Source organism: Rhea pennata, chromosome 12, assembly GCF_028389875.1.
Source record: "Rhea pennata isolate bPtePen1 chromosome 12, bPtePen1.pri, whole genome shotgun sequence".
Classification (NCBI taxonomy): Eukaryota; Metazoa; Chordata; class Aves; order Rheiformes; family Rheidae; genus Rhea; species Rhea pennata.
This window is the reverse complement of record NC_084674.1, coordinates 8,315,926-8,376,873: the sequence shown is the minus strand read 5'-3', so window position 1 is coordinate 8,376,873 and position 60,948 is coordinate 8,315,926. Positions and strand designations below refer to the sequence as shown.

Below are 60,948 nucleotides of genomic sequence, written 5' to 3'. Positions count from 1 at the left end.
TGCTGCTCCAGCGAGGGTCGGGGTGGCTGTGTTAGAAATCAGTGCATGTGCTAATAGACAGGGCTTAATGCACACATAGCCCAGCTGGGTGCCAGCAGCGCCGATACGGGCCCGCGGTCCGGCCGACCACGTAGCCGTGTGCATGAATTATGTGTGTCCATATGAATTATGAGTGTCCAGCCGTATGTGTGCATGCACGCGCACACACACATATATATTTATACGTATGTATGTGCCTATATATACACTGTGAGCTGACATGCACTTCAGAGTTTAATACTTTATTTAGACTGAACTAACTTGCTTCACAGGGCTTTGTTTATCCATTTTAATAAATCAGCTCTTTCAGTTAAGCCTTGCTTAAAACGTTGACCCTATCCAGAGCCTCTCAGAGAGCAGCAGATATAAATATTTGCTTCCACGGCAGGAAAACTCTCCCGAGAATGTGTTGGTGAACGACTGTGGCTTTGGCCTCAGGCAGGGGAGCTGCTAACGTGCTGGTTTATCCTCCCAAGCGAAGGGGACAGGCAGGCAGGTGCTGGCGAGCCTCTCCAAGGCGAAAACGCACATATGGGGAGCTTTCTGCGGCGACGCTGCCGGGCTCCATCCCACCGGTGCCTGCTGGAGGCCAGCTGAACAGGAAAGGAGAGCTGGGCTGGACCGGAGCAGCGAAGGGTGCGCATCGACCCGTGCGGCTCTACCTCGGAGAAGGGGCAACGACAGCACGCGGCTCCCACGCTGGTGGCTGCGTTAGGATGCTCTGGGGTGGGGGGGGGTGCTGTTACGGGGCTCAGGCTATAAACGCACGGCTGCTTCAAAGCACATCCTTGGCCACCGATTCCCTTGCAACCAAACGGGAGCCGAGTTCTCAAACAGTTTTAAGCATCCAGGTTGAAGATGCATTGCAGAGAGGCTGTTCCTTACCGTGCTGTCAGGTGGTAAAGGCAAATAGGATCGGGGGAGGAAAAAAAAAAAAAGAAAAAAAAAGCAAGTAATCTTTAAAATAGAAGTCCTCTGAAATTGCTCTTGGCTAACGAGCCTCTCCCTGCAGCGGCAGAGCGTCATCTGCTAGGCGGCAAATAATCTCGGGGAGAACGAGGGCAGCCTAGATTTCAAGAATAGCTTGAGTGCACGTAAAAGCAAGGAGCAGGGTTATCGCACCGCCCTGGCGCGGTGCTGGGGGCACTGGGAGAGCAGCGCGGCGCTGCAGGTAGAGCGGCGCGGGCGGCGTGGGAAATGCTCGGGCCGTGCTGGCTGGGGCTGTGTTCACAGGGCTGTGCTAGAGCAGCTGACACCAAGCAGATTTTTTGTTTGTTTGTTTGTTTTCCAGCTCCTTCAGCCTTCACCTAACTTCTCTCAGTAATTAATGACCTCCCCCCCCCAACCTGCCCGAGCGTGGCCAGTGCCGCTTGCTGAGCCGCCGGTGCTGGAGGCGAGACACACTCTCAAGGGCTCCAGCAGGTTTTGCTGTATCATTCATCATTTGCAGGGGGAATGGAGGAAACTGCTCGCTCAGTGCCATATTGCAGCTAGCAAGCTGCAGCGCCCACAGCTTCGCCTTCAGAGGAAAAAAAAAAAAAGAAAAAAAAGAAAAGAAAAAAGAAAAACACAGCATCTCTTCTTTGTCACCCACAAGAGTGTAGTCTGTCCTCTTCCATCACACTTTGTGTCTTTTATTTATAGATTTTTATTTTATTTTACAGAGCCAGCAGAAACTCTCCGCTCCTCTGTACGCGCCGGCTGCTCCCACGTGCCGCCCCGGCTCGCTTCGCCCGAAGCTGCCCCGGGGGGAGGCACCAGCCCCGCTGAGACTCCCCGTATGGCAGAAAATTATGGCAGCAAGTAATACACCTGATATTAGACTTTTCTTTTTTTTTCATTTAGCAAAGGTACGAATTTCCCCGTGACGTTGAAGAAAAGGCCTGAGCGCCCTCCCGCTCCGGCCAGGCGCCCGTGGCCCTGCACCCCGCGCGGGCAGAGAGGTAAACCAGCAGGGCCAGATGGCTACGGAGCCGGATTTTACAGGCTTGTAGCTCCAGCCCTCCAGCTCAGTGGGTTTGTCAGAAATGTTTAATCATGGCCTGAATAGAGGCTAACCGGGGAGGGGAAAAAAATTCTTTCCTCGTGCATTGAAGCATATAGGACTTCTGGAGGCCACATGCAAAAAGAAAAAAAGGGTTTGAAACCTGAAATTCCCACTGACTTGGTAGTCTCCCGACACTATCGTTCCTCTAAAATGTGACACAAGATCCTTGTGTCGTGTGGGCGAAGGGCACGGTGGAGGGGAGCATCACCTGGGACGCAGCCTCATCTCACCAACGCGTCTGGTCTGCTCCCAGGGGATATGCTGAGGCCGGTTCAAACACCGGCCATCTGCAGAGGGCACCCAGATGGCCTCTCCGGTGGCAAACGCTGGTGTGTGGAGACCCTGCACCACCACCGCGCCGGCTCCTCGGGGAGCCGCGCTGGTACCCGTGATTGCACGGGGGAAACCGCCCAGACAGCAGTGATTAAATTACTCTTCTCTCCGTGCGTGCGTGCAGGGGAAAAGGCATTGCAGTCGTCCCTGATGGCTCTACACCTTGGAGAACGGTCAGACGTGCCTTGCACGCGCCGCTCACGCAGGCTTTTTGGAGAGGCGATACGCAGTTAAGCGGAGCAGCGCTGGGGATTAGTTTTTGCCATTTGCTCTCGCTACGCCAGCAGTTGGGTCTCAGCCGCACGAGGTGCTCAGATCCCACAGACAACGCTCATCGTGCTTTTAATCGGTGACAATGAGTTAAATTGTACATATTAAAAGCCAATTATATAATAATCTGCAGTTAGGGTCATACTCGCCATTGGAAGCAATACCCCTCCCCTACTTACCAGGCCTGTTTTGGAAAACATCTAAAGATCAGTGATCTTTGCAAGAAAAAGACTGTTATTTATAAATTACAGGTTGAAGTGTAACCGGAGTCACGCTACGGATTTCAGCTGAGCTACGCTGAACAGCACTTGGTGAAGATTTGGCTTTTTCAGCACTGCAAAATCCACCGGGGTCACATCAGCCCGCAGCGGCCGGGAGGTGTGCTGTGTGCAGCGGGCCAACTTTGCAACTAAGGAACGCTCCTTAAAAACAAAAACATACACGAGACTCTTCCCTTTGGATGAATATTTCCATTTATTCCAACTGGAAAAAACATTTTTTTTTTAAATATACTTAAGTGTTTTTTTTTTCTTTTCTCTTTAAAGGAATAATAATTATCACATTGTCCTTTACAAACAACAAAAAAATTCCTAGCAATAGTTTGTGGTATGGAGACATCCATCGTCAAGGTCTCCTGCATCTGCTGCTTTGAGTAGGCAACGCTTTGTTCCCACGCTCCTGGCCAGGGTGCCGAGGCCAGCGCCAGCCCCGCGGCGGGCCGCATCCAGCCCCTCCGCCGCGGGGCCGGGGCTGGCGGCCCGGCTCACCCCAAGATGCTCCTAAAGCTTTTGGGCAGCATCGCGGGGCAAAGCAGAGGTTTCCGTAACCCCTGCCCGGGGCGCCCAGCCGCATCTTTAGGTGCCAAGAGCCTCTTTGCCAAAGCTCCCGCTCCGCTGACGGCAACGGGAGCTTTGCCTCCGGGGGGAGACGGGCGCGGGGACGCTCCGCCGCGAGAAGCCGCGCTGGTTTGCCGCGCCGCCACCGCCGCCGGCCCTCCGGGCAACGCGCCTCCGCGCCAGGACCTCAACGGTTTGAAAGCACACAGAGAAAAACTCACATCCACCATAGTACAATACAGCTGAGCCCTATTTATATAACACTCGACCGTGCCGACGCTGCCGGTTGGTTCGTGCCAGCTCCAGGATCGGGGCCTGATCCCGCCCCGGGAACGAGCCCCCGGCGCCACGCGGCCTCGCCGGGGCAGGAGCAGACCCGCGGGGAGCAGCTCGCAGTCGAACGCGTTAGGTAGTAGGCAATATTGAAACTTCCACTTGGTAATGAACAGCAGTTAACATAACCCAGGAAACTAGAGCACCATAAGACAAGTCTATATTCAAAACAACGTCATGCTGACATCGCACAATTGCACCATTACACTTTTATTTACTCCAAATAATAGTTCAACGTTTAGTAACTTCAGCATTCTCTACAGAGATGTAAAATTCCTTCTCCAACTTTGGTCATTTACAACTTTGCAGACATTTGGTAGTTCTGGTCTTTTCTGTTTAACAAAAAAGTCACTTTTGCAACTGTCAGGATTCCTGTATTTGACTGATAGAGCGTACCTGAAAATCACAGGCGTGAGCAGACTTCAAAATGCCACCGAGGGCTCTTCAAGATTTAATGAATCAGAAAATGTTCTCTTCATTTACCAGGAAACAAAAAACTTAAAAAAACAGGGAGTTAAAAAAACTCAAACAAATAACAACTCAAAAATTCACTGATATACTTAAGAAATCTGATGATGAAATGAAAAGGGGATTCCAAAGTACCATTGGTTTAGCTCTGGCTGAAAACAGTTATGAATGTGCATGCATTTCCCAGTGACTCCTAAGATATAGAAATTCCTCTGATATTACAAAATACAAAAATATTTTCTCCAAACTCTCATTTACATTGCATTTACAACAATCATGGAAATAACTTAGGCTCCCACACTGTCTGAGAGACAAATTACTTACCAAAACGGGTCATGAAAAACAAAAGTGTGGTGGAAAGCAAAACCTACTAGCAAACTGATGGCTATAGTAAACCGTGGTAACTAAAACGTATGGACCAACACAACTTTAAAGGGTGGCAGTATTTGGGAGAAAGAGGAAAAACTACTAGGTAAATATTACAGGCTAAAGTGAACTTTTTTTTTTTCCCCTCAAAGTAAGATGTGCAAAATATATTCACCGTGCCCACGATTATGACTATTTATAGAAGCCAGTCTACAACCTTCTTACAAATCCCTAATCTTCAGGTCTTTTTGTTACAACAAAAGCGCTTACATGATCTAAAACAGTGCAAGTTTGTGAGTTAATTTACATTCTCTGAAGGTGCCTGGCAAGGATGCCATTAGGATATGATACAGTTTTTGCTCTTTTGCCTTTTCCGGCTGTGTAACTGTCCTCTGCCGCCCAAGGTGGAAGACTTGGGCATGCTGTAGGAGCCGTACTTGTGCAGGAGCTCTTCGCTGGTCACGTACCGGAGCCGGGCGGGTTGCGGAATCGGCTCCCCGAGGAAATAGCCTTCGTTGTCAGACTCGGAGGAGGAGGAGCAGGTCGAACACCAGTCGTACTCGGCGAAGTAGGGCCCCCACCGCTCGCCCAGGTGGTTCTGCAGGGCGAGATCCGACACCGTCCGTGGACACTGGCCGTAGACGTCCCTGCGAGGACCGTGCTCCCTGGCCTCTCTGCAGCTCCTCTGGTGCACGAACTGGTCGTAGTCTTCCCTGGCTCGCAGGGACGGCCGCTCCTTCAGCCGGCAGCACTGCTCGCTGGCGAGGTGCAGGGCGTTATCCGAACGGGAGCGGCGGGAGCGCCGAGGCCTGTGCGGGCGGTAATGCCGGTCGTCGTCCCGCAGGGTAGTTCGTCGGCGCGTGCGTTCGCTCATGGGGGCGTGCCTGGTGCCGTCCTGCGCGGCCAGTTTGCCGCCGGGCACCCCGCTGCCGTAGTCGAAGCTCTGGTGCATCCGCCCGTGCGACGGCCGCTCTCGGTACCCGATGGGGCTGGCCAGGTTGTGCAGGTTCGGCTCCATGTCCTGGTACTGCTGCACGGACAAGAGGCTACGGACGGACTCGGCGCTACGAAACTGCATGGAGGAATTCAGAGTCCCCATGTTGCTCATCTTCTCCGAGACGTTCATGCCGGAGTCTTTGCTCAGGTCCGGCATCGAGAATCTGGAGAGATGCTCCTGGCGCTTGGCTCCGCCGTCCGCAGAGAGGCCTTTGCAGGGAAGGGGGAAAGGAGGAAAGAAAAGAGAGTTAAGGAGGAGAGTTTTCCATCAGCAGAGCTGCAGCAAGAAGAGCTGTTCCTGGTCTGAGACTGTGGACTTCAGTTCTAAAAAAAAAAAAAAAACCAAACCCTTGGTCTTTCAGATGCCCTCCTAAAGGGCTGCTCAAGAGGCTGATTTCTTTCTTTCTTTTTATTTATTTTTTTTTAAGAAAGCACACAGTTCCCCCTTTGGGGAAATCTCACTCATTTAAAGTGTTTTGAGTTGGACTCCAAGGAACGTTAGGTCCTTTTCATGACTTCCTTCTCCATACGCCTGTGCTGTCTGCGACTTGACAGGAATAACAAGCGATACCCAGCGACAAATTCATGCGTCGGAGGTAACCTGAGGTCTCCAGCACGCTGAAGTAACTAGGGTGCCGTGATTCGGCACCCACACCTTGCACAAGGATGTTGCACACGTTTTGAAGGAGTTAACAAAAACCAAAGCCAAAAACAGGACCACCAACTAATTCAGGCTCGTCCCCACGCCGCACAGCCGCAGGCCCCAAGGCGACGCGTGCGGCGGGCCCACGTGGACGCGGCCCTAGGCTCGGCCAGGGGCAGGCAGGCGTGCACGGACGCGGGCTGGCCCCCCACCGCCGCGCGGCTCCTCCCGGCGAGGGGGAGGCGTCTGTCCCCAGGCACCGCACGTCACACCGCCGCCGGAGCTCCGGAAGGAGCGGGAAACTACGTGAGGCCGGAGACCACCCACTGCAGGCAGAAACGGAGCTCGAGGGTCAGGCTGCGAGCGGCTCGCTGCACATATCCAGGGAGCCGGACGTGGAGAGGGGCCAGGAGAGAGAGCTCCAGCTTTCCACGCGGCCCCGGTGAACTGCCCCGCATGGGAAAGCGGCCCGCCGGGTCTCCCCCGCGCGCTCGGCGAGCCCTGAGCTCCTTCCTACGAGGTGCTTTTCATCAGCCTCCAGCCTGGAAAGTCTTCAAGCAGACAGCGGGGAAGCGAGGAGTCAGCTCAGCACCCTCCCACGAGACGCTCAGCAGAGCCCACCTCTCCCCAGGCCCCGGCCTGCTTTCTGGGTGTTTTCTGGCTATTTTCTGACTATCTCCCCGTTGGCTTGACAACTGGCAGCAGTAAGCGCTTGCGTTACAAGCTCAGGACAGCACATTTCGCAAGCTCTTTTGGAGGAAATACAGTTCAGCCCAAACGAAACGCAGAGTGTTTGCTTTGGCACTTCCCTCCTCGTCGTTCTTCGCCGATCGCCCTGCGCAGACCCGATCCTGAGCCCGGTGCACCATCAGCACGATTTTCAACATGACGCACACCCCTTATGCAATCACCGAGAATTTAAGACTTTGTAAATTAATTAAAAAAAAACCCAACAACCCAGCCCAAAATTCAAGAATAAACTGCTTTTTCCCTTAATAAAAGCTGCTTACATTTCATCAAGAGCTCAGCTCCTTTGGCATTAGCTGTTGCCTGCAAACATTAACGACAACAAGCTCTGCCGTTAGCAAGGTCCTGCTTACAGTCGAGTTCAGCGTTTCTTTGGACTTGGCCTTAAAGTGATCAACCGATACGGCAAAAATGGGCAAAGTCTTTCAGAAGTGCCCATCCCGGCCTAAACCTATGCTCCAGGGCACCAGCAAGGGCTCCAGCACTTCAGTGTCACCTGTCATTGATATTTGATCCCAGCTCCTGCACTATTTGGCTTTATTCCCCAAGTCCCAGCTGCTGGAGCCACGTTATAAAGCGAGAGTCTCTTGCTTGTTTGCTTTTCTGCTTTAATCAAGATGTTTCTCGACTTTATGACTGCAGAGAAAAGTGAAGCGAAGGCAGCCCCCAGGTGCCCTAGGCAAAGTGAGAGGCCGGGCTAGGAAAACAAAAGCCACGTTTCGGTTCGGAAAGGACACGCTTTCCAAGCCCGCTGCAGGACTTCTCGAAGCCACCGCGATCCCTTGGGTGGGAAGCGAGTCGAACCGGCCCCGCCGCCGTCTGAGCCTCCCGCCCGCCCCGTCTGCTTGGCAATGGTCCTGACTGGGAACGGGGCAGGCAAAGCACCTGGCCAAGCCGCGGGGAAGCGCTGCCAGGCCGGCCAGCGTCCCGAGGTACAGCGGAGCGCAGAGGATGACCCTGCCTTGGACCACAGCTGCTCTTGGGGACCTGCTGGGCAGAGCAGCCTTGCGCGCTGGGAGCCTCGGGGACACGGGTGGCCAAGTGTAAGTCTGCTCTCTGCTACCCTCTAACACAGCTTTTACGCTTTGGCGGAGAAATGTTTACATCATACGAGTGCTGATCTCCGTTTCCTGGCCTTTACTGCAATTCTGGTGTGGCAACTCCATAAATTCACTTCCAGTTGCAGAGAGGGAAGCTAGACTCAGCGGGTCTCACGGGGTGTTTTTGGAAGAGCCCTGGGTCTCCGGCCCCCCTGCAAGCACCCCCCAGCACGCAGAGCGGGCATTTCTGCTCTTCCTCCTCAAAGTGCTGGCCAGCACGCGGGGAAACCGGCTCAAAGGACGGGGCTCATGATACATGCACAGGTCATACCGCAAGGTTTAATCAGCGATTATTAGGTCCAGGGGACATTTTTGCTGTTCATCCAGATGGCCTGATTATAATTAAGCACACACATTTTTAAGATCTGGAATTGCTGGGAAAACGTTGATTGTAGCCCGAATCCAGCGCTGAGCACGTATACCGGGATCGCCAGCAAGCAGACCTAAGGGCGCGACAGCGCATGCACTCAGGAGAGCGCGACGAAGCACGCCCGAGGTCAGCCAAAACAGCTTAATTTCTGCATGTAACAGAGCGCAAAACTTTTTCCTTGCAGAGGGCCAAAGGAACGTGTCTTTCGACACGCTTGGCGGGCTCCACGCACGCGCTCGTAGCGCTCCGGCAGCAGCTCACCCGGAACGTCACGAGGCCGGGGGCCGCCGGAAAGGCCGCCGAGGGCCCGGCTGCCGTGGCTCCGGCCCCGCCGCCTCCCCCGGGCCCCCCTCGGGAGAAAGCATAGCCCCTCCACCGCCCACGCGGAGGCCAGGAGGAAGAGGAGAAGGCCTCGGAGAAGTTTTGGTGCTGAGATCAGCTTCGCCAAGTCCAAACTAAACCCATTTAGAAAGCATCCCGCGTTTCACGCCGCTTGCCCAGGTTAAATTTTCCCACTTGGTTTGAAGCAAAGCAGACGGAGCGCTTGCACCGTAGGAGGGAATGAGGTGAACCTCAGCGGAAAGAAAAAGCTCCCTTTGCTTCACTCTTACAAAACTGAGTTAGTCTGGAGATCCCCAGATTTGTTTTTATCTGCAGTAGGGATGCTTTTCTCTCATTCGCAAGCCAAGCTTTCTTTGCACAGCAATAACCATTTGCCTAAAAAATGTGATCTAGAAAGCATGACCTACGAGGAAAGTTTGAAAGAACAGGGGTTGTTTAGTCTAGCGAAGCGAAGGCTGAAGGGGATATAATAACAGCTTTGAAATACAGAAAAATGCTTGCAAAGAGGAGCCCTGCCTCAGCCCTGCGCCTGTCTTACAGCACGTCCCCAGGGAAAACAGCCAACCCCTTGCAGCCCCCATGCAATCCCCCCTTCCCTTCTGCGTCGGGGCAGCCTCCGTTCGCCGCAATACGGGCGCGCGCTCAGGCCAAGCTTCTCCACCGGCACGGGGGTCTGGAGCCTGTCTGCAGACCCAAGCGAGATTTTTAGGAGCTGCCCCCAAGCTTCCAATGCAGGGAGAGGCTGAGCCATTGAACGCTTCTGGAAAACATGCCCAGATCCTTCAGCTTTACTACAAAAACAAAGAGAAACAGGGTGAGTTTTTTTTTTTTTTTTTTTTTTTTTTTTTTTTTTTGGGGGGGGGGGGGAGTTGTTTTACAGCTTTCAACCTCTTCTCACACTGAGGAAGAAAAGGGGAATGGAGACAAACTAAGCAGCTGGGTCCCTTTTTGCAAATCAGTCTTGCAAGGATCAGAGATGATACACTTGCATTCATACATTTTATCTGTCTCTTTTCTGGATACATCACAGTTGTTTTGTCCTTGAAAAACAAGCTAGATGGGGCCTTTGGGCACCTTACAATACAGACGACAAGAAAACCCGGTGCCATACACGCGAAATTGCATTTCGCACCGTGACTGCCCCAGTTTAACAGCTCTTTCTCCTGGATTTATACCTACAGTAGATGAGACGGGGACATGAAGCTCTGCTGTTATCCTCGACCAAGTGCGGTTTCTCAAGGAAGACGTAAGTCTTTTCTCCTTTTGCATATGCCAGTGTCACCATTCGACGCGACCCTACCTCCAAAACACTCTTGCTCTCTGCAAGCAGCACTCAAACAGACTGTTACAGGAGAATAAAATTTAGCCTGCAGGTACTTTCTTAAGTGGGCTATTAGAGCAGCTGGCATTTTGTGGAAATGGCTGCTTGGAATCAGCAGAGATCAGCTTTTGATTTCTGATTCGGCTGCTAGGCACATACCACGCTTGCAAACCCGCTTCAGAAGACGATGCAAGCACCCTGCAGACTAGCACCGCTCTGGGAATACTGCAAACCTTGGGGTCGGCCTGTTCCGGATCGAGTATCCTCTGGGAAATGATTAACCTCTGGTAAGATCACACTCCTCCCTGTGAGAGAAAGTCCCTGGATAGACTCATCCTGGTTGCTTAATGAAGGGAGCTGGGGTGCAAACACTGCGCAGTACCCGCTGCTTTGTGTTGTTGCTAATGCCATTAAAAAAGAAGGAAAAAAAAGCAAAAGCAGCCAAAGGAAATCAACTATAAAGGATAAAATACAGTGAGAATCAGCTCCTTTGAAAGAAGAGCCGGGAAATGTTCTCAGATCTCAGCTGAGCATCCCCAAGCAGCCCCGAGCGCCAGGCTTCCCGGGGACGCTCCCGCCGCCGCCAGCGAGTCCTCGTGCGCCAAGGGCTCCTCGTCCGAGCGGTGCAGAAGTGTTTGCCAGATAAAAGCCGCGAGAGGAAAAGGCGAGCTGGGATCCTCGAGCAGGAGCCTCTCCCCCTTTGCCACGGCAGCTGTTCGAATCCCACCGGCGCTCGTGGGGATCACACAAGCACGACCAGAGCGGGACGGAGACGCTGCCGTCTAGTTTAAATGCGGAAACAAAGCAAAAGGAGGGATACGGCTTAAATTCCGGTGTGCAGCCAGCGTCCCTGCTAACACATGGATGCAGGCGGTGCGACAGCAGGGCTCAGCGGAGCACGTCAGGGGTGAACGCCCACGAACACAGGCTTAGCGCGGTGTCACACGTCTCACCTCGCTCACGAGGAACTCGCTTTAAACTGATTAAGTCGGGCCCGGTGAGTAAATGCTCCCTAGGACATCATTTAATTCCTGCGGGAGAGCAGCACTCCTAACTGCCACCGCTTGCACGTGTCCGTCTGTCCAGCCCTGTGGGCATTTGCACCAAGGACATGGTCCGTGGACACCAGGGAGGACAAGCCACCCGGCTGGCAAAGCCCAGCACCGGGACACAGGAGACTTGGGATCACTTGGGTCCAGCAACGTACTTAAGCATGGACGTAAGGTAAGCTTGAGAAAGGACGCCTGGTTCAAACATCATTACTAAAATGTATTAAAAATATTACAGGGACAACATCTGGTCGCAGCAGGCAGCCTTCTGTCCAGAGGACACACTCAGTTTGTTATCTGCTTTTACTGACATCTCCAGCTAATTATTGGTTAAGTCGTAATAGAAACATCACAGCAAAAACTCCGCTGCCAGGAAGGAATCAGTCAGCTTTTAACATGTGCTCTGCAGGTCGGGGACTGTTTGCCCTTCAGCTCCCTATAAAAACAGAACGCTTTCAGTGATGCCATAAAAACATTAGATGGATTCGGCATTAATTATTTCGTTTTAGAAGGTGGAGCAACCGCGCAGAGCTAGTAACTCAAAGGGACTTGTTTTTTGGCACAACGGGAAGCCTGGAGCTTCTTGCAAAGTACGCACCCGGGCTTGCTGCGTGGAAGTCACCAAATGAATTTACTGGAGGACCCCGCATGTTTCCCGAGCATTATTTATGGGAGCTTAGCATGTGGAAAAGGGCGTTCTGGAGCAAGCGGCGCCGCAGCCTGGTTCTCATTTGCAAAGTATTTAGCACGGAGCTTCCTTGCAGGGGGCCCCGGCTGAGTGCCTCCGGCGGCCAGGCTCGGCTGTCGCCGGAGCAGGGAAACGCCGCAAAGCGAAGCGGCCGGGCGCTGCACCCCGCGTCCCTGCCACCCCGCCGCCAAATTCACACGGTCGCTAAAGCTGCGCTTTAAAACGGCTTTGCAGCTGGTTTCAGGAAAAAAAAAAAAAAAAGGAAAATACTCGCGGGCAGGTCACCAAATCCCCGTGTCCTCAAATACTGCCTATTAAATGGGATAATAATTCTCCCTCTTTGTCCGCGATGCTCTCCGCTGGAGGAGCTGCCTGTTACGAGCACAGTGCCTAGCCCTGCAGCTGCAGCAGAGATGGTTTCCAAAGCAAGAAAAATTATTAGATCTCAGGCATTAATAAAAATGTTATCACCGCACTCTTCAGAGGTACTGCTTAAACTCATTACAAGCCTCATCATGCTGAGCAACTTCTCCATAAAGCAGGAAAGAACAGAGTCATTAACGCTGACATCGTCTGCAGGGATATTTGCATTTTAACTGTGTATGGAAGTCGGGTGCCTTTGACAGATCTCCTGCCCAGCGCTTTAGGAAGGGGCTTCTAAAACGGAAGACAGAATGAGTTTTCACCCTAATACGAGCTGCTAAGCTTCTTGTCTCTTGACCTGTGTCCTTGATGCCTTGTTGCACTTAATCTCCAAAGCATGAAACGACCACCTCCGTAGCCGTGTACTGCTCACACGAGCTCGGCGTCGCTCAGGGCTGTTTGTACTGACGGGGTTTGCACAACGTGGGTTTTAACAACGCGAGCTGCTTTTGAAACTCGAGGCTTTGCTTCCAAGAACCTTGTTTCTGAGAACGGTTCCCAACTCCCTCTCCACGCCACGCTGCTGCTTCTCCTGCGGATAGCTAAGCTGCTGGAGCAAACCCCCCTGCATCCCGTTAGCTCCTCGCCTCCCGCCTTTGCCAGTTAGGGAAATTGTGGCTGAGCACGGAGACGGGTCCAACCCCCGGCGCGGGGCTGGGATAACGCTGCCGACCCGCCGGCTGAGGCTGGGCGCCCGCGCGGAGCCAGGACACGCCGGCACGCAGGGACACCCTGCAGGCTCCGAACACCCCCCAGGCTGCTCGCTACGGATGAAAGCGGGAAAGATGGACTCGGTTTTGCAGGGGGCAGGCGCAGGGCATGCCCGAACCCACGCAGTGCCTGGCTCCAGTGCGAGAGCGCTGCGGGAGCGGAGGAGAAAGCGAGCCAGTATCTCTGGCTAATACATCAGACGTGGGATTTTCTCTTCCAAGAAATATTCTGCTTAGGGACTCTGGAGCAAAAGACGTTCCTTGTGCCAGATTAGCGCAGTCGTCCGATAACGTAAACTACCGTAGGCTCAAGAAAAACACCGTCGCGCGGGGCTCTGAACCAAACCCAAAGCCTGTCTGCAGAGCAGATACCCGCTGGATACGCTTTTAATGCACATACATGCATTCCTACAACCACAAAACGAAAACCAAACACATTGGGAGTAAGATGGCTACGGAATATTTCATTAGGAGGCTCTCAAGGGAAAAGGGCTCAGCCAGACAGGAAAAGCATCTTGCCTGATTTTTTCCCTACAACAGGACGAGAAGATGAGACCACGAGCTGTGTATAAAGGGGAAGGAATCTGTCTTAACTAGTAACATGCTTGACGACTGCATAACACGCAAAAGGGGTCAACTGGGCCTACTTCAAAGTATTCTAAAATATTTTTAGCCCTCAATGGCTGCTTGCAGCAGTTCTTTAGATGCCGAACGCTGGAATCTGTCTCTGCTTTAGCAGTTGGCCTTGGTTCTTCCCTCTCTTCACAAAGGGGAGGATTAAAGACCTTGGAAACATTTGTTTTGAACTATGCAGAAAGGCCAACCATCTATAAAGCGCTGTGCTGGGTAAACAAGCAAACGCAGCGAGACAGCGGTGCCACGCACAGCCGCCGGGGCCCCGGCAGGCACCGCGGCGGCACCGCGCGTCCAGCCTCGCCCTTCTGGGTCGGAAGAGAAACGTGGGGGATCCCTGACGGAGGGAGGACACGCTTCGGTTACGTCTAGCCTCAGCGGGGAGACACGCGTACCAGAGCCGGCCCGACCCGGCGTGCACACGGCCTCCTCGAACGCAACGGCTCGGACCACGTGCAAACGCTTCTCCCCGCGCTTCCCTTCGGCACGGCGGCCGGCGAGCCCGCTCCCGCTCGGGAAACTCCTCCTCGCTCCCTCTCACGAGGCTCTGCCGCAGGGCTTCAGGCTGTTTTTGCACGCTACAATTAGGCTGCCGGGCCCCAGGGGCAGCCCAAAGTTTTGATCATCACCTGAACGCGCTCCCGCGTCCGCTCCCGGGCTCTGCCAGTCCGCTCCCACCGAGCGGGAGAAAGCCCCCCGCCCCAGCCGCCCGCGCGGCTCCGCGGTGCCGTACCTGTAGCGTTCGAAAGCGCGAGGGACTCCATGGAGCCCCGCGGAGTTTGCTCCGTGGGCGTTAGGTCCTCCGGGAACTTAAGCGCGTTGATGGGATGTCGGGTCCGACACTGCTGCGTCGGCATCCCGCCTTCCTCTTCTTCTTCTTCGTACTTGGGGACTTTCATACTTCCTCTGGTCTCGGGGAAGCTCTGGTTGGACATGTCACTGTAGCTCTCCTGCGAGCGAAGCCTTCCGGAATAGTAGTCCTCTCTGCAGTCCTGGATGAAGCTGCTGCTGTGCCCCTTCATTGCCAGCGAGGAACTTCTCTTTGGGTTGCTGAAATGTTTAGCCCATAAATCTGGCTGGGAGGCCGGCACCTGGCTGGGGTTATACGAGGTCCTTATATTGCATTGGCTGAGAAGCTGCAGAGGGCTTTGGGATTGACTTTGCTCCATTTTATTCCCATAGTGATAGAGCTCCTCCCTGCTCCTCCACAGGTGCTCTCTGTTGAGGCTGGGGGTCTGACTGGAGAGGCTCAGCAGGTCCATCTGCAGCGAGAGCGGATCCACGTCCGTGGAAAGGCGGTTCGAGGTCACCTGCAGCTGGCCGCACTGATTCAACATGCTGTCCTCGGCCTTCCCTTTGTTCTTGCCGATTTTGGCGCTGCGGCGGGATTCCTTCGCCCTCGCGTTCTGAAACGCCGAATCCGACGAGTCCGAGCCGTTGGGGTCGTCGCCGATGCTGCACGCCCGGGAGCAGAATATCTGCCCTTGCTTGGGGAGGAACGGCCGGCCCAGGAGGGACTTCTTGCACTGAGCGCAGCAGAAACAGGTCTCGGTGGCGTGCCAGTGTTGACCGTCGTAGGTCATCTGGCCTTGGTCAATACCTTGAAGGGGGAAAGCACACAGAAAGCATTAGAATTAAGCCACATATTGGAAGTTAAGCGCTCTCTTCCTGAAACATTAAGTGCCCATCACTTAACCCTGCACTTAGCACTCGTCTTGAGCAGCTGTCCCACATGAGCAATACGTACCCAGGCTCGGTTTCGAACGGACTTCAGTGGGGTTTCTCCAGCGAGTGAAACTAAGCCCATTTCTAATTCTTTGCAGGTTCGAGGCTTTTGCTGAGGAGTTACTCAATGTTGGAAACGGCAGCAGAATCAAGCCTCGAGCTATTTCATATTAAAAGGTGATATTTCCGATCATAAAGCATAGGAATGCAAGAAGTTCTCCATAAAGGTCTTGAAGTCAAAGCAATAATATGCTGACTATTTAAAAACAAACAAACAAAAATCTCCAACCAAACCACGAAGGGGAATGTGTGCTGCCTTTCTAGCTGCATAGCAGAACAGGATCACATGCCTCGTCCCTCACTGCTCCGTTGAGCAAAAACACCGAATACCACCGTATTCACCTAGGAATTCTCTCCCCATGTCCGAGTCACCGGTGTGCAAGGCGCAGGCTGTGCAGGGCCAGGCACGTGGGTGCAGCGCGGGCCGGCAGGTGCGTCGCAGCCCGCAGGGACTAATGCTGCCGAGGACTTGGAGACTAACACCGTGTTAACGGTCTGCTTTATTCCAAGCTAAACTTGCTTTAGCACAGTTGTTTTTTTCCTCTTCCCTTTACAAGGAGTGAAATGCTTTTACCTAAAGGGTGAAGAGCTATACTTGTAGACTAAAGAGGGAGAAGACAGTGGGCGGGATGCAATCAGCTCCCTGCTCAATCACTTCAAGTCGTCTCATGGAAAAAGGAGCCCGTTTTCCTCACCCGGTGACCCTAGAGTACAATCCAATTCTTAAAAGTCTTAGGTGCGTGCTTAGCTCTAATTTATACGGCTGTTAAGTGCAACCTGCAGTGGCCACTGCTAGCAATCTGCAGCGCTGTACCTTGCGCGAAATGGCTGCAGTCCCTCTTTGCTCAAAATGAGCGGATACACAGCAAAACAGGGTCTCTGTCTTGCAAACCTGACGGGCTCAGCGCCGATCCATCTAGGGCAGCGCCCCGAGACGCCACGCACCAGTTCAGCCTTGCCTGGGCTGAGCCCGCGTGGTTGCACACAGCTCATTGCACACAGGGTAACCAGGCTTAATTATTTCTTATCTTTTACAGAAAATGAATCTTTTATCTCGGGCCCGCAGAGCGCATGAACGCTGCCTCGAAGCCACCACCAGCGCAGCCTCGTTTACGACGCAGCGTAACGTACCAGCGCGCAGGGCGGCGAAACAGCTAGTTCCTCGCACAAAACTCATTTTAAAGCACTGAATCTCCTTGCTCTGGAACTGCAGGTCGACTCTGATGCATTATTTCTCTTTAGCTGAGGACATCTATCCGTGGCTTAATTAAAAAAACGCGAACAGAAACAATAATGATTCCTAATGGACAAACATCTTTCCTGCCTTGTAGCTCATTAAGCCGAGCAGTCCTTTAGCAAGCTTGGCTGGCAAGAGTCTGAAATTAAAAGAGCCAGGCTGTCTAAAAGGAAAATGCTATTTTAAAGGAAAAATAAAAGCCCACATTAAATTGGGCAGAGAGAGAGAGAGATGCAGAATTAAGAAAGCTCCCACTTTGTATCAGTTCCTGAGGTTGCTCTCGGACATTTCCTCCGTGTTTCAATAAACCCCTGTCCCGCCACAGGAACAGGATAAAACCTGCCCTCGCTCCTCACCCCCGGAAAAGCAGAGGTTTTAACGACAAAGGACGGCTGCAGCTGCCCGAAGAGGAGCAAGGCCCTGCAGCACCTGAGTCCTCTCCACGCACCGGGAGCAGAGCGGGTCTGACGGGACCCCGGAGGCTTCCCACCGCCGAGCCCCCCCCCCCAAACCCGGCTCCGGTCCCCGCGGCGCTGTACCGATGTGCTGGGCGCAGGTGTCGCAGTACTCGGCGTACAGGGACTCGAAGCAGCTGCAGCAGTACGGCCGGCCGTCCTTCATGATGTACCGCTGGCCCCCCAGCACCGTTTCACATTCGAAACAGCAAAAGTGCTTCATGTGCCAGTGTCGCCCTTCGGCCTCGGTGCATTCGTCGGCAAAAATGATCTGGAGGTGGGGGGGGAGGGGGAGAAGGGATTGATCGCGGTAATAAACACGCTTATAAACAGCTTATCGATCGGGCGGACTGTCAAGCAGCAGAAGAGCCATTTATTAAAACGCGTCCGCCCGTCGCTGAGACAGCGAACCCGCGCGCAAGGGATGGAAACGGGTGGAAACGGCACCTCTCGGGAGGGGTGCACGCAGCTCTCCCCCACCTCCCTGCCCAGCCGTCCGCGGGTTTTATACTGGTAGCGGTCACTGCACCAGTGGGGAAACCGAGGCACACGGCACAGCCAAGAGCGGGCTCGTGAAACGGCCGCCTCCAGCGGCTCGGTAGACGCCTTCTTGCTGCCCCTGCTCCCCGTGCCCGGGCGGTGAGCCTGCACAGGGTGGGAAAGCAAGGAGGGGCCGGCTCTGCCCCGAGCCCCATCACACAGGAACCTCTCCCCCTCCTTGCAATCCGCGCCGGGTCTTTTAATGGAAGAAGTGAGCGTTTAAGAAGCCGAATGAAAGATTTGTATGAGAATTTGCAAGGATAAAAAGTACAGGAAGAAAAATTACCCAGCCTAACCCACCAGGAAATAGGGCCACTTGAATGGTTAGGAGTTGTTTTTTTACTGGTAACGTTGCAAATTTAATTGGATACATACGTCAATGTTCTTTACATTTGATGTGCATATAGCCTTGGATTTTTACTATTATACGCTTGCATGGATGGGACTTGGTATTTTATAGTACATATGGTTTTCCACACTATGGTTTTCATAAGTTTAAAAGCCAGAACAATTTCCTTTGCCAGTCTTTTAAACTGAGATTGACACTTGAGAAATGCTCAGAGTCAGTTCTGCATGGTTTTCTATATTCATTTAGTATTCCATTTGTTTGGCTTCCTGCATCCCTTTAATCTCCTCTATTAAAGCCTATTTCAACTCGTCGGATACTCAAACCACTACCTACCTGTAAGAAATACAGCACTCATCCTAGCAAAAGTTTCTTCTGGGAGATACATGAGAAGGAAACAACTCCACACACAAATGGGCTAAAATTACATAGCATGGGTTTGTTGTTACAGGAAATTCTTAGGGAAAGATCTCCCGGGCTCCCTGTGTGTAAACCAGGATCTACCTTAGAGTAACTCTAGGCAGTTTTCAACCAAAAATCCCAGAGTAACTCCCCTCAGATGCAAACTTGAAACCCAAGGAAAACTTGGCGTGAACCCTAGACAAAGCCAAATCATCCTATTTCCCACGCGCTCCCCACACACCTCCGTGCAGAGGTTGTCCGTGCTATGCACCCCATGCCGCTGTGCTTGGCGCTACATGAGCTGGGACAAACCCAGGAGAAATATCGTGTGTCAAGGAGGGGAACGGCGCTGTGAACCAGAGGATGTGCATTTTTGACGCTAACTTCAGTGGGCGGAAGCAGGATATTCCGCTTCTGTCCAGCTCGCACAGAGCGAGCCTTCTGATGAAGCTCATGTCTAGAGCCGGAGTTCAGCTCCCAGACTCGAATCACTGCCTGTCCTGCTGCTTCCCTCCATCCTTAGGAATCAGCTGCTTAACAAAAACCCCTTGCGTCTTAGAAAAACACTAAATTAACCCCACCGGACTGGGAGGCCCCTGTGTCGGCACGGTGCAGCGCCCAGACGGGCAGGGTGGAGGTTGGCTCGTTCTCACCTCGTCGCACGCCGCGCACCGGGGCTTGAGGCATTCGGCATGGTGCCTGCCGCAGTAAATCTTCCCGTCTTGGTAGAAGTAGATCAGGTCGACGAGCAGCTCGTTGCAAACGCTGCAGATGAAGCAAGGGGGGTGCCAGCAGACGCCGTGCCCCGCTCGCGAGGCGAAGACGGCCATGTCCCCGCCGTTGATCTGGCCCCCGCACTGTCGGAACGAGCGCTGCGTTTTAGGCGAGCCCGGGGAGACCCCGTCCACCAGGACCCGCAGGCCACGGCACTTGCTTTCTCCCGGCTAATTCACAGCTTGGAGAAAGACACCTCCCCGCCGGTGCCTCCTCCCCGCCGCTGGACCCCACCAGCGCGCCGTCAGGACGTCAGCCACCTGCCCCCGCTCTGCACCTGACGGCCAGCAGCCTTGGGACGGGGGACCGAAGGGTGGACCGGGCTCAGCTACAGCGACCGCTTCGGCCACTGAACACGGTGGGGTGCTCCTCCTGCTCCGAGGATTGGCCCGGGACCTCGGGGCGATCTGCCCACGCTCGCTCTGCGGTAAACGGCCGCGGCCGCTGCTCACCTGCTCGCAGATGGCTCCGGTCATGGTTACGGGGAACGGCCGGACATTGCCTCTCCCTAAATTTTCCCTCTTCCTTTGATTGCTGAAGAGTTTGAGCTCCCTCTTCTCCTCCTCGTCCAAGGAATTGCAATAGCGGACCTAAGAAACATGGATTAGACTCAGTATTAGCGGGGTCACTGATTGCCTGGCAGGGATCGGCAGCCCCACGGGCTCTGCAAACCTCTTCCAAGGCACTAAGAAAATTCAGTTTTCTCAATTCACACATGGAGCCATCTCCATATTCCAGCAGGAATCTACAGTCCTTACCAGCAATCGCTTCGAGGATCCATAAATCAAAAACCAACTGAAAACCATCATGTGACCAGGCCTAGGACCCTCCTCCTCCTCCTAACAAGTACCTGCTGTTGCACGAAGTGGTGCACAGTGGGTCACACAAATGAACTCAGTGCTTGGCTTAGGCGAGGCTAGAGAAAAGGCAGTTGTGTTGACTGCAGTCATCAGAGGGTTTGGTTAAAATCTGGAGAGGTACAGAGCCAGCAGGGGGAGGGAGGGGGGAAGACTGTTCTCTGGGTGCTAGGTCTCCAGGGGGACTTGCAGATGTCTTGAAACTATGATGTCTCAGCACCTATGCATCACCCAGACCCAGCAATCAGACTGATGATTTTCCTGCTTTCTCCGCCAGTCTCCAGCACAAGTTTGACAGCAGCCTCCATATATTTTTTTAGTATTTCTAGAGCGCAGCCCCCTTTTCCTGCGCAAATCAGGGAGTTCTGAATATTGTCATAGGGTTAAGGTTTGCGTGTTTGCAAAATCTCCATGTTGGAAGGTAATAAGCAAAAAAGGAAAATAAAAGGATATAAACAATGAATGTTGCACTTTCCCCAAACCTTATAAAAGTCTGAGGTTTCCCTAGACACTTCCATCTTGCAGCTTTAGTCCTTGGCTGAGCGCATTTCAACCGAGAACAGGACCGAACAGCCGAGGCAGGCCACGTTCAGCAACAGCGCCTGAACAGTGCTGGAAACGAGCGGGGCTACTCATGCGAATAACCAGCCCAGCTTGAACCTCCAAGGGGGCAAAACCGAGCGCGAACGGCAGGCAAAGCCTCCTGCCCATTTGCAGGAAAAAAAGCGCCGGATGGTGCCTCCAGGTTGCGAGAGCAAGGGTGGCACTAAAAGCTTGTGCGTGTATTTTTCCTGCTCCTTGCAGCTGTCAGACGCTGCGGGTTTTTCACCGCCTGCCAGGGAGGAGCTGCAGCACCAGCCGGCAGTTCGGGGCCCCGAGGGCGCGCGAGGCCCCTGGAGCTCCCGGGGGCCGCGGCCGCCGCCGCCGCGCTCCCGTGGGGCCGTGCCGCGCGCGGGCGAGCTCGCCGCAGCCTGACCTAGGTTAAAAAAAGCAAAACAAAAAAATTCCCAAAACTCGAAGTTATTGGCACGTCTTTTCCAGAGCTGCTTCTTCAAAAAAGGAGCACCAAAGTCATTTGATCTTTACGCAGGGAAATTTTGCAGGCTCCAACATTCATGCTGGCAAAGGCTGCACCTTTTTTTTCCTGCTCTGCATCTTTTCTCGCAAGATGCAGTAACGCTTCTGTCTGCGCTGGCTGGGTTGGACTCCGACTCGGACTTTTCAGGCCCTTGCAGCTCTCAACTCGCGCTCGAGGCGAAACGCCTCCTCGGCGCGCAGCCTTGCGACCCCGAGGCGAGGCGAAAGCAGCGCTCGGGAAGGGCTTTTGCAGCTCGCTTCGGATTGGGCTCTAGCACCCCGAGTCACTTCTAACGCGGCTCTGGCCTCCGAGGGTGAGAGAGTTTTGGTTTGGTCCCCCCCAGCCCACCCCGGCGCCGTCACTAACCTCGTTGTCGTGCGGGGGCAGCTGGTGCAAAAGCTGCTTAATGCGCGATTTTTCGCCGGGGCTGTTCACGTAGGGCACCTTGTCCTCGGGGAGGCAGCTGTAGTACTGGTGGACCTGGGGAGCGAGAGAGGGGGCTGCGGCAGCGCTCCTCGGCTACGGGCGGAGAGCCACCGCGCCCCGCGGGAAAAACCCTTTCCAAGCAGCCCCTCGGGATACTGCGAGTGCGGAAACAAAGCACCTCGCTCTTGATTTTTTTTTTAATTATTATTATTCTTTTCTCCCCCCCCCCCCAGCAGGAGCGCCCGAGCGTGGTGCCAGCGCCCGGGCCGTCTCCCGGCGGCGGCTCGCTGCCCTCAGCTCCGCCAGCCTCCAGAGCGCGGGAGGCTACGAAGGCTGCGCCCCGGCCGCCTCCGTGCTGCCGGCCACCTCAGCCTGCCCCCGGCAAGGCTCCAGCACCGGGACGCCGCTACCCGCCGGAGGATCAGCTCTGAAATCCCCCCAGCGACGTTCAGAGGTAAGAACCAGCAGAAGCGAGGGTAAGGACACGCTCTCGCCGCCCGGCTAAAGCCAGGGGAGGCTCCTGGCCTCCAGCACCTCCAGGTGCTCAGGCGGGAGCAGGGCGCTGGACGGCTTCCGTCAACCTGTGCTCAGACAGAGAGATGCAGACTGTTTTTACGGTGCATACAGCTCCTCCTGCCTTTGCCACCTCGAGATAAATCTCATGAGACGCTTCCTCCGCTGCAGAAACCCATCTCAGAGGGGGCTGCCCTGCCGGCAGATCTAGCAGGGCTTTCCCAAATGATGCTCCCTCTGCAGGGGCTTCTGCTTAGCTTTTCCCCTTGGCTTTGGGCTTCGGTCCAGAAAGCAACCCCTGGCCCGAGCTGGGGCAGAGAGCCGCGCGGCGAGAGCCGGGACACGTGAGCTCCCGCGGACCACCACGAGCGACCGGGCTGCACCGGGGGCCGGCAGCGGGACGAGCTGGCAGCAGAGCGCACGCGCCCCACGAGCTACATTTAACAGGAAGAAGTCGGTTTTGTTCCAGAATAAATGTCTGAGAATGGCAACAAGCAGGACCGATTCAGCCGCGTTCAACGCTCTCCTTCGGAGCTGCCTGCAAGCAGCGCTGCTCTGGGGCTTGCCGTTGCTTTTCCTCCCGACCTCTCCATTCCACAGCACCTCTCTGAGCCAACCCTAACGTCCAACCTTCCTATCACCAGGTTTTGTGAAAAGGGAGATTTTTAGTGGATTTCCACCCGTAACTCTGCAGCGCTGCTGACAAGGGAACTGCTCGTGTCATGAAGCTGAGGAACACCTGAGCGTACGCCACGGCACAAACCTAGATTTGTTTTGCTAAGGCACAGCCGAAGCGGACCCATCAGCTATGGAAACTGCGAAAGAAAGAAAGGCTGCTAAGTGTTTTGCTATGTTAAAAAGCAGGCAAACTACGTACACGAGAATACTTACTTTGCATTTATAGAGCATTCTTCACCCAGGGACACCAAACTTCTCTACAAACACTTAATTCTTACGACACTACCTACGGTGGCACGTCTACCCACTGGAAAGGGCTGCTTGCGGCATAACGACGGTAAGCGGGTTCACGCAGCTAGCCAGCAGCCGAGTTCTCCAGGTCTCCTCTCTGCTAAATTTCCCATGCGGATGGGCCGCCTGTTTCAGCTGCGCTCAGGTTCGGTTGCTCTGTTTCTTGCCACAAAGTCCTTTTGCCCACTGTGTCCTTGAAGCTGGCAGAGTCCAGCAACGATTTCTTTTTGAAGAGCTGCCAGATTGCATCAGGCTGCTCAGGTCCATGAAGTCACGAGCTGCCAGAGGCACACCCCAAGCGAAAAGAAGGGATGCGTGTTTTTCTCGCCGCCGTCCGGCCGCCGGAGGGGCTGGGAGCTGCCTGCCCGGCTGCCCGGCAGCGTGACACCTACGGAGCGCCTTTCCCGCTTCCTCCGGGAAGTTTTCCATTTAGTCCCCGTAGGTCCGCGGGAAGCGGCTCCCGTCACATCAGCAACATAGCTCCGCAGGGATGGGCGATTTGGTTGGAAAAGCAAGACAAAATAAATACAACAGGCTCCAACCTGCGCCGCGCTGCCTGAAACAACCCGATGGGGGTTGCTTTGGATCCGCATCAGCTCGGCGAGGTGCTCCGCGCGGGGGCCGAGACGCCCACCTTCCCATGGGAGGGAGGCCTGTGCCCGCGGCGCCGTGCGGGGACCCCGGCCCGCCCCGTGGTTTCCTTCGCCTGACGTGGCCGAGGGATAAATCCTTCTCCCGTTTCCGCGCCAGGCGCGCAGGAGCGGCAGGCGCAGCGCCCGCGGCGCCCTCCGCCCAGCTGCCTGCCTTTGGGCGAACCCTCATCTCGCGGCGGGCTGCGGAGGGAACATTCGGTGGCTGATGAGGTCTCGTCTCACGGGTGTTGTCTGGAAGAAGATGGGAGAAAGGTCTGCAGAAAACGCTGACTTGCTGGAAAACTAAAACTGTTCAGTCTGTGCTTCCCTTTGGTACAAAAGGCCAGTATTTTCCATGAAAATAACTTGTTTTTTCCATCCAGTTTTAGCTCAGAGCATGCAGGAGCCTTTGAAGTAGGTGAGCACTGCAGTTGCTGCCACTGGCCTGACCCAGGCACCACACGTATCGGTGGAAAGATCTTCACCAACCATGGGCTGCCATGACCCAAGTAAGATGGATTACATATCCTTTTTAAACCGCGCAGTATCCTTAGCCGTTCTGTTATTAAACGCTCGTGCTGCATGACCCAGCAGCTCGGCACCCTGCTGCTGCAGCAGGTCCACGATGGCCGTGGTCACCTGAACAAGCACTAACGCACACGAGCCACTTGAGGGGCTGGCCAGGACCTCCCTCCAGATTGCCCCGTGGTCTTCTCTTCGCTGCCACCTCCGTTCACGTCTGGACAGAAGAAACCCAGGAGGGATCTGGACAGCATCAGGCCAGGAGGTGACAGACCTCGCCGGTCGCCCTTGAGTGGCTCGGGGGATCGGGGCGCGCGGTCTCCCTCCCCGCTGGCCTTATGAGCGCTCGTCCTCGCGGTGAGCGACGCGGTGGAGCAGATACCCATCTTTCTACCGAGGCCGTGTTCCCCAAGGTGTTATTCCAGTCTTCAAAAGGAAAAGGCGGTGGTGAGTGGTTCCAGCACAGCGTGTTTTAAAGAAGGGACTCCTAAACAAAAGCTGATACGTGTTTTGGAAATTAGTAACTCCTTTGAGCTAAAAGGGAGGCGGGGAGGGAAGACAGAAAGAAACCTGGAGAAAGCAAAGAACGCAGTGTAAAACGAGTGTGAGGAAAGTCTTTAAAGTGGAGCCAACTTCATTCAAAGGCACTGAGGGAAGTAATTACATTAGTTTACAAATGCCTTTATGTTCTGCAACCTTCCTAGGTTTGAGGTGTGTTTCCAGTTTAACTTTGACAAACCTACCCCAGCCCTGCTAAATAAGGACAGCTTATTCTGGTGGCTCTGTGGGCTTCTAGCGACTAAAGCCAAAATCCACCTAAGTGCCACGGAAAACACGTCTGCCTAATGCACCCACCTAGCACGGCTGCTCTGCAGGGAGCTACAACTGGGATGGACTACAAAGGAGCACGTGGCCTCCTGGCGCAGTCCAGCTGATGGGTGCCAACTTGCTGAGCTGTAACAGCTCCAGCACACCCAGCTGGCTGATCACACCTTGATCTCACCAAGCCAAACTGTCCCTGAACCTGTACAACGGGCTGCAGGGCTTTTGCAAGGAGCCCTTGCTGTCCTGCATGCAACCACGTGCTGGAACCCCAACCTCCCCTAAAAGGCTCTGCAGGGTCAAGGTCACGCCGGGGCACTGGGTGTTTTGGGGAGGGGGGTCAGCCCTCCGCAAGGTGAAGGATTGTGTTGGGGGGCCTGGGGGATCATTCAAGCACCCGTCTGGCCCGGCTCTGTAAATAATTACACGCGGTCTGCTCTAAATCCAGGCGCACGGCAGTCGCTCGAGGAGCGTGCCAGGCCGAAGTCCACCTGCCGCAAGGAGAGCATCGCCTTCCCTGGGACCAAGCCAGAACTGCCCTCACTGCAAGCGCTGCTCGCACAGCCGTGTGCATGGTGGCTTTTTCACGAGCTATTAAATGGCCTTTTACACCGAGCACTTTTAAAATTGATAGGCTTCTCAAGAAGCAAATGTGGTGTCCTTCTATGATTCATATTGGCCTCTCTTGGAAAAATAAAGCAAACACTAAAACCAAACCACACACGAATAACTCCCTTAAAGTGTCAGGAAAATTTTGCAAATGCTTTTATAGAGCTCCACAGATGAGAGCACGTGTAAAACTAGAAAATGTGTTCAAATCGCTTTGGCCAGATTTAGCACGACCTCTTTTTCCATGATTTTCGGATACAAAGCATTTATTTATTTCTTTAAGAAAAAACAGCCCTTGTAATATGGCCAGGCGCTCTGAAACAAAGCAAAGCGCAAGCATTGCTGCCCAGCTCGGCTCATGCACGCGCATGCAGCCAGCCACGTATCCTGGGAGGGAGCCCGGCAGCAAGAAGGCACGCATCGAGGCCCGGAGACCTCGGCGGGCTACGCAGCCCCGTGGGCAAGGCACTGGGCCAGCACGAGGCACTCCTGCCTCCCTCTTAGCTGGAGGCAATAACGGGGTCTGCTGCTGCATCCCAGCCCTGAATTACGGCAACAAAGGCAGACTACAAAGAATGGTAATTCTAATAAACTCTATTTGCTCCGGCACGCTTTGCAGTTCTCCTTGCATTTCCCTCCCACGACTAATGGCAGCAGATGAGTTTTAGCGTTGCTGTTCACTAGCTCCCCATTGCAAACAACATCCATTACTATTAAGCTTTTGGAGCTGTGCAATTCTCGGTCTATAAATGGTCCTTCAAACACATTACTGCTTGTTGGCATTAAAGAACACTTGAACCAAGGACATATATCCACAAGTGTTAGACTTGTGAAAGCACATGCAGCGATTTCTCTTCTTCTTTAATTTTTTTTTAAGCAAAGAATAAATTTGGGTTAAATGGAGTCAGAAACAGCACTTTCAAAGGTGCTTGAAAGTGTTTTTTTGTTGTGCTGTACCGACCAGCAGACCCGCTCTCACACTGCTCGGTCCCTGGGAACATCAGCAGTGATGACCATGATTTGTTGCATTGATTATAGTTGACATGTTTCTAATTCTGCTGGGTATGCCACTTAAAATGCTCTTGTATTTCTAACTTGAGTGGTAGCATGTTAGAATAATGTCATAACAAGTAAAAGCTGTAATTGTATGCAGGAATAAAGCTCCAAGACAAGTTTACATTGTGTACTCCGGGATTTCTCTATTTTCTTTTCCATTTCCCGCTGTTCCCCTGCCTCTTACCTCTCCTGTCTGCTACATGAACACATCAGATTTCAGAACCACGCAAACCACTTCAGATTCATGTTTTCCTTTCTGTGGCCTACCAAAAGAAGTCGATTCTCTCCCTGATAACAAGATTGCGCGAGGATTAAACTGTTTTAACAGCTTCCATCGGCTTACGAGGATCAAACAAACGCCTTGCGATGCAGAAGTGGAACAGAAGTGCAGCGCACAGTTTTGCGGCTTTTGCCATTAGCAAAGCAGGGGAGGTGAGCAGCATGGGGCCCGGTTCGAGCCACCCCCGTGTCCGTTTCGGGGCAGGAGCCTCCCAGCTTTGAACGTAACCCTCTCTGCGTGAGGGTTATGGAGCTCCGTCACGGGGAGGTGGAGAGGTGACTCCATCGCTGTGCACAGGTATCACATGTAGAAAAAGCGTTTCATCTGCGAGAACATCTGGGGGAGGGCTCAGCCCGGCGGACAAAGATCGGCATGGTCCGGTGCCCTGGAGGCTGGACTTAGCTCCAGCCTTGAAAGGAGACCCACTAACTGCAAGGCCGTCTGGATACTGAACCAGCTCACTGGGGACGAGATGGACTTAACACCTCCTCAAAGTGGATAGCTTTCAAAAATATGTTTAAATGCAGCTTTTGGATGATATACTACGGTATGCATGTGTGTAAGGGGCAGAGTTAGAAGAGACTACAGCTTCCAGCATGGGTATACGTGACTTCAACTCCCCTTCGCCAGCCCTCACATTGCCAGCTGACATGTTTTGCTCTCATGATCAGGTCAAGGAGGGTTCTTAAGAGTTCTTGGTGGGGTTTTTGTCACTTCTTTATCTGGGCATAAATTAGCTTATCAATTCCTTGTTCTTATGCAGGCTCGGGGTATAGGGTTGCTCTGGTCTGTCTTGCTGCATGTGACACTTCAGCTTCTGGAGGAGCAAAATCGTTTCCTGAATTCACAGCACCCAAAAGTGGAAATAGCTCTGCTATTGCTGGGAAGCGCCTGGAAAATGTGGATTCCTCAGTCTACTTGCTTAATTTCTGCTCCTTTTGTACCAGCTGAACCACGCCAAAGAAGCCAAGCAAGTTCAAGTATTGCTTGGCACATCTAATCCCTCTGAGACAAGTGGCCCAGTTAGCTCGCTTTCTGCCTTTAGGTAAATGCACGTTCGCTGCAGGACTGCCTCAGCCGTCCCTTGCACGCTCAGTGGCCTGAACAACAGCTGATGGAGCTTGGAGGTATTATAACCCAGGCCTTTCACGTGTGTCTTGCTAAAGATCCAGAACAGGAATCAACACATTTATTAGCCACCAAATACATTCCCTGTGACAGCTACTGGTTTCACACCACACTGCAAAGCTTTCAAGACCCAAGTTCTAACATGTGCCTTACAGTGAAATGGTCCCCTGAACCTTAACGCTACCAGTTTTAGCTTAGATGAGGTTTTCATAACTTTTAAGGGACCTGATTGGAGCAAGTGTGCAGTTAACAAGAGGGAGTTAAGCTCTTACAGTACATGCACAGATCTTGAATCCTGGCATGTCTGAGCTATACAGAAAGCCACACTGCAGCTGAAATAGAGGCACATCTTTTGTTTAATTTAAAATCTGTGCCTATAACCAGCTGTTCCTATTATTGAAACACAATAAAGACAGAAATCCTCAAAAATCCCTTATATTCAGAAATTCATGTTGGTATGTTTTAACCTTTCTTTGGACCTTTCCAAACCACAGGCCCAAGGAATTCAAGGCTGCACATTCACATGTATTTATACACTCTCTGCCCAAGAATGTGAAAAACACATTACAAAAGTACTTATTTTTAAGCATCTGTCCCCAAACTCGATGCCAGCATAAGGCAGATCAATTATCAGACCAGCTCTAACAGACAAACCGGCTCCTGAAACTGCTTTCCCAAGGCTTCGGGGCCAGTCCCAGGCTGGGATTTTGTTTCGTTCAGTACAAGTTTTTACTGTTGCCTGCTGGTTTCAAAACTTTTGACACTTACTTCTTTATATAACCGTCAAACCGTATGCAGGCAAAAATGAGTCTCAAAGACTTAAACCTGAGCTTCTGTTTCTTCTTCTGAACGGCTGTGTATCTCACAAGCACATTTACATTTCTATCTTCCAGAAGAGAAGTTCTTCTTCTGCTGTATGATATTTTCTCATTACGGTCTTAATCCAACTGGAATTATAACTCACAGGAGCCCTCTGGTCATCCTGCATAGCCTATGCCATGACAACGAATCAAATTTTCTAATCATGCTGTAATTTATTGAGCTCAATCTTGGGTTTTTACCCCTCACTCTCCCTTGTTGGCAGGTTGCCACTGAGCCTTACACCACCTCTGATGGTTTGAAACCTCTTCCAATTTCCTGCCTGAACGCATTCAGAGCCAGTTTATATCTATGTTCTTGTGCCAGAGTTTTAGCTTGAATAACTACTCTTCCTCCTTTAATGCACAGGGAGGGATCACATCCCTTGGATTTGCTAGGATGAACAAACCAAGCCCTTCCAGGCTCCTCAGCAAAATAACCTTTCCAGTCTCCTGATTCCCACTGCTTCCAGTCTGAACTCCTCTTTCTTGAGCATAGATGTCATGAACTTTTGCCAGTTTTCCTGAGGAAATTTTACCATGTCTTATGCAAGGGTATTATAATACTTTTCATATTGCTGTCTTCACCCCTGTGTTATAAACATATTTAGAAACACATAGCATTTACGATGGTTATGTAAACTCTTTGAAATCGTGCACACTGATCAACCATAAGATAAGGGATGCACTTTCAGCTCAGCTCTTCAAAGAAATCTCTGGATCACTGCCTATAAAAAATGGACCGATATTTTTTTTTCTGTCCAGTAATGGGCACTGAGTGACAAACCATGACTTTCACATGGTTGACAGGTATCATGGACCAGTTGGATCACACTTGAATTAGTATCCAAGAATTCAGGGAGACTGCGTAGGTTTGGGCTGATTCTCCTTTAGGTTACAATTAACAAATATTTTAAGCTATGGATTGAAGGGAGTATCCGAATTCTGAAGTGACCTACTGAAACTGCCAAAAAACTATGTCATGTTTGTTGGCCAGCATCCCCTCTGATATCCTGTAAATTGCTGCGCTGAGTGAGATGTGAATGCTGTCTCCAAAGAATATTGAGGTAGGAAGGCTCTCTTCCAAGTATAATAAGAGAACTGCATTAGTCTTTCAGGGGACTACTTACCTCCCCAGCTCATATGCTGTACAGAGATTTTAATAAAGTAGAATATTACAGAAAAAGTTGTTTCACTTCATCTGTTTCGTGTCAAAGAAATACAACAGTGAAGCAACAGAAGGTAAAGGAAAAAAATCACTGCCTGCAAATCTATATTTTCACCCCACTCTGACAGCAGTGTCCTCCGATCAGATTAGACTGGGGCCCACCAGCTGCTTCATGGCAGCTGTAGGTTTCAGCAGCCGCTTCAGACATTTGACTTCAAGAGGCTCCACATCACGTACGCACACTTGACTCATCGACCAGAAAGCCACATGTCTGTCTGCAGTCTTGTACTCCTCCAGCGCCAGCAAGTTGCTGCAGAGATACCTCCTAACCACATCACTGCTGTCTGCAGGAGGTAAACTGCACTGCTCCTGCACGTCCCTGCTTCTCCATCCTCCCACAGGGCACCTCCCACTGGGGCCGGCAGAGATAGGGAGTGGTGCTGGGAGCATACGGGCACCAGCAATTGCAGAGAAATTCAGGGTGCTGCTCTTCATAAGGGGACAACAAGGCCTGCTCCTGACCCTGCATGGTCCTTTCACAGTACAGATGGGGCACACCTCGCTTTTGTCTCCCTAGAGGTTCCTCTGACATGCGAAACGCCCCAAAAAGGGCTCCTAGATGAGCTATGCTGGAAGGATTTCAGCGCCTGTCTCAGGCACTGTTTACGGTACCAGACTGCTCTTCATTTCCATGGTGATTACCGACAGGTCTGAAGTAGCAAATCTGCTAAAAGATCCAGCAATGTAGATAGAGAAGCGTAATTAGAAAGCTGGTATTCATTTCAAGGAGCACAGTGACCAATGAAAGAAACAAATGCTGAAAAAACCTAAAAATAAATTAACCTGGGTCACAAGACATCTGTACCTCTCACTAGAGCTAATAAGACTTTTTTTCATGAGCATCTTGAACTCCTTGAACGAAAACTACCTCTTAAAATGCATCCACACTAAAGACATCTAGGGATCAAATAAACATCTGGTCTTCTGCAATATGTCACCACCGTGCCGAAAGATGGTTTCAATCACTGTACATGCTATGCTGTACTCATGAGAGACTATGTCTACCTGGCCAGGTGTAGGCAGTCACCAAACAGCTGCCTTTCGACCCAAAGCTATGGGGACATGGGCTAGCTTGGGCTCCAGCAGCTGTTCACATGTCTGGACACAATGTGGTGCAGAGAGAAGGACATGCCAGCGTGGGGACAGTCCTACCCTGATGTGCCTTTGGAAATGCAGCCGTGTCCCCTCAGCCGAAGGGCAAGCGGAGCTACCTCATGCCCATCTGTACCTGACCATACAGCTGTGCCTTGTACCTCCTCGAAGGCTCAAAGAGAGCCCCTAACATATGGAAGGTGATAGAAAACGAGGCCCTTGCCTAATTAGCATGGTTGGATGGCAACAAATGAAACATACGGTGCTGCAGAGCGTAAACCAAGCACGGAGCAAGGCTTGTAAAGACAAGAGAAGACAAAACCCCAAACAACTGCATTTTCTCTAATCAGACAGATAGCATTTACAGCCTAAGGGTGGTGCCAAAATATTTCAGGAAATGCCTAAGTCCTTCTGAATAAAACTCAGGAAAACACAATATTTAAAGACAGTAACTACAACAACAAGAATGAAAGCTTTCCACCCTCTCCCAGCCTCCTTACACGCTTTAAAATGATTGCCATAGCGATTATCAAGGCTAACCTCATTTTGCAATCTCCTCTGCAAATTAAGTTCTGAGTTGAACATGTAAAAGATCAGCATAAAAACTAAGCGAATCATGTAAACTGCGGAGAACAGAAATCAGTGTGCTTTTCACACCGACAGCATGCTGAGGTCTAATCCATCCTATTAAATTCCCATACAGAGATATCTAAACTTCATTCGAGGGATTCTTTCCAGTAAGTGGCAGATGTCACACTTGAAAAAACAAACCCCAAAATACTTGGCCCGTTTTTAGCGTGACCTACCAGCTCTGACTGTTTGTCCTGGACTCACTGTATGGGCACGGAGGGCCGGGAGAACAGAACGTGTCCAAACAAATCTCGTGGACACACTGGAGTCCTACCACGTTTTTTCCGTGAAACAGTAGTAGGTATGTCTGTATCATATGTTCCCTTTCATAACCACAGAAAACTCCATCCTAAAAGTATTTGTTTTTCTCCTCTCAATTGCTAATTGCACCTACAGACAGGAAAACAGAAGTTCCACAACGATCACATCTCTGTTTTTCTCTTCAGCTGCGTCCTCAGCCCGTATCTTTCTCTGAACACCTCTACACTGCATCTAGAAACCAAACTGCATGCAGAAAGGGCTCACAGCCCTAACAGAAAATCAAGCCAACTATTTCCATGGAACTATTTCCATAAAACAACCCTCTTTTCGGTAACTTTTCGTTTGTCCTTACCTGTTCGGGTTTCAGGCCAGGAGGGACCCACGCGTACTCTTCCAAGGCACAGCCGGAGTCGTCATCGGAAGTCGAATTCCTCTGGAAGTCAAACATGAGCTTGGTGACGGTCTTCTCCATCTCCAGAGGCATAACTGTTACGATGTGCTCTTCCTGGGAGCACTTACAGTGAAGGCAAATCTTCCTGCAGGTTGGGGCAAGGTGGGGGGGGAAGGGAAGGAGGAGAAGAAAAGATCCCTGGGTGAGTTTCATTTCAAAAAAAAAAAAGAAAAAAAAAGAAAGAAAAAGAAAGAAAAAGAAAAAGAAAGAAAGAAAGAAAAGCATTTTCTGCCAGTCATCGAGGTGCAGGAACTCGAATCACCCTATAATTATGCGGCAGCATTTTCCAACGCAGCGTTTCTCGCGCGCGCAAGAAGGAAATGAAAGTCCAGATTTGCTCTGACAACATTTGGCAGTTGAGCTGAGTCAGACTGTCAGATGTTTGGGGATATGTAATTGCTTGTCCCTTTATTATACTGCAAAGAATACTTCCAGCGGCCAGTATACGCAAGCGCCAAGTCCCTGCCTGGTGCGTATCCGCCCGCCACCAGTACCTGCAGCGCAGGCACCACGGTTAGACCAGCTGAGCCCTTGGCCAACATATGAAATGGTGGATTGACTGGGAAGCCTTGAGTGACAAGCCCCTTTAGCATGCCGATAGCATACATTTACTTATTAAAGTAGCATAAAATTGATTATAGTCTGAACACATAAAACTAAACTAAATTAAAGGAGGCTACAAAGCCCACAGTCACACTGCGGCGGGCTCCAAGCCGCCCGGCTCGCGCCGCGGCTCAGCGGCGTGCCACCTCGCACGCTGCCCAGCAGCTCCATGGGGCAGAAACGTGCATAGTAAGAGCAGCAAGAATGGTGGAAAGGTTGCAATTTAACAGTCGTTAGCCTAATTCATTGCAATGATTACTCTTTTTCACATTCCTCCACCCTGCAGGCTGACAGATTTTTTCATGGGCTTGCACCCAAGCAGGGCTGCTTTCTCGGCAGAAGGGCAGAGCAGCCCTGCTCACCCGCACTGCTGGGACATTCACTGCAGGTAATAACGGAGGAAAAGCAGGGGAGACAGTCAAACCAGTTGCCCAGGGGGCTGGAATTCAACACAGTTTAGGACAAGGGGAGCACGGATGAACTGGGGTCCCACCATCTACTTCTGAAAATGCAACGTTCTTCTGCAAGATGGGCCAATGGCATCTGTTTTAATCACGTAGGACTCTGTTAATTTGCACTAATGAAATGCTGTTGACTTCTGGAGGGTTAGATATGATCTCCCTTAGGTAGCAGAAAGCAGAATCAGGCCCACATCTCACAAATGTGGCAACACACAAAACAAGGGAAATGTTACTGCTGCAGTTGCAGGTTTCTCTGCTGTAAGGTAAAGCAAGGAAAAATCAGAGGGCAGAAACAGTTAAACCTCAGGAGCTTTAATTTTCAGACACCTTGCCTTCTTTTCCACCACTGCGTAAAAGCTAGCTAAGCATACCAGTGCTGAGATCCAGATTTGAGTCTAAGTTTCCACTTGGCCATTATAGCACAAAAAACGCACGCTAGCAAAAGTCAAGAGGCACCGTTAAGTCAAGCCAGGGAGATTTGCCAGATTTTCCCATTTCCTGCCTTTCATCAGATCTAAAATACACACAGACCCAAACGCACCCCGAGTGTCTGGTTTGCATCCAGTCAGAGAGTCTCAGCACTGCCTCTGGCTGTTACCTTAAAAAATAATCAAGGCACAATTTCATGTGAATACTTCAATTAATCAGCTACTGTGGAAAGCTTCTCCGCCTCGGCAGAGCTGTTGGCTTCTCAGCCGTTTCCATCTCACTTCACGATATGATTAGACGTTGTTCAATATGCAACAAGATGTTAAGAATAATTAATATCTTCAGAGCTCAAGATTCAGCTTTTGAGACTTAGACAGTTATTCTGACAGAGTTTAGTGCTTCTTTGCCAAATTCAATTTGCAGGGTATCAGTCACCAGCTTCAAAGAGAGAGAGCCTAACGGTCCAAGCTCAGAGAACTAATGAAAGAAACTGCAGTATCAGGTGGCAAAATGGAGAAAAGAGCAAAGGGAGAGAACTGGGGCGAAGGCAGATTTCTTTCTGACCGGACTCCTGGATGCATTTCCTAACAGGCAGCTCGCTAGGAGTCCAAAGCAATGCTCATGGCCATGAGCAGATGGAAATAAGTTTTCCACTCCCTCCATGCACACGGTGAATCGCAGACATTGCCACTGCTCAGTAAATTGGCAACTCTCGTTAGCAGCCTCAGCTACCCATCAGCAAACCTCGATTTGCTTCCAGTTTGTATGAGATGGGCAGCAGCTCTCCCCGTGGGTCTGATTCTGAAATCAGTGGAGAGGATCCTGCATTCTCCACCAGGAGCTGGAGGAGGCTCTCCCGTGAATTATCCAACCACTGGACTTCTGGCTGTTATCCTCATAGTGGGATCCATCCACTTTGGAAGAGTTTGAGCCATGGTGGCAAACCAAAGGGCTGCGATGGAGGCGCCTGCCCCATACCGAAGGCGGCAAGTGGCACGGCACTCCTTGGAGAGCACATGAGCACTGTGACATGAAAAAAGGTCATTCTCCGCATTTCCCTCCTCCTCCAGACCGCGACAATGTGCTTTGTAAAAGCTTTGTACCTTTAGAACCCGAGCACGGCGTTTCTGCCGCTTCCCTGGGCGGAGGGCACAAACTTGAAGATCTTGCCCTTGAGATAATTCGATTCTGCTCCTTTCCTCTCATTAAAAGTGAAAGATTAACAGTTTTAATTACAAGTATTTTATTTACATTAGGATATGTTGCTTCATAGGAACGATACACAGTGTCCTAGGAGTATCTTTCAACCACTACGATATGGTTTCCATGACTTCTTTGCTTTGGTCTCACTTATTCAACTTTATTTTATTGTCTTCCAACTCAACATAATTAAAAATAATTCCCAGAGGCACAAATTTAATATAAAAATGTACATTTCAAATGTGAGATGAAACTGAAAAAGCAATATCACCAATTGCACTCAACAGCAGAACCACTTCAAGCACGCCAACTTGATAAATGTGCCAGGACCCAGCTGTGTGTGCCAGGATGACCAAAACACCAACGCAGCGTTACTGCTGATGTGCAAAGCCAACGTGTTCGAGAGGGCAAGGCCGCCGCTGCCGCCGGCCGCCGAGGTCCGCTCCGCACGGCACAGCCAAGGGAGCTGACCGCTGGTATGCAGAGACAAGGCTATTTACTCATTAATACACAGGAGGGAAGAGCGTCGGGGCCTGGAGCAGCTCAGCGCTCCCCGGTAGTGCGTCAAATACCTTACCATATAAAGGATGCCTCAGCTCAGGTAGAGCTACACGGCCTGCGAAGGGATAAATCCATTAACTTCATTCTGTCCAGACACCACCGCCGACTAAACAGTACTGAAGCTTTGTTAACAGAGACGTTTGCTTCCCAAGTCCTGGGCAGCCCCTAACTGTTCACTACGAGCAGACAACCTGATGCTAATTAAGAGAAGATCAGGGACGTTTTTAAATGAGAAGGAAATAAGGCCAACCGCTCAGTGCCTCTCTGGAAATCTCATCTTCATTTCAAAGCAATTCCTTCTTGCTCTTGGCCACCTAAGAGTATGGGTCACGCTCTGCCTCCACACGCTAGTCCAAGAGAAAGTGATGAGGGTCTGCAAGCTCATCCAAGGGAGGTCCTTGGCAACTATCATCCAGAGGTCTTGAGCAACTATTGGACTTACAGAATGGAGAGGCCACAGGGTTAGGAGTATTTCGGAGCTGTTATTAAAGCCTAGGAATACCCTGGAATTTCACTTGCCTTCGGGAGCTGAAGATTGAAGAGAAGATACTCGTGGACATGTGTTTTCCCAATAAAATGGGAAGAGCCGACAGTGCTACCAACTTCAGGCATGGAAAGTAGATAGAAGTGCTTGGAAAACAGTGGTAGCTTGTGGACAGAGAGGAAGAGGAGGAAGCAGCACACCAGCTGTGTCACTTCTAGAGGTCTGACTTACAGAACAGTCTTAGTATTTCTTTCCTGTAAAGAGCTGCACACTTGTTTGCCCTGCAGCAGGGCCAGGAAGAAGGGAAGTAAATAGGGAGAAAACAACATTTCCTGGTTTGAGATTTAGTTGGAAAGAAGCCTGCTTTGAATTGACTTCACATGGTACAAAGAAGTAACGGCTTGAAAACAGATTGAAAAATTTGTTCTACTTGAGGTCAGCACTTCATCTGATGAAGTTACAAGATGGATGTATTTTATTTTGCAATGTCTGCTTTTACACAGTGCTCTTGGCATGACGGCTGGTGTGCTCCACCGAGGAGGAACTAACCCCTGCTTCCAGTTACATCCCCACCCATCCGCTGGCGACGAGGGAAGGGAGCAGGACTGGATCCATCACCCCTTGCAACCCTCAGCAAAGCTACACCAATCCTGTTCTTCAGAAAGAGGCACAAAAGGAGGATCTGAAGCCAACAGAGCCAAACACATCAAGTGGAGAATCTGGCTGCGAAGTCCCTCCTAGCTTGAGATTCAGAAGCACATTTCCAGCCTAGGTCCACGAATATAAAGTTCAACATGAGTCCAATTGACTTGCAGTCTCCCTGGGACAAGGAAGTCTCTTGTTAAATGCAGTGCTTAGCACAGCACAACCTCTGCCATCCCTGGCGTCTCTGAGCAGCCCTTTCATAATAGCAACAGAAGTAACAATAAGTTAAACTATGTGGAAAACACTAGTGCTATCCAAGAGGCTGTACAGAGAGCTGTGAGTGTGCCCAGAGCTTTCTGAAGAGAGATGAGGTCTCTCTGCTGCAGAGAACTTCCAAAAGCTCTAAACTGGGAAAGCGCAATTATGGCTAAAATGCATGGGAAGGCAGGACAAGGAGCAGAGAAAGCTGGAAGGTAACAGGAGAAAGAAAGTGGTTCTTCATAAATGGTTTCTAACTCCAGAAACAGAGCCTGCTAAGCTGGCCTGTCTCCAGAGAGTGCAGACACCGGGTGTCCCCCGAAAACGGCTGGTGAACAAGCTGCTTGTGCCCAATTCTCAGGCTGTACAGTCAGGATTTAGCTCTCCTGGCCTTGTTAGTGCACCAGCCCCACTGCTGCCACGAAAACCACTTCGTCTGCCTCCTCTTGGCTTTCGCACCAGGGCAGCTCTGGTTTACCTGGCAGTGGGGAGGGGGGCAGGAAGGCACCTCCGAGGCTGCTGTGCCCTGTCCTGCAGAGGGAGAAACGTGGGCACGGACCCTCGTGCGGCGGCTGTGCCGGTTCCTCCCTGTGCTTCGGCCAGGCTCACTGCTCCGTTTGTCCAGGCTAGGAGAGGCATGGGGAGCACATCCTGTCCCGGGCAAAGGAAGGACACGGGTGGACTTGCTTCTGACCAGGAGAGCTCAGCTCAACCAAGTGCCCTGCACCAAATCACCCCAAAAGTGTCAGCAGACTAACCTGCCTCCTCCTGAGAGCTGCAAGAACCAAGGCAGAGTTCAACAGCGCAGCAGAAATGCTATAATTCTTCTTCGACAAAGGAGGAACCCAGCAAACAGCTCTTATCACCCACCAGCGCTGCTTATCTCTATTTCTCATTTGCTTCTGCTGGGCCAGAATCAGATAGGTCATATCACGGAGCAACTTCGTTACCGAGACACCGCGAAGCAAACACTGCGCCCTGATGGCAACGCGAGCCGCCGGCTCTGCGGGCGCCGGGAGCCAAGCCGCCTGCACCACACTCGATATTGAGGGATTTGCATGCATGTGTGCACATATTAACATAGAAAATTGGGAATCCCTCAAAAAGCAGTTCTCTGCCACTCAGCTGAAATGCAATGTGTAAAAGTAATGGGGCAATTCTCCCTTGACATAAGATGTATTCCACAGTCAGATATCTTCCAATATAGTGCCATCCTTCTGACTGCAATAAGACTTTTCAGTCAATAGTCAGTCACTAAATCACAAGTCTTCCCTGGAAATAGGAGAAGCTGAGGCTGACACATGTGACCCGTGAGCCTCTTAACAAGGGCTTCTTAATATCTGCTGCTGTTATCTTCTCCCCTCATTTGAGAGCTAACGAGGCATGCTTGCACCTTCAATAAGCTCCAGCTACACAGACCCATTTCTCCTGACCCCACAGGCAAACATTTATCTAAACCAAAAAAATAACATAATCTTTCACTTCTTTAGAGAGAGGTCTGCAGCTAAAGCTCTTATCCAGGACAGGTATTGCTCTCTCTTTACATAGACAGGAAAACTGAGGCACAAAAGGCAAAGGTGAACAGTATATCCCCTTGACACGGGGTTTCTCACTTTTTCAGGCTGGTTCTGCATCTGGAGATCGCTGGGGAGAAACCCAAGAAGCCATTGGGTGGAACAGAGCGTGGCGCAACTCATGCGACGCGCTTGAAGAAAGGCCACCTTAGGGCTTCGCACAGCCGCGTTTGCTAACAAAGCTGCTCCTCCGCAACCTGCTGCAACAAGAGGCTGCCAGGAAGAGGGCAGGGAGGCGGCAGCATGCCCAACGGCCGTGCCGTGCCAGCAGCTGCCGGGCACTCGCGTGCTGGCCTGGCCAGAGCGCGAAGCTTCCAGCGCGCAGCCCGCGGGCTAAAGGAGCAACAGGCTTCAGTCCTCCGCCTGGCTGCTCTCCCTGGGGGCTTGTTGCCACCCACAGTCGGACACTGCAGAGCCTGGCTCCCCAAATCACACCCACGTTTCCTCCTTGACTTCTCCATCACCTCCCTAAACATCAGCTTCATCAGAGAAGCACCGAGTTGTGCTCTAAACAGGCAGGTGAGGTCTGGCATGCAGTGCTGCATGAACAACCCTGCTCCTCAGCACCTACCTCTGGACGAACCTGCATGGACACCTCTTCTCTAGGGGTTGATGGAATGCACTGACAAAGAGCAAAACTGCAGAGACGTTTTTAAGCGGCCACCTAACATCCGTCTGAGTTTAATGCAACAGACTGAAGGAAGAGCTGCCAACTCAAACTAGACATAGGAGCTGAAGTTCTGCCTCTGTCCCCAACCTCTCTGAAACTGTATTTGAACCAAATGCTCACAGTATACCCGAGCCTGCCTCTGCTCAGAGACCCCTCCAAGGGTGACCGAAGACCTCAGCTACAAAGCAGCATCTCTCAGGACAAAGTATTTCTGCAGCTTCACAGCTCTTCCACAGATTCATTTCAACAGGAGAAACTATGGACAGAAAGGAACTCCGAAGACTTTGTGCTACCTGGGTTTAAAAGGAAGGATAGTTAAAGCTTTTATTTGCAAAATTAGGATATAAGGGAATAAAGGAGATGAACTAAACAGAGACACTTATCAAAGCAACAATTCAAAGTCTGAGGACAAGGTGCCCTCAGTGGCTTGTAAGGGCTGCAGAGGGAGGGCAATGCTCACTTGACCGAAGACATTTTGGGAACAGTTGGCTTAAAAGAGCCAACTGCTGCAGTAGCAACAGAGCAGGCAGGAAAGTAATATCAGAACACTCAGAAGAGCAAAATAAATCATCAGCCAAATGACTCCTGGTACAAACCCCCCACTGATTTCAGTGGTGACAGTGGAACATGCATAGCTGCACATCTCAGGAAAGGTTTGCAGCAGGTTGGAAAATAACTGAGACAATGGAAGAGGTATGAACCAGACTCTTCTCCATCTGCCTGATTTGCTGAGAGGCAGGTCAGATTTTCAGTGTTGCATTACTGTAATTCCCTCTGACCCTCACAGTGCCAACAACAGCAATTGTTAAGGCATTCAAGGCTGTCTTGAAGCTTTTATTACAACTTCCTTTTCTGAGTGTTAATAACTCCTGGAAAAATTCTTCTCTCTGGCTGAAGTTGTTCATGCTTGCTCTCAGACAGATTAATTTTATTTTTAAGACCGAGTTAAAAAAAAAATCCTTTACCATTGCAAGATTTAGTCTTGCTTAATTATGGAAAAAAAAAAAAAAAAACTCAAACCTATCCCCAGTATTGCCAGTCTCAGCCAAATACAAGCAAAAACAGTCTCAGAGGATTTTCCGATTGGTCTGCATTCACAGTGAATTAGGACCATTAATTCAAGGAGCAGGGGGACCCCACCACCCTTGTGGGACCCCACCACCCAGTCCCCGAGCCATGGCTTCCCCATGCAGCTTCCAGTTTTGTTGTCTGTGACCTTTGGGACCACGTGGTAGACGAGAACGGTCAGAGCACAAAGCTGTGCTCCTCCGAGACAAGACCAGGGAATTGGGCAAAACAGGGCACGAAAAGCCCAGATCCCCAGTGGAAGCTCTGTTTGTGTCGTCCTTGTGCCTGTGCTCTCTTTGGCAGATGAGACACCAGAAATGCAGTCCAAACCTGTGGCCAGATCTCTCAAAACCCACTGCAGGACGAATTTAAAACACAGCCTTTCCGTTTGCAGCACGTGTCACCCTACAGCTATATCAAACGAGAAGCTGGGGCTGCTTTCTGGGTTGGCTTGTTAACCCAGCTCTCGGTGGAGACTCCCTGCTCAAGCACTGGTTTCTCCATGTAAGCTGGGTGAGAGGCCCAGGGTGCTCCTAAATCCAAACCATGTTGCTGGGCCTGCAGCAACATATAATATTAATAACTGGAGAGGTCTCAGAAGAATCATTCTATCCAGAACTCTCAAGATATTTTGTAAAACATGCAGTATTTCTTCCATTTTAGAGGTAAAATGGGGGTAGGCAAAGTGATGTACTCGATATAATCTGCAGATCAGACATGAGAGACAGGAGTAGAAATTAGGTGCAGTGAGTCCCAGTTCAGTTCTGTGACAACCATCCTTGATGCTAATAGGAGTAAAGGTGTCCAACAAGCTACTCTTTCACATTCAAAATGATGAAGGCAGCCCTGCCAACTTAGTCTTACCACCCATCTCAAAATATGTTTTTTTTTCCCTAAAGATCTAATTCCTGGGATTCTGGAAATGATAACAACCATCTTTTCCCCTGCTTGGGAAGAATAAATGGAAACTTAATTTTCAAGCTGAAGAAATGGGGCAGCTAAATAACAACGACAACAACCCCAGAGCCAGCAGTGAAGCCAACCTCCTGACTTTGAAAAGAAGAGGGAGCCATGGAAAGGGCTGACCTAGGAGGTCCGGATCAGCCAACCACCATTTCCAGAGGGCTGGCAAAGCGGGCTGAGACAGCGAAGCAGCAGCTCTGAACTCTCCTTCTGGGTTCAACTCAGCAGTACGCTCCATCCAAGAGCGCTCTCAATCGTTGATGTGAGCGTGTGCTGCAAAAAGCCTGGCCTATGCCACAAGTTATCTTACACAATTTTTAACTCTACCATTCGGGGGCTTCGCAGCCTAACAAGATGCAGAGCTGTATCTCAATGGATTTCTTTCTGCTGCATAACTGAAGGAAGAAAACTGCCTCCGAACCCTTGATTCCATCAAAACGTAGACTCTAACTCTGGATCCGCAGCCAGCCGTCCATGAGCCCAGCAGAAGCCTGGGTCTGCGCAGCGTGCGGATCCCCACAGCCTTGTAAGGTTTTCAGAGTATTAGTCTCTTCATAGACAGCATTTGTCTTCCTGTCCCTCTCTCCTTCTACCCACCATGTTGTAGCTCTCGTAGTTCAGCTTTTCAGAAATGGTCTTTCAGAAATGGTCTCAAGTAGAGTGCTTTTGCTGTGATTTGCCCTGGGGTATACGTGCTATTTAAAGGGACTACCGATTTGGATTTGCAGTGTGACAGGCAAAAACCACGGGAAGCGGTAAACACATTTCAATTTGAGCATACCCTAGGCTGTACGTCCTACAGGAAAAAATCCAGCCGACAGGCCAAACACTCAGAAGCCGGATGAGCAGCCGTACGCTCAGAGTCTTCTAAATACTGCCATTATTTCCCAAGTTGAGGCTTAGGCAGCGTCGCAGCCACTACCAGACTAAGCCCTGGCACGCCTGCCCAAGCGAGCACACACACGGCTGGTCCGTTTTGTTAGGCAGAATCTGGCTGGTATAAAACAAACGACGGGAGAGGATTAAAACACGACGCCAAATATAATCTTGTTAGCTGCAGATAGCTTTCCTTTACGAGCCTCTGCCACAGGCTTAAGTCAGCACCCTCACAGATGCAATGCACTGACGTGAGACGTTTAAGTGCTCCCGCAGTAGGTGAAATAATAGCTGAATAAATATAAGTCAGATAAGTTACAAGATAGCCGAGCTAAAACTAAAAGGATGACACTGCATCTGCTGTGAATAATTATTTTGACATTATTCTGCCCAGCGCTAATCCCCAATGGTTTAAAAAGATTCAGTCTCTATTTAGCAACACCAATAAATCCTGACTGCAAAACAAAGAGTAACTGGATTAAAATCTTTCCATGGTCACAGGTCACGTTTGTGTCGCATTTGCTTAAAACGATCCTTCAAGAAGGAAATCTGACTTTAAAAGACTGCATTGGAAAATATAACCCTCCGCTTTCAGTTCTAGACTGTTTCATAGCTAGGCATTCTAGCACGAAAAAGAAGGATCTAGTAAGACCGTTACTTTAAAACTCTATCTTCAGGAATGCAAAAGCAACACAATAAACATCCAAGCAGTAATGTCATCGTCCAGAACGCCAGACTGTACGCAGTTTGCTCAGAAAATGCCCCTTGAAACCAGCCTTCGGAGGCTGCATTCACCCAAGCAATAAAATTAACGCCGAGACATGAGGATTTTTCAATTCTTATTTAAAACCAGCTGAGCCTTCCTGATCATTTTAAAAAAGGAAGAATCCACTGATGTAGCATCAGCCTTTCTCTCTGACTTCCCGCAGCTGCAAAAATGTGATTTACCAATTAACCTTTTATGATGGTAAACAACGAGAACAGCAAAGGCTGAAGGAAAGAGCAGCCCCTGGAAAGGTCACCAGTAATGAAGGGTGTATTGAGCAAAGTTACCATGCAGCTGCATGCATGCACAAAATACTGCCTGTTCCTCCTCCTCCACCCCCCCTTTACCTCCTATCCCCCCCCACCCCCGGCAAAATACAGGGCAACTTGTAAGTTGTTGATAAAAGGCAGTTTCTTACCTATTCCCACCAAAGCCGGTGCCGGTGCGGGGTGGGGGAAAACCCACGGGGATGTTCTGCTACGCTAGTTTGGACAGTTTACTTTCCGCTGGTGGGCTGCTCCCGAGAGCAGCGAAACCGCCGCAGTGCAATAAAGCATCGCGCATCGTCCCCGGGCGGGCGCGGGCGCGGGCGGCCGGCGGCGCTCGCCGCACCGGGCTTTTGTCCGCGCCCTTCAGAAGCGGCACGCGTTGCACAGCGCCCTTCTCACCGGGAAACCCGCTGCAGGCGATCTCCGCCCCGCGCTTCGCTAGGCTTTAGAGCTTCAAATCGCCTCGCTCCGCACGCCGGCTGCCCCTCTCCTCGCCGCCCGCGCGGACCCCGCAGCGCTTCGCCCAAGCAGCCTCCCGAGGCGCCGCCGGGACGTCCGAGGCGCTGGGCGAGCGCCGGGCGCTACGGAGGCGGGAGGCGGCGGGAGGCGGCGCGGGGCGAGCGGCGGCGAGCGGCGGCGAGCGGCGGCGAGCGCGGCGCGGGGCTCCGCTGTTGCATTGCTCGCCTCTGCCGCATGCTAATGAGCGATGGCGTCAGCCGGCCCCGGGGCCCGCATCCGGACAGCGCCCGCCGCCCCGCCGCCCCCCCGGCGCTTATTTACATGGAAATCAGCCCGCTCGCATAAAATCGATAAGCCCTGCGCGGCTGCCGAGGGAAAGGAAGGAGAAAAATCCTTTCGCCGGCTCGCATTTGTGCATTTTAAACGACTCTGGCTCCGTGCCGACGGCCCAAATTGAACGCTGCAAAGACGCTAATTATCCTCCTCGAACCATGATCTTATTCGCTGCTGACCAAATCTCGACTTGCTGTCAAACTCAAGGCGCTGCTCCTCAGGCGAGCGGGCCGTTAAAGCAACGACCTCCTCTGGCTCCGAACACCCGTACCAGTTTTCTCCTAGCTTTCCATGCCCCCTTAATTATTTTTTGCAGTCATTTGCTGCGATTCCCCACTGGTTTTTAGACACAGCCTGTGTGCGCACCAGCAGGGCTAAATATTCTGGGACACACGAGTTATTAACGACGCGTTTTGGTTGCTGCTTATTTTAATACTTTTTCTTTCATTTGGCCTCGAAAGATGCGCGGTCCTCACCTTTTATGTGCATCTCAGGTAACTACTGCAAATGCAAGGACTATGCTAGCTTAACAGGAAAGCTAAATCTTCTTTCCCAGTGTTTCCCTCCCCTCATAAAGGAGAAGAAAATATATGGAATGAGCTATACTGCCAAATCTCTTTTGATGTTCTGAAAGCTCGTTACTTTGGAATCAGGGACTCGCAAATGAATCTGATTCAAGTTAAGTGCTGGGGGGGGGGAATGTACTTCTTAGCTTTTACGTCTGTGGAGTGAAATTTAAAAACCTAGTTTCTGTGGGCTCAGAAAAATACAGAAGGCAAATAAAACCTGCCCAACACATATCGTTTCTGTAACACGCTGATGACTTCTGAGGCCTAGCTCAGGATTGCTGAGCCCTTGGGTTTGGCAATATTAAATACGTTTACAGAACACAGAAGGATGCAGAAAACACAGCTGCGAGTCTTTCTGCAGTTTCAAATGCCTTAAATTATGGTTTTTACTAAGGATCATAAATTAGGTTTCATTATACGGAATTACACTCAAAATATCAAGGGCGAAATCTTCAGCTGGGACAAATCAACCCAGCTTCTCATCAGAGCTGCCCCAACTTACTCCATCCAAGTACACAGTGCAGCACAGGCCGAGAGAACATGCTGAGACCTCATCTGGCTCCAACATGGGTTTAGATGGATGAAAATATCCATGGCCATTAACAAAATATTTGAGCATTTACATTTTTTTTTTCAAATTAAGACTGCAGCAGCGAGTCCAAGAGTCAAGCACCAACTCTGTGGCTGCATCTGGCTGGGTCAAATGTTCCAGCAGCTCCAAAGTTTGGGGGATGGCAGCCCAAAGATGGGGTTTGGGATGCCCCATCCAAGGCGGGCTCAGCCAGGCCAGGGGAACTGATCCACCGTTCCTGGTCATCACATCATGCCCTTGCCCCTTCTTCAAGGGCAGAGGAGCACTCTAACTTTTCCCAAGGAATGGCACAGATTTGAGGAGGCTCCTCTCAATCTCCTCCAATTCTACAAATCAACAACAGCACTTACTGGGAAAAAACTTCCCTGACCCTTCAGCCTCCTCAACTGGCACATTTTGTCCCTTCTGCCTTGCCTCGGCCTTTCGGGCAGGCTGTCAACACAGCTCTGGATGGTCAATGTGCCAAGGCCTCGAGATGACGTCTTTTCCTCTTAAATTCAGAACACGTTAATTAAAATACAAAGGAAATGAGACAAAACAGAACTGGGCAAAAGCAAAAAGCCTGCTAACAAAATGATAATGTAGAACAGAAACTCTGCAGAGCAGAAATTACTCATATTTACTGCAACAATCTTCTCTGGCAATATACTGTTAAAATCACACAGTAGTAAACTAAGGGCTTCAACAGAGACAAAAAATGTGCACCACTCAAAATGGCAGGTCCTGCAGGCACTAATTTTCCCTGAACATGAGTCAAATGCCTGACTTTTTCTGCACTAACCTTCAAGGAGCAAAGGCCCTTAGCTATGACCACTTAGGAGTAAAGGGTTTATTAGTGCCCCAAGTGCCACTCGAGCAGAACTGCCAGCTGGCCCTGCACGCGGGGGAAAGGCTGGCAGGCGAAGAGCCTGGGTTTCCAACCCTCTTCTTGTCCGATGTGGTCTGTGCAACCCAGTCCATGGTAGCTGTCATCACCAGGTGCCAGCCTTGCCTGCTTCTGATGCAACAGAGGAGCCTACCGCAAAGATGAGCCCGCAGCCCATTTTGTTTGCTACCTACACCAACTGGTTCATCCCCAAGAAAGGAATCACACCAGAAATTGCAAATTTTTAAATATTAAGTTGATGCATAAAGCTAAAACACAGGTGAGAACCACGAGCTCATGTCACCGATCAGTAAAATGAGTGCATCCCAGTTGTATGACTATCTGCCCGCAGAAGAGCTTGGTGTCTCACATATATTCATCATCGCTCCTAGTAGACTTCCTGCTCTGATGCTTGCAAGCCTAAGTATCTTCAAAAGGCATTGAACAGGTTATTCTGAGACAAGAAATCAGATCAGGAGATTCCACTTTTGGACACCAGACTGTTTCAGGAAAGTGGAAATGGAACTTCCTGCTCTGAAAAGCATTTGATGGTTGGCAAATACTCTGCATTACAGCTACCTACTCCAAGGCTTGTGGAAAGGTCGTGTGTTGGAGTAACTCCTGCAGGCGCACAGTATTCCCTGACTGATACTGCGCGTTGGGCGGGTGAAACGGGCGTTTCGTTAAGAAGCAAGGTGAGGACTGAGCCGGTGGAGCACACTTCGGAAGGTGGCCTGAAGGACTTGCACACTTGCACGAGTACAAGGACGGATGCTGACAACTGCTGGCAATGAAGTAGATGTTCTGAAAGACCAGAGATGAAATCTGTCTTCTTCTACTTGAGTAGCTCAGATTTTATCAAAAGCAGGAAGCCCCTGCTCAGGCTCACAAGTGAGAGAGGACCAACTCTCCTTGTAAACGTAACCAGCTCTAGTTTTAAAGACAAAGACCTGATCTCCATTGTCGTCTTCTGCCATTTTCCTAAATTCATCCCCAAAGCTAACTGAACAAAACCATCGTTACGAAAGCCCGTGTTTCACGAATAGCGTCTTTATCACCTGAGGAACTGACCGGCTGTCAAGCAACAGGGCTTCACGCGATGCCGCCTACCCCCTCGACCACAACGAGCTACGAACCGCCGCGGCGGCAGCCTGTCACCCTCGAGGTCAGATCTCAAAGAAACCGCAGACGGAAACGGGCTGGAGAGGGAAGGGCAGAGACAACACCCCCCAACCCGGGCTTACAGCTTTTCCCTAGGACTGCCGTTCCCGTCTCACACCGCTAACGTCTGAGACAGCGCGAGGCGGACCCGCTCCTCCTGCTGCGTTTGACGCGAGCTGTTTGCAGCAGACGCGGGTAAGGATCCATGCTGCCGGCCTCCGAGAAGGAATTTAGTTCTTAAAACACTCGAGTCCCCCAGCAGATGACACAGAAAGCGAGTTACAACCCAGAAGCGCCACAGCCCATTTCCTCAGTTTTTATTAGAAGCAATTACTTGTATTTCCAGCTAGTTCATCCAGTACGACCGGTCTGACCTCCGTGGCATCCTCTGGCGCCGTGGCCGGTCCAGACGGCCCGTTCCCCACCCACAGGCAGCTCATCTCCGCTCGCTTAAAAGCCGCCCCGCGTGATTCAACGGTCTAACGCCGGGAGCTGCTCCCTCTGCTTTTCCGCGGTCAGTCGTGGCGTTTCAGGCAAATCCGAGCACGGCCCAAAGGAAATTCATTGAGCAAAACCCTCCGAAACCCCAGGTCCCGCTCAGGAGCCGTGCTTAGAGCTGAAGCGGTCCCTCAAGGCCTCATCCGGGTCTCCCACCCCAGCAAGAATTTCTCCCTGCGTTGGAAACAGCTTAGCAACGCTGCAGATGATGCATTTGGACAGATGATTCTCCAAGCTGTAACGAGCACGAGGTTTCTTTCGGCCTGTTGTCAGCCGTCTCCGCAGCCTTTCCGCGCCGCTTCGGAGGCCGCGCAGCGTGCGGGCACCGCGCGGTCCCGCGCGCGCGGTGAGGACGCGCCCCGCTCCGGCCGCGGGCTCAGCTCGACGAAGCGGGCAGGAGCGCGAGGGCGGCCAGGCGAGATCTGCCGTCCCTCGGCAGCCCGGATGCGAGGCAGCCAGCTGCAAGCCCCGATACGCGGGTGGGTACGTGCTTGTCCGCGCGCGCCCTAGGCCGGTTACAACACGCGCACGCGAGGGCTGGGGCTTGTCAGGGTGTCTAAATGCACAGTGCAGTTTAGGAAAAAAAAAAAAAAACTTAATTTTGGCAAAGCGTCACCAACTTGCACCCTGCAACCCCAAATCCTGAGGCAAAACCCTCTTGTGACACGGCAGCAGCACGCGCAGGCTCAAAAGCACAAAACAGCACAAAATCTCACCGAACGGCGCGAAGCGCAGGCAGAGCCGCTGCGCCTGCGGTTCCCTAAAGAGCCCGCCCTGCTGTGCCGCTGTCAGCCGGCATCATCCTGCGTTCACAAACACGCGGCGCCTCCGCTCCAGGGACCACCGAAGCATCGCTCGCCCCCGCCAACGTACCGATCCCACCCCCCGCCCCGGCTCGGCGCCGCTGCAGCCAAGGAGCGCGCGGGAGGCGGCGTCACCGTAGCCAAGTCACGGCTCACCACGCGTGCGGGAATTGCACGGGAGACGCTCCCATCCGCTCGCGGGAGAAGGACGCCGGCGGTGGAGGTGACTCGGAGCCAGCCCCTTCTCGCTCCCCAGCCTCACAAGTCCCAGCTCCCCCGCGAGAAAAGACATCAGAAAAGGGTTATTACATGCTGAACCTCTCCTTAACCCACCAGCTTGCTCAAAACAGCATTCTAAAACATCATATACTCCGGTGTGACACAGTGTAGCAGGCTGAATTTCAATCAATCACGGTATCTCTCCCCCCCCCCCCCCCGCTCTTTTTTTTTTTTAATCACCTTAATGCAAGAAGCTTTAGAGAGCTTAACAACAAGAAGGCTTTTTCACAGCCTCCAGCTTTAACTCTGCACTGCTCTGTTTTTCACTTTTGTATGTCGAAATCAAATTTGTAACAGAATGTGAACAACAATCTGGATGCTCATGTTTTGGGTTTTTTTCCCCCCTTTGCTAGCCTGATAGTATTCCTCATCTGAGGGCTTTTTAATAGCCTCTTTTAATAATGTCTACAAAAGTCTTATTAAAGCACTGCATCGAAATTTAAGCTAAATAAACTCAATGCAGTATTTTTAATCAAATATTTTTCTTGAGGCCCTTCCATGAACAATAAAGCATTCTCCAAAAATATGCAATGAAGGAAATTCATAAATCTTCAGCTTATCTTGTGGTATGTTTTCCAAAGATCTAAACCTTTGATCAGCAACACAAATTAATTTTCCATTTACATAAAACAGAAAATTATTTACAGGACAACCAACTAACCCTGAAAGTGTGCATTAACATGCACCTTGGCAGCGCCTCAAGATTCCCTCGTTGTAGCCGTTCCTGCTACCTGATGTTGTCAGGGTCATTGTCATGTCGGGTAATATTTTTTTACTATTTTTTTTTTTTTGCTTCAGACCTGTCAGTGCTTGCCCCCTGGGAATTTCCTGTCCCTGCTCATCCAGCTCCCCGCTGAATCCATGCAGCTGGGGCAGCCAGGACATGACTGTCTCTGCTGCCTCTCAGAGCACCCCCTGAACCAGGTGACAGCACTAGGATCCAATTGGAAAAATTAAGCCATGGTGCCCTGCTCCATCCCAGTGAGCCGCAGGGACAAGTGGCACCAGGACATGTGGCATCGTCACCGCAACTTGCCTGCCCTCGCGCCTGCTCGGTGCGTGCCTCCACCTGGTCCCACCTGCGCGACCATCCCCAGCTCAGCTGTGAATCTCCAGCCGTTCCAGAGCTGTGGACAAGCAACATCAGCACATTTTACCTACCTAAACTCAACTGTGTAAATCTCTCCTGGGCTGCCATCTGGATTTTGGTGCTCTCTGCCCCAACCCCAGCTGGGCACAGGGAAAACCTCGGGCAATCATGCTCCGAGCCAAGCGCTTCAGTCAGATCCCTAGAGCTGCATGGGACAAATACCAGTCCAGCTTCTTCAAAACCAAGCACCAGTCTGAGAGAGACATTTTGCTCCTGCTGACAAAGGAAAAACATGGGTGCTTGCTCTTTATCACCTACAGAGAAAACACCCACTTCCTGCTTTGCTTCTCAATTGCATTAAATGCAGTTAAGATGCTAACTCGTGTATAATCCGGGTTTTGGGCTGATGATCCCACAGTATATTGCACTCATCTGGAAGGAAATCATGAAGATGTTCGTGATTCTGAGCTGAAACGGGCTCTCCTGATGCCTTCCAATCTTTTAAATTTGCAAGTGTATTTGCAAACATAGGGAGCTAGCCAGACTCACGGAGGCACCGGGGTCCTCACCTCTGCTAGGTGCTCAACCCATTTAACGGGCAACAGGAACAGAGGAGCCAAAATCAGAGGGACTTGCCGCTGGGAATCTGGACTTATGGAAACATTCACTTCCCCTTTGCAAACACTCTGGAAGCATGAGCTGGAGGAGAAGTTTTATTCTATACTGGAGAGTTTAAGGTCAGCTCCTATAACCACATGAACTGATGGGCATCATTCCTCCTAGGCTCACCCCAAAATCCACCCATCAAAGACTTCTACAATTCAGCTAAGTTTCACTTTAATAAAAAAAATTAACATTATAAAAAACTAAATTTAAGGCTAAATTTAAGTCTCAGTGCTTTCACCAAAAAAGCCCCATATCCCACCTAGGGTGCACAGAGCAGGTCGAGGCATTTTAGGACACCATGAGGTTTCCAGTCTTGCTGTCCTCATGGCTAATGTTGGATGGCGCTCGGGTATCCCTAGGACACCCTGGCATGGTGCATAAATAACAATAGATGTTTGCTATTATTCTCCTTGTTTTAATTAGTAATAACAATTTGTTATTGTAGCTTGACATTTGTTCATACTTAGGAATAAATTGCTTCCTTGAATGATACGCTGAGATTACAATGGGTTTTCTGTGTTTGTATTGGTTTTAGTAGCTCATAACAAACCATGAAATTCATTACTCTTGCCACAAGCACCCATGAGATATGCCAACCCCGGTGTGATTTATACAGAGCTTGACTCATGGAAATTAAAAGGCTTTAATGTTGCCTGCAAGAACTTAAAGATCTGAAATTTTACACAGCTCAACTGCTAAAAATCTTGGGCATGAGCTATTTTATCTGCCTAAGGAGTTTTATCTGCCTTTATCTGCCTAAGGAGTTTTATCTGTTTTATCTGCCTAAGGAGTCTGAATACTAAAGCCAGGGTAAAAATAATTCACTAAATATTAATTAAGTGTATAATTGAACAGCCTTCCTGGTGATAAGCTTTCTGGCCTGCAAGTTACTTCATTCTCTCCTCTTTTTAACTGCTCGGCTGCTATACAAAGGAAGATATTTTAAAGTAAAACTTCTCTAATACAGTATTAATTTGATAACGAATTCTGACTGGGAGAAACCGCGTGAAGCAGCCTGTGCCTGGCTGTATTTAGCAGGGAAGGTCCGTCCGTCACGCTCCAGGCCAGTCTCGCGATGCCGCGTCATGCCCCGCGCGGTGGATGGGCCATGCAAGCAGCCCCCTCGGGACCAGGAGAGCTGCTCGCCCACTTCTATCTTGTCCCGACCTACAGGGAAAGGCCGCAAAACCAGGCGCTGGGCGAGCAGGGCTTGAAGGGATGGATTAAGACCGCACGAAGGCAGCTCCTCCTCGGACGGCAAGAGCATCCTCGCCGCAGCAAAGGGGGCTGTGGCCCCGAGCACCCAAAGGTGCTTCGCAGAGGGCAAAGGCGCGATTCAATGCTGTTCGCGTCAATCAGCCACTATTCGTTAAAGATGCTGAAACCACAGGACATTTCTTCACGTTTTTTCTCCTACCACTCTGTGCTGCACGCAGCACTATCTTCAAAGGGCAAAGCAAACGTGTTTGCTGAACATTAGCAGACTAAATACATCAGCTTTTTAGAAGCAATTATTGCTGCTAGAGATTTAGTGAGCCTCATTGTTTGGCGGTCCAGAAAGCATTTTGCCAACTGCTTCGGAGTGGATTGCTCTTCAAAGCGAAAGCTGCACAGCAATGGATAAATCCTTCCCCCAAAAGAAATAAAATACAGGTGGGCACCCAGCGCAGTAGCGCTCTGGGCTCTGTTGAGTATTCAACTTACATCGTCTCCTTGCAACAGAAAGAGCTGCAGTTCAGGGGTTGGGGGACTCCACGGTTCCTGGAGGTGACACTTGGACACGCACTGGTGCACAGCAGGGCCAACATCTCACTTTTCCATGGCCTTTGTTTCAGGGTGAATAGCTCATTTTTAAAACCCCTTCTATGCAAAAACCATTACTATTTCATCTTGCCAGCTGATGGGGAAGGCAATCAGGGGTCCTGCTGCATGAGGCACTTCAAACAAATATCTCCAAAAAGACAGTCCCCATCTCAAAGATGAGCAACCATGGATGGACAAAATAGACAGATGGAGGGAGGAGAAGAGACGTTCATGACACCAGTGAGACTATTATAATTAGTGTAATAAGCAGCAATCACAGCTCAACAGCTGCCTTCCCTTCGCTGAGCGTCTGCTACACTCAGCAGCACATACCCATGGCCAAGGAGGATTTTGCCACTTGCCATAGGCTGAACATCTCTAGTTTGAAAAAGTTTTATGACTTTGCTAAAGTTTTCCTTTTGCGTAAGATGCAGAGCCCCAGGGAAAGCAGTTTTCCTGCTTTCCCAGCCTCAGCGCATTGGCCTAAGGAAGCAACACCTTGTGCTTAGAGCAGAAGAGACATGAAATCTGAGTTTATTCTTAGTATTGACTGTGATTTGGTATGTGGCTAAGAACAGAAACACATCACTTCTATGTTGAGACAAACCAGTGATACTTTTTGAAGTCCAGAGAGTCTCAGAGATGAACAGTTCTACAGAAAATTGTAAAACGTGACAAAAATCATTTATGGAGAGTACATGTCCATTATCCTTCTCTGATGGACCTGTGCCCAACACCCTGTTCTGAAAAGTCTGGCTGCGCTATGGGGTGAAGCAAAATAAAATTCATTTGAAATACACTGAGACACTTGTCCCTGTCCACACTAGCCTTTCTGAAAGTTGTTAATGAGAATACAGCACGAAAAAAAATTCTCTACAACTCATGAAAAATCAAAGCAGCCCTAGTGTAAAAGAGAAGCCTTACAGGTAGGGGAACATTTTACAGGACCAGAAAACAGACACAGTGACATTCTTAGCAATGGTTAAATGGTTTGGAAAACATATCTAAAACAGCACAGAAGTTACGGGGTGGAAGTTCATTCAAAGTCAATTGAGGATTTAGCTGAAAATTTTAATTCATTCCTTCCCCTTCTTACAGTGCCAATGCTGCTGGGCAGGAAAGGTTTTTCATGAGGACTCAAACAGAGCCCACAGTCCATGTTCAACCTTGGCTGCATGCTCATAACTGCAGGGCCCAGCAGTCCTTTTCAAGGCTTGTTTCAACAACACAGTTTGAATACTCCTCTTGTGCCCAGACTTGCCTTGTTTCAGCCACTCATCAGGAAGGCCGTAATAAGCCCAGTACTGCACCCTCTGCCTCTGGTGTCAGTGGAGGATGGCTTCATCCTGACTGCATCTTCCTGGAGGGAACCAATGGTCCTGGGCTCTCCAGAACCTGCTCACTGAGTGTTAGTCAGGCCAGAGGATTATAATGATCTTTTCCAGCCCTAAAACTTCTGAATTTATCCCTGTACTACTGCTGCTTCTGTGAGGCAGAAGCAGGCTTTAGTCCCAAACAGTCTCCTCCATCCACAACTCTTTTCTCCATCTAGGCAGAACGTCACCCACACAGAGATGGCCTTGGTACACACCACAACTATGCCAATGCCAGCAGCATGGCAAAATAACAGGTAAATCCAACGACTTCTTAAGTCACAGAGACCTTTGTCAACAAGACTGTGGATCAGCTGGACTGGCAAAGCCCTGGTGCCTGGCCCTCTGTCATCCATGCTTCCCGAGACACGGACCACAAGGAAGGGCTGCAGCACCACGAGACACGTGCTGCCTGCATGTGAGCCCAATGCCATGCATGTCATCTTGCTTTTCAGCCAGGCCACGGTGCCTGCTCCATGCTGCTCCTGGGTTGTGGCTGTGGCCACAGCTAAAAAAAGCAAACCTCAGGTGTGCTTTCTGCTGGGCTTCAGGTCTGTGTCATGTGCTACTAAACTCAAGAGTGCCTTCTTCAACTTTTGCAGAGCTGAGGACTAAGCTCTCCAAAACCCCTTCCGGTATCTCAAAAGACCACTTGTTAATTCCGCTCTTGCCTTGAAAAGTCAATCGCAAGGAAAAAAATAACCTATACCATGCAGGTTGCTCCACCACCCTTACCTCTATCTAACAACTTCTAGGGAGGCTTACTGGATCGCGAATGAAGTGAACGCAGAGGTTGCAGTGCTGCTTGAGTGACAGGCTTTGGATCCTGAAAGCCAAAATAAGTTGTAGCTTAGACACAGGCTTCTGTGACCACAGTCAAATTCTGAAACATTTCTGGTTCTAGGGTTCCTAGGAGGCACCACCGACTCTTGCTTCCTTTTTGCCTGTCCTTTGTCTAGAGAGATGGTCAATGGAAACGGTTCGATGCTCAAATCCCAGTGGGTATTTTGGCAGTAGTTAAGTATTCAACTCCCACTGATTTTTAGTGGGTGCTAGACACTTAAAATGTGTCTAACAGAGAGAGGTTTGGAGGTCTGAGGTCTACACTCTTTAAGGAAGGGGATCAATTCTCCCAGCACAGGTCTCTAGTGCTAAAGAAAATGAGAGCATCGAGAAAACAAATAATGACGAGCCCGAAAAGCAGAAAATGTTTACGTCAAGGAAATTTAACCCCTATGTTAAACACGTTCCAGACCACACTGGGTAGGAGGGCTGAGGAGTAATTGCAAACAGGCGGTGAACTGCTGGAACCAGGATATCAACAAACATCACGTCAAAGAGTTAATAAACACGGAATTTGAACCCAGAACAAAGATTTCTTTAATTTTCTCACGCAAAGAAACACGTTGGTACTTCCATGACAAGCAGCACGTCAAAGCAACACGAAGAGCAGAAGAGCTATTTGTTCCAACTTTGATCATCTCTGCTGCTCCGAAAGGAATCCAGAAAACCGCGTGAACAGGATCCGGGAGCTCAGGTAGAGCCAGCGTGCCGCTGCCTTGCCTCTTAGCGAAGATTAACCACCCCTGACTCCGCGGAAAGGCAAGAGGCAGGTTAATCAAACCCACCCAGGCAGCGTGCCGCAAGGCACCGGCTCACGCAAAATGACAAAACATGACACAACAGAGGCTGACGCACAGCGAGAAATGTTCAGTACTGCGTGCGACTCGAACAAGCCACGTGATTTTTATTAATGTTTTGGGGAATGGCAAGGCTCGTTTCTCATGCATGGGGTGGGGAGGAACAAATGGCATCAGAGAGCAAAAAGCACAGGTACGTTCAAGCCTCTGACTTGCAGCTCGGCTGCGAGGTACCGGCCGAAATTAATGGGGTTTCAAGTGCATAAATGGATTGCAGAGACATTCACACTGAGTCTACTCTCTAATTACTCAAGATTAGCATTTATTCTGTAAAACAGGCATTCATGTAAAGCAGGAATTTCTCGTACATCTGTATGTATCCCTTTCCCATTCGTCAAAACGTACGCCAAACCTGTCTCTCAGAGCTTCAAAGTCAGTACCAAGACAAATTCTTTTTCTCTCGGCGCAAACAAGTCCAGCCTCTCCCCAACACACGTGCCCACAGGGCAGCCTGAGTTAGGCACGGCATTTTCTGTGCAAAATAGCATGCAACAGAGGGATATGGCCAGCAGAAACCTCCAGCTCCCCCCTCAAATCTGGCAGCACCTCAGCAACTTCAGCACAAGGCCAGAGCCAGTCTTGAGCTTGGACTACTCCCCTCTATAAGAGGGTATCCTAGACACTGCTGCAAGACCTCTTTTCATCCCAAAGGAGTATTTAATCCATCAAGTTGCTACTGCTTCAAGCCTTTCACGCACTGCAGGGGAAGTCCAATGTCCTTTGCCGTGATACTGTAATGGAGGATGCAATAGCAGACAAGTACATTTCCAAGATTAGCTTTGTTTACTAAATGTAAGAAATACTTTACAGTGCTAGAGTAATTCAATACATTATGCACTGCACTTTCTTAATGAAGCCAACACTAATACCATTTTATCGTCAGTTCTAACCTTTCTGGTATCACTTCACACCCCCGGATAACTCACTCCATAACCTGGTACCTACAGCGCAGTTGGACACAGGCCCCCGAGCAGCAGCTGATCTCTGGCAGCCCTGAGAACTCAATCTCTGCTAATCCGATCCCTTTAAAGCAACGCAGAGTAGAGCAATCTAAGAAGGAGACACACGAAGTCACTTAGGCTTATCTCTCTAATTGACTGCCTGTGAATCAGGATGTTTGGCGTCAGCCACCTGCACTCACATAGAAATGGAGATGAATTAATGTCAGTCAGAAAAATCAGACCTAAAATATTTATCACGTGCGTTTTCAGAGCTGTAAGTGAAACTACTGAAATACTGCCTACTATTGCAAATCCAAATCCCATTCTAGCTGCACTGCATACATCAGTGTAACAAAGCAAGTGTTCATGGCTTCCTTTTGCTGAAGCTCGTTCCAGGTCTATTGCTATGTAACAGAGATTTGAATTCCCTGGACAGTTTTCCTGCATTGCCCAGTGCCCACACAGTGAAAATGTTAATGAATACAGTCCCATAAATATTTAATGCACAATTTCCTAGGAGCCTTGCTGTGATTAAATAGCCACCTCCCTGCCAAGGCCAACCTTTCGTTCATTTTTATCTTTGCACAAAATATCAAGAGCCAGAACTACACACACACAACTGAACTGCTGGAAACATTAGTGCATAAACCAACACCAAAAAGGCAAAATGCAAACACATGGAATCTAAAGAGAAAACCAACCGTAACTATTTCGTTGCAGCTACCTCCCAGATTTGCAGAAAAAGGCAGAGGGGACAAGCCAGCAATAAGCTTTCCTTCTAATTGTAGTTATTTGTCCGTTTTTTTTGTCATTAGCCTTTGTACAATTGTATTTGGAGGTCTCGGTCGCATTGGGGGCCTACAGCACATACTGTCCAGACGTGGATGGTGCCCAGTACCATCGCTGGGGCTGGCTTTGCTCCGAGACCTTCACTCAAAACAGCACAGGCAGGAGCTGGGCTACTCATCCTGGTCCCTCAGTGGAGATCTGAAACTTGGAAAAATTTCCATGCTTTGTCTGAGGTTAGGCAAGGAATCCACAACAGACATGGGAAGGGAACATGGATCACCCCATCCTCGCCCCGAGGCCACGGCGTTGCCCTTCCGGTGTTGCGGCTCTTGGAGTGCCGTGAGCTTGCGCAAGCCCTGCGGGGTGCATGGTCCCCTCTTAGCCGCCTCCTCCTAAGGATGTTGTTTTCTGCCTTCTGGATCTTTAGAATTCACATATTTGAGTATTTCCTATCAACCATTAGGTAAGAAGCTATTTATAAGCCAGCAAAAACTGTGATTCTTCTGGGATTACCCAATTCCAGAAGGCAGAAGAGTAACGCTGAGCATCCAAAGGCAGCAAATGCAGGCGCGAGGTTGGCAGCGCTGGATAAACGGTGAAGCCATCCAAGCACATCCAAGCTGGAGCAAGCTCTGGTGCTGGAGACATGTTCCTGCCACTTCCCACCGCTCGGCAGCAACGCTAATGCGGGGCGAGTATTTTGGCTTTCAGTGATGCACCAAGGAATCACGTGGGCCGTGGGAAAGGTTTGTTACGAAAGAGAGAAAAGCGGTAGAGTCCAAATTCACGCCAAACTGCTAAAAATAAAAGAGACTCGAAAAGAAGGAAGCTTGTGTATGTTAGAACTCTTGATAATTCCTCCTAAACACATAATTTTTTGGCAGAGACGCTAGAATTTATCTGGAGGGCATGCATTTAGTTCTGTTTTAGCTGGGAGAGTCCCAGCTTATGTCTCTTCACTTCTTGTATGGAATCGGCCTCATTATGCAACGCGTGTTGCAGCCAGTTCTGCATCAGTGAGGGTGTGAAGACAAGGCTAACGAGGGCAGCATCATTAAGAGTAATAAATGCTAAAAAAGCTTGAAGAAAACAGGCTGGACTGAAAAACAGGCTGCTGCCACATGTATCACAGCGGGTCTTCCAAAGTGAAAAACTTGAGTCTCTCCGCTCGACGAGAAGGCAACAAATGGTGGTTCGATGGGCGTTACTGGTGAAGAACTGGTACCAACTGGTGAGGCTGCGTTTGCAGTGCAGTGCAGAGAGAGGTTGGTCAACGCAGTGCTGTGCTTGGGCTAAGGCACAGGAGACGTTAAGGCCACCGGAGATGGAAACACAGGTCCTCTGCAGAACTGGCCCTGCCTCCGCAAGGGGGAGAAGCCGCGAGGCTCCAGCCTCCCCGTCTCCTGCGCATCCCTCGGCTGGGATCTGCCTCGTGCCGGGGGAGAGGAAAAGGTGCTTTCCAGCAGGCAAACGCGAGTCCTTGCTGCACGCCAGAGCAGACCTGCCCCCGATTCGCCCAACGCCCTCCCCAGGACGACGTCCCTCTGCGAGGGCTGCGGCAACTCGGCCACTTCGCAGGGTTTCCGCTGCTTCTCCTCGGGTGTCGGACGGTGCCCTGCTCCACCAGCACACTGCAACCGTGCTCAGAAAGACCACCGCTATGCGCGTCTGCACAACACCGATGTGCCGAGTAAACCCTTTTTGGCATATTTTTGCGTTTCAAGCTCACTGTTGCCAGGAGAGCCTGTCCTCTCCCCTAGGCGATCACGCTCATGGAAGGTGTAAGTGGATCAAGTAGCTAATTAAGGAAATAGCCGATAAGTGAACTGAGATCATTAGAGGAATCAGCGTGTTGCTGCCATTATTTATTTAAACGGAACAAAAATACGCTCGTGCAACCAGAGCCTTAAGAGGCTCCGGGCGTCCCGATCCGCCGAAGGCAGCTGAGCCCAGCCGGGCTTCCACCTAACACTGCTTGCTTGTCCTCCAGCAGAAGCTGCGACCAGCCGAGGCTGAGCCAGGAAAATGCTCCAATCTCCTGGTAATTTCCTGCAGACAGGACGTTTAATCATCTCCCGGGCTCCGCCGCAAAAATGCAAAGTAAATGATTCACGCTTTTCAGCGGAATTTGCCCGAAGAACAAGAACAGCCTCCCGCTCCGGGACGCAGCCCCCCGTTTGCTCTCGAGGGTGGGGGGGGGAAGAAAAACCACAACCTCTTTCCGCTAGCGGGACCGCCGGGCCGCTCGCCAGGCCGCGAGCCTTCCGCTGCGGCACCCCTCGCCCGCCGCCTCGGCCGGCTCCTCCGGGGATGGGCTTTCGCGGCGACCGCGCGGACGGAGCCTTTTTGCCCTTACTCCCACCGAGAGCCGGCTCCTAACGCGCCGCGCGGGACGGGGAACGCGTCCGTTCCCGCTGCTCCCTGCAGCCGCGGCAGCGCGCGGGCTGGCTCCCTCCTCGCTCCGCCAGCTGCACCCGCGAAAGCATCTGCCTGGAGAAAGGGGGAACCCGAAAGCACGCGAACGACCCGCGCCGCCGAAGCGAGCGCGGCGAGAGGGCGATGCTAAACACACCTACGGCGGCAAGCGGGCGAGCCTCCTGCCGACCGCGCGCGACTGTGCGTGCTCCTCCACGGAGCCTGGTTTTTCTCCAGCCAAGCACATCATTTGTCACCGAGCAGCGAAGCTGCAAAACGCAGCTTCCTGTTTGCTCAACTCCAAAAGCACTCAACAGCGATCGAACCAGGCAAGTTTGATTAAGTGCTTAAAAAGTCTCCGTTTCACTTAAAAGAATGCTTTTGTTTTACCTTAAAGAACTGGGAGTTTTTCCTCCAGAATTTATAACTTAAAAAAAAAAAAAAACAACATCCCAAAGTTTAAAATAACTCTTCGTCCTATAAACACAGCTGTCAAAGCTTCAAAGTTTGCATTTTGTCATTCTGCACAAATCCTCACAGCAGCTGAGAAGACGCGCAGTACACTTCGAAACCAAGAGCTAAAGATAAGCTTCAGACTCCCACAGTTTTGCACCTCGCATTCTTACACAGATTTTTTTTTAATAAAAAAAAAGAAAAAAAAGCGAGAGCAGTCCAGAAGCTGGCAAGAGAAGTGCTACAAAAGCACGTTTGCATCAAGTAAGAGATTTTTTACGACGTCTGCAGGTTCAAACATTAACGGGGCGGCATTCGGGCCCGAGACACCGTCGCGGCGCTGCGGCGAAGAGCAGCAGCGGTTAAGGAGCGCAGGTCTCGGGAAGCGGCACCGCATCCCAGCCCGGGACTCTGCCTCGCGGCGGAAAAGCGGGCGAAAGCAGGCAGGAATGGGAGCGGAAAGGAAAATTACTCCCCAGTGCAAATATTTGCACAGCGTTAAAGCAGCTTAGGTTCTCGCCTGCTACAAATTAAGCGCCGTTACTTACCGAGGCTGAACAGGCATTTACTTGGGGCGCGGAAAAGGCGCCCGGTGCCGGGAGAGGGGAGAGGAGGAGCGCGGCGGCGAGGGGCAGCCGGGGGCCTGGCGTGCCGGGGGCGTCCCCGAG

The 60,948-nt window shown here is 50.9% G+C and overlaps 1 protein-coding gene across 3 annotated transcripts; it reads right to left on the bottom strand.

Annotated features, from left to right (window-relative positions):
* Positions 1-4,052: 4,052 nt before the first annotated feature.
* On the bottom strand, positions 4,053-44,046 carry PRICKLE2 (prickle planar cell polarity protein 2). Of its 3 annotated transcripts, XM_062585311.1 has the most exons (8): positions 43,641-44,046; positions 32,566-32,749; positions 21,555-21,668; positions 19,706-19,843; positions 19,133-19,336; positions 17,276-17,462; positions 14,448-15,314; positions 4,053-5,898 (listed from the first exon to the last, which is right to left on the bottom strand). In XM_062585311.1, exons 2-8 carry the CDS (start codon positions 32,695-32,697, stop codon positions 5,030-5,032), a joined length of 2,511 nt encoding a protein of 836 aa, XP_062441295.1. In that variant the 5' UTR covers positions 32,698-32,749; positions 43,641-44,046; the 3' UTR covers positions 4,053-5,029. The 3 variants fall into 3 exon arrangements, with proteins under 3 accessions (XP_062441295.1, XP_062441297.1, XP_062441296.1); XM_062585313.1 differs by lacking the exon at positions 21,555-21,668; XM_062585312.1 differs by lacking the exons at positions 32,566-32,749; positions 43,641-44,046 and adding an exon at positions 23,019-23,489.
* Positions 44,047-60,948: the final 16,902 nt, after the last annotated feature.

Excerpts from the sequence above, each read along its gene's own strand:
- PRICKLE2 (XM_062585311.1), bottom strand. The coding sequence starts at position 32,697 with ATGCCTCTGGAGATGGAGAAGACCGTCACCAAGCTCATGTTTGACTTC. Across the intron at positions 15,315-17,275 it reads CACCTGCGCCCAGCACATCG|GTATTGACCAAGGCCAGATG; the intron begins GTACAGCGCCGC and ends TCCCCCTTCAAG. Across the intron at positions 5,899-14,447 it reads CGCGCTTTCGAACGCTACAG|GCCTCTCTGCGGACGGCGGA; the intron begins GTACGGCACCGC and ends TTCCCTGCAAAG.